The sequence below is a fragment of the Camellia sinensis genome, chromosome 2, assembly GCF_055761805.1.
Source record: "Camellia sinensis isolate YWXY chromosome 2, ASM5576180v1, whole genome shotgun sequence".
NCBI lineage: Eukaryota > Viridiplantae > Streptophyta > Magnoliopsida > Ericales > Theaceae > Camellia > Camellia sinensis.
In genome coordinates this window covers 211,927,083-211,994,772 of record NC_138962.1, presented here as the reverse complement: position 1 = coordinate 211,994,772, position 67,690 = coordinate 211,927,083, and the positions used below count along the sequence as shown (strand labels likewise).

Below are 67,690 nucleotides of genomic sequence, written 5' to 3'. Positions count from 1 at the left end.
TATAAGCTATATCAACACTTCCATAGATAAGCATATAAGCTATATCAACACATTAACTGACAAGCATATGAGCTGTATCAGTAGAGTCCGTCCCCTATCTCCTCCCAAACAACATCCGGTTTAGAGGTCCATCCCATATCTTCCCCTAAACCGTGGAGTACATCCCCTATCTCCTCCCACACACACAACGTATATACACATAGGTCATAGACACAATCAATCAATACATAACGTTAATGTATTCTATCAACCGTCATACTCTATGACATATCCAATTGATTAGTTTTAGTTTACCTAATCATCATGCATTGTCTATAACAATCAAAACTACCCTCCACCGGTAGCCCAAGCAATTATTTCTAAACAGATAATAAAAGCTCCAACAGATAAAATATCAATGTTTTCAAAAGTGAGCGATTAATAAATCCAACCCCACTATTCTACCATATAATGAGTCAATTTCATTATTTCCAACTCAATTCCATATAACCACAATTTTCCCAAATTAATCATACCAATTAATTTATACAACCAATTAAGGTTTTCTACCCCATATCCCAATATTGACCCAATGGTACATATATCAACAACCAACAACAATATCATTATTTTGAAACCCAAATTACACATTTAGAATCAAAATAACAAAGCCCTCTTTTAACATTTTGAAACCCCAAGTCCCAAAATTTCCCAACTTCAACACTTTATCAAAACAACCAAAAATCTATGTCAAAGATCATAAGAGTAAGTAGGAATCCCTACCTCAAATTCGGAGCCCAAGGGAAGAAGATGACAAAACTCAAAGTGCTCCAAAACTCAATATGCTCGGATCAAAACGTAGCCCTCGACGATCAACAACCTTTTTGTAAAGGCCAAAGGTAAGGAAAGCACTCTAACTAGATCAAACCCTAGAGAGAAGGGAGTTTCTAGAGAGAGAGGCTCTCAAAAACGTTTTTGGGAATGTAAGAGAGAGAGAGGAAGTGTAGAAAATGATTCAAAAATACCCAGCTGCCCTCTGTTATACGACATTCCCGCTCGAGCGGAAAACACAACGCTCGAGCGTCAAGAACAAACAAACTAGGCCCGCTCGAGCGCAAGAAGTCCCGCTCGAGCTCCAAGACACAAGAATAAAGGACATCCGCTCGAGCGCGAAAAACCAGTCCGCTCAAGCGTAGATTTCCCCCCCCAGAACTTACACCAACAATGTACTACCCGCTCGAGCGTCAACAAACCCGTTCGAGCGCGACCCGTTCGAGCGTAAAAATCACCCCTGCAGAAGTTTTGCAGAGCTCGAAAATACTGGAAGTGTGCAACCTCCGCTCGAGCGCTAGAATACCCGCTCGAGCGGAAAGATCAAAAACTTGGCAACAAGATTTTAGACCAAGGCTCAACCCACTTGCTCGAAACAAACCCAACACATCCTAAAACTCAATCAAATGGAATTAAAGGACAACAACAAGGTAGACACAACTACCAACTCCACGGAACCGAGTCCGGAATACAACTGAACAGTAAAGGGAATACCGGGATCGCTATAACCTTCCCCCCTTAAAGAATTTCGTCCCCGAAATTAAATATAAGTTTTCAAAAACAAGTTTTCTTCACTCCCAACAATATTACAACATAATATTTAACAATCCGACCCATTACTGGTCAATCCATCTCTATTCAAGAGGCATTTCACCACATATCTCAATATGCATTAACAACATGTTTTCCCTGAAATTCAACAATTTCTACATACATGCTTCACCATTCTATATCAAATTCATCAATCATGATATATCTCTATTTCTACAATACATTCAACATATACAATGTTATAACAAACTTCCATTTCGAGGCAAGTTTTACAATACTTCCATAAATCAAAACATTCACAATGTTTTACAACTTAAGACATATATAATGCTCTTCAAGTTCAACAATATTACAAAATTACCAATGCATGGTTACACATCAACAAACACGTCCGGATATTGCTCGAGGACCTCCAACTCACGTTCTCAAGTGGCTTCCTCCACTCTGTGATGTTTTCACAAAACCTTTACCAAAGGAATGGTCTTGCCACGCAGGACCTGATCCCGCCTATCCAAGACCCGAACCGGTCTCTCCTCATACGAGGCATCCTCATCTACCTCTAGGTCGGTCCAATCTAACATATGTGACGGATCCGGCTCTTACTTCTGAAGCATACTGACATGAAATACGTCATGCACCCCGGATAACTGCGGTGGCAAAGCCAAACGATAAACAACTTCCCCAATCCTCTCAAGGATCTCAAAGGGACCAATAAACCGAGGGGATAATTTCCCACTCTTCTCAAACCTCATCAAATCTCGCCTAGGTGATATTTTCAAGAAAACATGATCACCTACCTCAAAAGCCAAAGGCCTCCTCCTACGGTCGGCATAACTCTTTTGGCGACTCTGGGCTGTAACAAGCCTCCTACGGATAAGCTCAACTTTCTCCGTCGTCTCCCTAACCAACTCCGGACCCAAAAAAAGTGCATCACCCACCTCGGCCCAACAAACTGGAGACCTACACGGTCGGCCATACAAGGCCTCAAACGGTGCCATACCGATACTAGACTGAAAACTGTTATTGTAGGCAAACTCCACTAAGGGCAAGTGCCTCTCCCATTTCCCACTAAAGTCAAGGACACAACCTCAAAGCATATCCTCAGGGATCTGAATAGTACGCTCGGACTGCCCGTCAGTCTGAGGGTGATAAGCCGTACTAAAGGTCAACTTAGTGCCCAAGGCACTCTGCAAACTCTGCTACAACCTAGCAGTAAAGCGAGAATCTCTATCTGAGACGATCACCACTAGGACCCCGTGCAATCTCACTATGTCCCGAATATACAAGTCGGTGAGATGATCTACCGAATCTCTCACACGCATAGGGATAAAGTGCGCCGACTTAGTCAACCGGTCTACAACCACCCAAATAGCATCACTACCCCGCTGAGTCCTCGGAAGACCTACAACGAAGTCCATAGTGACATGCTCCCACTTCCACTCGGCAATAGGCAAGGGTTGTAACAAACCCGCTGGCCTCTGATGCTCGGCCTTCACTTGCTGACAAGTAAAGCACTTAGACACGAAAACTACCACATCTCTCTTTATACCCCGCCACCAGAATTGGCAACCCAAATCCCGATACATCTTAGTGCCTCCCGGATGCACTGCAAGACGTGAATGGTGAAACTCTCGGAGTACCTCCTCTCAGCAAGCCTCCGGCACAAACAGACGGTCTCGGTATCTCACACTCAGGTCGGGATACACCGTCAAACCCTTCTCAACCTTCCCACTGAAGATCTTCTCTCGGAGGAATTCTACCTCAAGGTCACCTCTCTGTGCCTCTAACACTCGAGTCACAAGTGTAGGCTGCGCAACAACTAAAGCAAGGCCGCAGCCTCAACAGATTCGCCCAGAAGCAAATCAAACTCGCCAAGTGCACCCAACATCTCCCATTCTCGAATGGCTATACAAGCTACATCACTAATGAATTTCCTACTAAGGGCATCGGCCACAACATTGGCCTTCCCCGGGTGATAGTGCAACTCAAAATCATAGTCCTCAATGAACTCCATCCACCTTTTTTGCCTCAAATTCAAGTCCCTTTGTGTAAACAGGTACTTCAAACTCTTATGATCCGAGAACACCTCGAACCTCTCACTATAAAGGTAATGCCTCCAAATCTTCAAGGCAAAGATCACGGCTGCTAACTCTAGATCATGTGTAGGGTAATTCTTCTCGTGTATTTTCAACTGGCGTGAGCCATAAGCTACCACTTTCCCCTCTTGCATCAACACACAACCCAAACCGCTCTCGTGAGGCATCACAATAGACTGCATAACCCAACCCTCTCTCTGGAATAATCAAAACCGGAGCGGTGGTCAATCTAACCTTCAACTCTTGGAACGACTTTTCACAAGTCTCACTCCACACAAACTTGACCCCTTTCTGTGTCAATCTAGTCAACGACGAAGCTAGCTTGGAGAAATCTTTCACAAACTAATGGTAATACCCAGCTAATCCCAGAAAACTGCGGATCTCAAAAACGCTCTTAGGCTGTGCCCAATCTTGCACTGCCTCAGTCTTTGATGTATCAACAGACACCCCTTCTCCAGATACCACATGGCTTAAGAATTTGACTTCCCCTAGCCAGGACTCACACTTCCCAAATTTGGCATACAGCCTATGGGCTCTAAGCAACTCAAGCACCACTCTCAAGTGTTCCTCGTGCTCCTCCTCTGAAGGCGAATAGATAAGAATGTCGTCCACGAAAACGATCACAAATCGATCTAAGAATTCCCGGAAGATCCGGTTCATCAAGTCCATAAAAACTGCCGGTGCATTGGTAAGCCCAAATGGCATCACCAGAAACTCATAATGGCCATACCTCGTACGGAATGCCGTCTTCGGAATATCCTCCTCCCTGACCCTCAATTGGTGGTAACCCGATCTCAAGTCTATCTTAGAGAAACAACGGGAACCCTTCAACTGGTCAAACAGATCGTCTATACGGGGCATAGGGTATTTATTTTTAACCGTAGCCTGATTTAACTTCCGATAGTCGATACACAATCTCAAGGCATCATCTTTCTTTCTAGCAAAGAGGGTCAGTGCTCCCCACGGCGAAACACTAGGGCGAACAAATCCCTTATCTAACAATTCCTGGAGCTGAATCTTCAGCTCACTCAACTCGGCTGGGGCAAAATGATAAGGTGCCATAGAAATCGGCGCCGTGCCAGGCACTAAATCAATGGAGAACTCTATCTCTCAGTGAGGTGGCAAACTAACGAGATCCTCGGGAAAAACATCCGAATACTCACAAACCACCCTCGGCAATACAATCTGGGTCTCATCACACTCACCACTCAAGAAGCTAGCAAGTAGACCACTAAGCTCATTCCGCCCTCGCGGATCATACCCTGGTGGCAACACACTACCAACCTGATCCCCCAAGAAATGGAAACACTTCCCGCTCAAGGTACAAACTGTGACCCTCTGGCGGTAGCAATCAATAGCAGCTCGGTATGACGATAACCAGTCCATACCCAAAATAACATCAAAACCCTTCATGGGCATAACAACAAAGGGAAAAGGAAGCCTATGGTCGGCGACCTCTATATCACAATCTCTACATCCGTGTTTCAAAATCAATTCACCCCCAATAGGTGACACTACACAAATAGGAGATGCTAAAAGTGCCAACTCCAACTCCAACACAGATACAAATACAGCAGATACAAAAGAATGAGACGCACCCGTATCAATCAACACACTAGCAACCAAATTGCAAAACAGAAAGGTACCTTTCACAACTGATGGAGCTGGTACTAGGTCTTGCGCGGTAACATTATACACGTGCCCTATAGGCCCTTGATCCACCTGCTCACCTCTAGGAGCAAACGACTGCTGCACAGACTGGGATGACGAAGCTCCCGGATTGCCCCTCGAGGCCTGCACAGACTGAACTGGCTGATAACTCTGCGTCTACCTAGAACCAGACGCTCCCGAAGTGGCACTTAACTGTGAGCAAAACCTCTTCAGGTGCCCAGGTTGACCACACTGATAACAAGACAAAGGCTGGCCCCTGCCCTGACTCTGGACCTGAGGTCTAGCTGAAGAAGAAGTAGCTTGCTGACCCCCTCCCTTCTGCGGGCAAACCGAAGACTTGTGACCCAGCTGGCTACATGTAAAACAAGTCAAACCTCCCTGATTACCTCTCCCGGAGCCTACACTCGGCACTGGAAAGGTTGATCTAGCCAAACCACCCTGAGACTGCTGAGGATTAAAACCCCTCTGTCTCCTGCCATCACTCTGGCCATCTTGGCTCCTCTTGGAGCCTTTATGCTTCTCATCATCCTCCTCCTGCATCATAAGCTCCATATGAGCTGCAGCATCCACCAAACGTCTATACTCCCGGATAAACGACCCTCCAACCCTCAACTTGAGTCCACGCCTCAACTTCCGCTCAAACTCAAAGCAACGGCATTCTTCGGACGCCACAAGTTCAGGTGCAAACCTGGACAGACTGGTAAAAGTAGGCTCAAACTCGGCCACTGACAAACCCTGCTATTTAAGTTGGCAAAATTGTTCCCTCAGCTTCTCCCTAGCAGCTGAAGACAAGAACTTCTCCTGGAAAGCATTCACAAAAGCCTCCCACGCACTACCAACACTGCCCTTCTCGTACTTCCACCATTGACCCGCATCTCCCTTCAATTGGAAGGATCCCAAGGTCACCTTTAAAGCCCCGTCCTCTATGCCAAACATCTTGAACGTCTTCTCCATCTGTTCCAACCACTCGTTAGCCTTAAGTGGCTCTTTTAGATCCCCAACAAACTCGTCCAGGTTAGACCAGAAGAATTTCCTCAAGAAAGAAGGCCCTGCCTTAGTAACCTGATTCTCAGCTTTGAGAATACCCAAAGCTCTTGCTATCTCTCGGGCCAAGGCACCCATAGCCTGCTGACCCACTGGCTCGGCCACATTGGCCTGACCAACTCCCTCCTGCACTGCCGGAACATCATCCAGTAAAGGCACTTCCTGCCTCATAGGCCTACCACGCCTACCACCTCGTCCTCGTCCTGACATCCTATTAAAGGTAACGAAGACGTTAGCACATTCATAAATGTGTCGAAACTAAACACTCGCGTCCTAATGCATGGACAACTATAATTCACTCCATGTAAGCACATAAACACATAAGCACATACGAATTTCATTCCCGGATAATGATAGTCCCGAGGCGTTACTAGAGTTCCGGTTAGAAACAGCATTGATCAAGTGCCTTTCCAACAAGACTCACAGAAACCCAAGGATCCAATCAATATCCTAGAAATCAAATCCCATACCCAAGTAGTCACATAAGCATGTTATCACATAAGCATATAACATTACATTTAAGTCTCTTAACAAGCGAGACAAACCCATTGTGATACTAATCACTTTAGACATGCATTGATATAAAAAAACCAACCATTTCTATTCATCAGAGTAGTTCTTACAACAGTATTACATGTTAACAACAAAAGCAATTGCCCTATGGGCTTACAGCTTTCCAAGTCAACACTTGGTTACACAAAAGAAGAGTACTAACTCTATACAAAATAAGCCCTTGGCTTGATGTACATGTAATACAAACAAAATAAACAAAAAGAGTCTTCAACTCTCATCATCATCCAAGCTATGTCCTTGGAGGTGGCATGCTACCTGTACATGAAAATAATGTCCCATATAGGGTGAGCCAACGCCCAGTAGAGATATGCTAAACACAATATGAGCAGTAACTAAGACATTAGCAATTGATAAATGTTTAATTCCCATAAATCAATTCATAACTCATTCCCATTACATGACCACTATGTCCATGTTTCATTTCATTTTCCATTTCTTATCAATTTCATAATTTACATCAACGGCTTAGAACGTGGCCAACCACTTACATGAGACAGTGACTCATATTAAACGTTTCTCATTTTACAAAAGATAAACATACTTATTGTATCAACATCTCAACAGATAAGCATACAAGCTGTATCTATATTTCAACAAATAAGCATATGAGCTATATCAACACTTCCATAGATAAGCATATAAGCTATATCAGCACTTCCATAGATAAGCATATAAGCTATATCAACACATTAACTGACAAGCATATGAGTTGTACCAGTGGAGTCCATCCCCTATCTCCTCTCAAACAACATCTAGTTTAGAGGTCCATCCCCTATCTTCCCCTAAACCGTGGAGTACATCCCCTATCTCCTCCCACACACACAACGTATATATACATAGGTCATATACATAATCAATCAATACATAACGTTAATGTATTCTATCAACCGTCATACTCTATGACATATCCAATTAATTAGTTTTAGTTTGCCTAATCATCATGCATTGTCTACAACAATCAAAACTACCCTCCACCAGTAGCCCAAGCAATTATTTCTAAACAGATAATAAAAGCTCCAACAGATAAAATATCAATGTTTTCAAAAGTGAGCGATTAATAGATCCAACCCCACTATTCTACCATATAATGAGTCAATTTCATTATTTCCAACTCAATTCCATATAACCACAATTTTCCCAAATTAATCATACCAATTAATTTATACAATCAATTAGGGTTTTCTACCCCATATCTCAATATTGACCCAATGGTCTATATATCAACAACCAACAACAATATCATTATTTTGAAACCCAAATTACACATTTAGAATCAAAATAACAAAGCCCTCTTTTAACATTTTGAAACCCCAAGTCCCAAAATTTCCAAACTTCAACACTTTATCAAAACAACCAAAAATCTATGTCAAAGACCATAAGAGTAAGTAGGAATCCCTACCTCAAATTCGGAGCCCAAGGGAAGAAGATGACAAAACTCAAAGTGCTCCAAAACTCAATATGCTCGGATCAAAACGTAGCCCTCGACGATCAACAACCTTTTTGTAAAGGCCAAAGGTAAGGAAAGCACTCTAACTAGATCAAACCCTAGAGAGAAGGGAGTTTCTAGAGAGAGAGGCTCTCAAAAACGTTTTTGGGAAAGTAAGAGAGAGAGAGGAAGTGTAGAAAATGATTCAAAAATACCCAACTGCCCTCTGTTATACGACATTCCCGCTCGAGCGGAAAACACAACGCTCGAGCGTCAAGAACAAACAAACTAGGCCCGCTCGAGCGCAAGAAGTCCCGCTCGAGCTCCAAGACACAAGAATAAAGGACATCCGCTCGAGCGCGAAAAACCAGTCCGCTCAAGCGTAGATTTCCCCCTCCCAGAACTTACACCAACAATGTACTACTCGCTCGAGCGTCAACAAACCCGCTCGAGCGTAGAAATCACCCCTGCAGAAGTTTTGCAGGGCTCGAAAATACTAGAAGTGTGCAAACTCCGCTCGAGCGCTAGAATACCCGCTCTAGCGGAAAGTCCAAAAACTTGGCAACAAGATTTTAGACCAAGGCTCAACCCACCTGCTCGAAACAAACCCAACACATCCTAAAACTCAATCAAATGGAATTAAAGGACAACAACAAGGTAGACACAACTACCAACTCCACGGAACCGAGTCCGGAATACAACTGACCAGTAAAGGGAATACCGGGATCGCTATAGCTCGAGCGACCCAAGGTCCGCTCAAGTGAAGACCCTATTTTCAGCATATTTTGAAAAATTACATTTAGTTGATATTTTTATTCTCACCTCTTTTCAAAGCATTCTAGACATGATTTATGGCTCAATAAAGATTAATAAGCTAACAATCAACATTAATTAGTTGATTAAAGTAGTACTTGATTAAGAAGCCAAGTAAGGAATTGTTTTATTCATAAAAGAATGATTCAATAATGAAAGAATATGTGAAATGAGAATTCGATTCATTTGAATAAGAAAGAATAAACATATTAGAACTTCAGACTACTTAGACAGAAAAAGACAAGAAAAGTCAAGTTGACCAAGAAATTGATATTGTGTTTCTATGTATGTATGTTATGTATTTGTGTAGGTCATGCGCTATCGTTTGCCTACTCTATTTGATTTGTCCAATCTATCTGATCTGCTTTTGCAGCTATCTGTGAGTAATAACTCTGTAAAGTTATGTTTAACTTTAATTATTTTCTGATGATATGAAATGATCAGTTTTCTGAAATGCTATGTTTTGAATGAATGAATGATTGTCCAAAATTCTGAAAATTATTCGTGGCATCCTTAGTTTCATATGATATGCGTCCCTTTATGGGTCATCAGGTCCCTTTATGGGTCATCGGAACCGTCTCTGTGCACATGAGTCATTGGAATGCCTTCAAGGCCGTCCCTTTAAAGGTCATCGGATTTGTTAGCGCTAATGGATGTGCCACGTACTATGATGTGAAATATATCAATTTTGAAAATGAATATGAACATGTACATGAATCTGTTTCTAATTTGAAATCTGAATATGCATAAGACTTTGTTTCTGATAAGAATCTATTTCTGATATAAACTATGATTTTTGATTCTGTGATGAACATCATTCATTAAAACCCTTTACTATGTTATTATTTACTGGGCTCTAGCTCACCGTATTATTTATGTATGTAGGTGATCAGGCGCGTGACCAGGCATAGAGCTTTTGCCTGGACTTTGTTTTGTCAACCAACCTATGTGCCTCCTGTAGAGGTTTCGAATAAGTCAAGTGGTTATGGCTATGTGCATAAAGTTCAAGTTTTGTTTTCTTGTTTTTGTTTATACTGTATTTATGGCCAAGTCCCTTTCTATCTAGTCTCTATATGTATACGATGATGTGTAAATATATGTATATAAAGTTTAAATTTTTTCTGTCTCATATAAGTCTGTACAACTCAATAGACGTTGTATAATTGCTATTTGCTTCCGCAGCCCCTAATTATATGTTATTCTGCTAAGAGGCTTTTGGTAATCTGAGGATTACTAGCTGGTTATGACACTAAACCTGTAGGGGCGAGTTTGGATCGTGACAAATTCAAAGTGCAATGATTATGTTTTTTTTAAAAAGTTTGAATTTTCAAAAAAGGACTATCAATATTGGATGGAGGGAGTAAAATTTTGATTGCGTCTCTAATTTTGATGACTAAAAATAACATTAATCCATTAATGCATTATAAGTGTCTCTTACATTTCAGGTAGTCTTAATCTATTAAACACACTGATAAGCGTCTCTTACATTTCAGATAGTCTTTCTTACATAATTATCAAAATTAGGGACGAAATTAAAATTTTATTATTAGAAAAGTCAAAATTTGAATAAAAAAATTTCACCATTTATACAAGCACACATACATATACAATAAGATAGGTAAGTTATATATATACACAAAAAAATATAATAAATATTAGGGTTAATTACCAAAAAAAAAAAACCCCCCAAAGTTTCAGCTTTTCTTTAAATCCGAAAACGATTATCCGTTACCTTATACAAATGGAGATGGACGGAGAGGGTATATTGAAATACGGATGAAACTCCATGGTTTAATTTGTCAAAATTAAAACATTGGGTTTTAAAGTAAAAAATGTGTGAAATCTTGATTTTTTATTTTTTTAATTAATCCAAAAAAAATCATATACAAATATTTTTATCAAAAAAATTCAAAAAGATATATATATATATATATATATAATCAATGCTCTTTTATGAAATCACTTCTTTCAAATAAATCTTATTTTTAAGAGGATTAAATAAATCTCAAAGGCTCGATTTTTAAAATTATGAGAAAGATCAAAGAGAATGGCATACAGTTTTTTTGTCCTTGAAACCTAGTCCTGCCCAAACTTGTTGGGCTTTTACCCAAACAAGACCCAAATTCTGCATGGGCCGGTCCAAGTGAGATTGGGTTGGATTTGGGCCTTGATTTTGAAACTTAGTTTGGCCGAAGCTCATTGGCCTTTTACCTAAACCAAGCCCAAATCCTGGACATGTCGACTGAAGTGAGACTAGGCCTTGAAATTGAAACCCAACCCAACCTAACTCGTTGGACTTTTACCTAAACAAAGCCCAAATCTTGGATGGGTCAGCCCAAGTGAGACTGGGCCTTGAATTTGAAGCCTGGCCCAAGTTGATTGGGGTTTCACTCAAACAAAGGCCAAATCCTGGACAAACCTGCCCAAGTTAGACTGAGTCTAGAATTGGGTCTTGAACTTGAAACCCAACATGGCCCAAGCTGATTGGGCTTTTACTCAAATAAAAGCCCAAATTATGGACATACCAGCACAAGTGAGATTAGGCCTTGAATTTGAAACCCAATCCATAATTTTTTTTTTTTTTTTAAAAAAGTGAAGAAAAATTATTTAAAAAAAGACTCAAATCTTGGGCTAAGCCTGGAGGCCATAATTCCGTTGATGATTCCAAGTTTGTTTCCCTTTTATTTATTTATTTATTTATTGTGGTTGTTGTTGGTGTGTTTTTTTGTGTTGTTACATTTTTTTGTTGTTGTTGTTTGGGATAATCAAAATATGTGTTTTTACATGAAAAGAAAAAATACATAAATTAAGAATTATAGTTTGATGTTTATGTGAATATTTACATCATCTTTGATAAATTGTTTCAAAAAATATTTTTGATTATTATTCTCATTTACAATTTGATTTTGTTTAAACTTTCTTCTATTTGCAAGTAACAACACAATAAGAAACGATAATATTGATGATAATGCTGGATTGGAATTTTGGAGTGATAAAAAAGATGATGAGAAAATAATTAAAACTTGGGAAAAAAGATAAACAACCTTGAATATAAGTGATTAGAGTGTACATTAAGAAAAAAATATTTTATTTAAAAGTTGAATGTATATTATTCTTAATATAAATTATAATAAATTTATATTAAGATATAATAAAAATTAAAATTTTAAAATTCTAATTAAACGTATTGAAATACAATTTTACTGCAAACAAAATCACCCAAATAAGACCGGCCCAGCGTAAAAATGGAGGAAAAAGTGAACCCGGCCCAAAGTACCTGACAGAGATGTCGAAGAAGAACAACTTAGCTTGCAGAAAAAGACAGCACGAATACGAACTCCAAAATACTCTCTCTCTCTCTCTCTCTCTCTATATATATATATATATGTATATATATAAATTGAATTTAGTTTTTGGTAAATTGGCCTCCTATATGTTTTTGTTGTGGGTATGTGATTGAGTTTGTTCTGATTTGTATTTGAAAAAATCAGGAGAGAAATTACATAAAGAAAAGAAGGCAAAAAAGCTGCAGGCCAAGAAGAATAAGATGAAAGTAACTCCCTTTCCTCTTCCTCCAAGCCCACTCACTGTATATATGTATATACCAATAATTTGTTTAATTGCTCATGTGTTTTCATTTTATTCTCTAATTTTACTCTCTTATTTTTATTTTAAATTTTCTTTTTAAGGGTTTTATTAATTACTTGATGAACCTTGGGTGAGATGGGTGAGGTCGGTCACTGGTCATGTATTGAGTAGGACCAGGTATTTGGTCCTGGATAAATGATCATATGTGCGTTTATTCGTTTGTGCAATTTGGTAAATTTCTTGGTAATATAGTATCATTTGTGCAACGTTGTAAATTGTTGAATCTCTTTTTATTTATTCTCTATCCGAGTATTGTTATTCCGGTCGTATTGTATACTTTCCGAATTAATTTATTTTTCAGGCGTGAAGCAATTTAGTGGCGATTGAAGTATGAAAGGATTTATTTGAGTTAGAGATTTTGGAGGCCACCGCTATATATTAATTTAAGAGACAATTGTATAAGTTATATTTTAGAAACATTTGTGTGATTATTTTTGGAGATGATTGGTACATTTGAGGTTATTAGTTTATCCGAAATTATAAATTTGAGGAGTATTTAATTTATTAATTGCCTGGAAGTTGGGGAGTTACAATTGATCCATTATTACATTTTTTATTGTCCCAAAATGTATGTTCACTTTGAAAAGTCAAAACTTTAAATTTAAAAAATTTCAAAATTATCCTTTATAAGTGCTTGCAAATATATTTAAAAATGAAAATAAAAAGGGTACTTTGGAATTAATTATTTAAAATTTGAATTCTGTAATAACCCAACCCATAATATACTTAATTATGCATATGATTACGTGTTCGATATGAATTTGTATGTTTAATTATATGAGTTATTATGTGATTTATGTGATTATGGATTTTTATCTGTTGAGTGTAGAAAAATCTATTTAAATTGGGAGCTTTGAACTGAGAATTTATAGCCTTAGAGGTGCCAAAAATCAAAGCCGACTTTACATTTGTGTTTAGCATTTTTTTTAGAGCATGTGGTGGAATTTGACAAAAGTTCGATTCGTAATGAATTAATTGAGCTTAATTAGCATAAACCTTAGATTAAGCCAATCTCATTATGTATGTGATTTTATATTTAATTGATTAAGGGAATTTGGATTCTAATTGGCTATCACTCTAAAGTAATTTGAGATTTATGAGAATTTTGGAGTTTGATTCGTATTTGATTTTAATAATGATTTATTTTGGAATTAGAAATTAAGGGTTCAAATAGCTTAAGGAAATAAAATTAATAAGTTGAATCAATTTAATTTTAAATGCGGACCCATTTGGAAATTTAATTACTATTTGGTTCAGAGTAAAATCAAGATTTGATTAACTCGGTCCAAATTGGAGTTAATTATGTTATAAGGTTTGAGAAATTATGATTATTATGGATTAAATCTATTTATGAGATATCCAATTTGAGTATAAAATTTATTAACAAGGATTTTGGATTTGATTTTAAATTGAAGGCTGGGGTGATTTACGAAACCAAAATTAATTATGATAATAAGTTCAATTTAATAATTAGAGCCTTTTGAGAGTTTTTTTTTTTTTTTTAATCATATGAAAACAAGCAGGGAACACAACCAAAACAAAACTAACTAGGCCAGTCTTAATAAAACATCTGATTCAGAAAAATTTAAATATGATTAATTGGGCTATAATAAAAGTCAAGACCGAGTAAATTATGTGAGATTTTTAATTAATTGTGATTAATCAAATTATGTATTAATCAAGTGTTAATTATAATTAGTTAAGACTAAGTAAGGTTTAATTAAGTCAATACATAAATTAGTAACTTAATTAATTTTAGAGTCTTCTGATCTTGTTGTATTGGAACCTTATGTGCGCGTGTGAATAGTGTTGAATCAGGAAGTGGATTTGTGTGTACGTGGCGCCAATTTCAAGTGAAGAAGTGAGCTTATTCCTTTTTCTTTTTCAGAATTGTTTTTGCGGTATATGGTTTAGAGTGGGAGAGAAGAACAGAGAGAGAGAGAAGTCAAACCACTGTGCTGGAAAAAGCTTTGGAGAAATGGGTTTAAGAGATCTAAATGAAGATAAGGGAAAATTATTGATAAATTTCATATAGAAGTGTTTTAATTTAAGAAGTTCATGAAAGAATTTTTTAACTCATTTAGTCTTATGTATGTATAGTTTTATTTCAAAAAGTCTTTTTTCTTGATTTACACTATTTTCTTGGACACTTATGCCCTTATATTTAATTTTGATACCCTTATAAATATTTTTTGAACGGTTAGCAATTTTATGATGTGAACATTCATATTTTAAAATTTACATTGGTAGGAATGTAAAATTGGCCCGTGGGCGGCCCGAAACCCGCCCGCGAGCTGGGGCGGTCCCAGCCCGTTGACAATGTGAATATTCACATTGACATGTTAACATTCACATTAATAGGAGTGTAAAATTGGCCCGCGTCCCGTGACGGTGCGAAACCCGCCTGCGACCGATGGGCGGCCCGGGGCGGGCCTGGCCCGGCCCGTTGACAATGTGAATATTCACATTGACATGTTAACATTCACATTGATAAGAGTATAAAATTGGTCCGCGGCCCATGGGCGGCCAAAAGCCCGCCCGCGGTCCGGGGCGGGCCCAGCCCGGCCCGGTCCGGTCCGTTGACAATGTGAATATTCACATTTACATGTTAACATTCACATTGATAGAAGTGTAAAATTAGTCCGCGCCCCGTGGCTGCTCAAAACTCTTCCACGGCCCGTGGGCGGCCCGGGGCGGGCCCGGCCCGGCCTGTTAACAATATGAATATTCACATTGACATGTTAACATTCACATTGATAAGAGTGTAAAATTGGCCCGTAGCCCGACCGTAGCCCGAGGCGGGCTTGGCCGGATCCGTAACATTGTGAATATTCACATTGACATGTTAACATTAACATTGATAGGAGTGTAAAATTTGCCCGCTGCCCAAAACTTGCCCGCGGCCTGGGGTAGGTGCCGCCTAGCCCATTGACAATGTGAATATTCATATTGACATGTTAACATGCACATTGATAGGAATGTAGAATTGGCCTGTGGCTCGTGGGCTGCTCGACGCCTACCCACGGCCCGGGGCAGGCTCGTTTGGGTCCGAGCCCGAGCTGGTGGTTCAAGCCTCGGGTCGGGCCGATGGGCCTAGGCCTAGCCTCAAGCTTGGGCGGGCCTGGCCATTTTTTTTAAAATTCTTTTTAATTTTTTTTACCAAAATTTTATTATTTTCCACAAAAAAAACACTAGGCCTCGACGCGGGCCGGGCCTCGGACCGAGCCTTGAATGGGCCTTAACCAGGCCGATGGGTCGGGCCGGGCTTCAAAGTGATGGCCCAGGCCTTAGCCTAGGGTCTCTGACTAGGCTCGTGCCCGAGCCCAAACGAGCCTTTCCTGGGCCGCGGGCGGGCTTCGGGCAGCCTACGTTCTTTTTGACTATTCCATTAAGTCCTATTTGAGATAAGAAGACCAAAATACTATTTTCATCTACTTATATTCTATTTAGTCCACATTATTTTCTTATCTTTCAATAAGTCCTATGGGAGACATAATTACCAAAATACCCATAATGTGAATGTTCATATCGTCAATGTGAATATTCATATCATCAATGCGTAGAGACCCGGGCTAGCCCATATCGAGCCTCGTGGGTGTCCGAAAAAATCCGAGCCGGCCCGGCCCACGGGCCAAAAAATTAGGTCCAGGCCCTAACCTTGGCACAAGGGTATTCGGGCTTTGGACGAGCCGATGGATCGAGCCTCGAGTCGGGCCGGTGGGCCTGGGCCCAGCGTCGAGCTTAGGTCGGGCTTGGGCGGGCCTGACCATTTTTTTTTAATTCTTTTTAATTTTTTCTACCAAAATTTTATTATTTTCCACAAAAAAAAACATTGCACCTCGGGTGGGCTGGGCCTCAGACCGAGCCTTGAATGGCCCTTAAGGGGGCTGATGGGCCAGGCCGGGGTTCAAAGTGATGGCCTAGGCCCTAGCTTAGGGTCTCGGACATGCTCGGGCCCAGACCCAAACGAGCCTGCCCCGAGCCGTGGGCGGGTTCGGGCAGCCCACGGGCTGCGGGCCAATTCTATATTCCTATCAATGTGCATGTTAACATGTCAATGTGAATATTCACATTGTCAACGGGCCGTTCACATTGTCAACAGGCCGGGCCCGGCCGGGCTAGGCCTACCTTGAGCCACGGGCAAGCTTCGGGCAGCGGGCAAATTTTGCACTCCTATCAATGTTAATGTTAACATGTCAATGTGAATATTCACATTGTCACGGGTCGAGCCAAGCCCGCCTTGGGCTGCGGTCGGGCTTCGGGCCGTCCACGGGGTGTGGACCAATTTTACACTCTTATCAATGTGAATGTTAACATGTCAATGTGAATATTCACATTGTCAACAGGCCGGGCCGGGCCCACCCCGGGCCGCCCACGGACCGTGTGCGGGTTTCAGGCAGCCACGAGGCGCGGGCTAATTTTAAACTCCTATCAATGTGAATGTTAACATTGTCAATGTGAATATTCACATTGTCAACGGGCCGGGCCGGGCCCGCCCCGAGCCGCGAGCAGGCTTTTGGTTGCCTATGGGTTGCGGGTCAATTTTATACTCTTATCAATGTGAATGTTAACATGTCAATGTGAATATTCACACTGTCAACGGGCCGCCCCGGGCCACCCATGGGCCGTGTGCGGGTTTCGCGCCGCCACGGGACACGGGCCAATTTTACACTCCTATTAATGTGAATGTTAACATGTCAATGTGAATATTCACATTGTCAACGGGCCGGGCCAATTTTATACTCTTATCAATGTGAATGTTAACATGTCAATGTGAATATTCACATTGTCAATAGGCCGGGCCGGGCCCGCCCCGGGCCGTGGGCAGGTTTTGGGTAGCCACGAGACGCGGGCTAATTTTAAACTCCTATCAATGTGAATGTCAACATATCAATGTGAATATTCATATTGTCAACGGGCCGGGCCAAGCCGGGCCCGCCCCGGGCCTCGTGCAAGCTTTTGGTTACCCATGGGCCGCGGACCAATTTTATACTCTTATCAATGTGAATGTTAACATGTCAATGTGAATATTCACATTGTTAACGGGCAGCCTCGGGCCCATCCCAGGCCACTCATGGGTCGGGGGCGGGTTTCGGGCCGCCACGGGATGCGGTTAAGGTTAATCAATATAGAAATAAATTATAATTTATATTTGAGAATCAAAAATTAGTTTGATTTTGATTTAAATTTCTTACATGTAAATATTTTGAAAGGGCGTTATAGTTTTAATTTCTGTTTTATAAAACAAAGAAGAAGAATGTTAGAATTATTATATTCATGAAATTATTGGTTTTAATCTTAATGATCAAAGAGATTTTTGTATTAGAAATTGGAAAATTAGTCATGGGTTCATCTTTATTAATAAAATTACATGTTTGAATTGGTTCATGCAAGAGTTTAAGTTTTGAAAATGTGTTTGGAAATTATTTGTTGAGGAATTTTGCTGGCCACTCAAGCGGAAAGGTTACCGCTTGAGCGAATATTGAGGCCAACCAGTATTTTTATAAAGCTTTGCATATCGCTCGAGCGACCCATGGTTCGCTCGAGTAAAGACCTTATTTTCAGCATATTTTGAAAAATTACATTTAGTTCATATTTTTATTCTCACCTCTTTTCAAAGCATTCTAGACATGATTTATGGCTCAATAAAGATTAATAAACTAACAATCAACATTAATTAGTTGATTAAAGAATAAGTCATTAACTTAGTAATACTTGATTAAGAAGCCAAGTAAAGAATTGTTTTATTCAGAAAAGAATGATTCAATAATGAAAGAATATGTGAAATGAGAATCCGATTCATTTGAATAAGAAAGAATAAACATAGTAGAACTTCAGACCACTTAGACAGAAAAAGACAAGAAAAGTCAAGTTGACCAAGAAATTGATATTGTGTTTCTATGTGTGTATGTTATGTATTTGTGTAGGTCAGGCGCTATCGTTTGCCTACTCTATTTGATTTGTCCAATCTATCTGATCTGCTTTTGCAGCTATCTGTGAGTAATAACTCTATAAAGTTATGTTTAACTTTAATTATTTTCTGATGATATGAAATGATCAGTTTTCTGAAATGCTATGTTTTGAATGAATGAATGATTGTCCAAAATTCTGAAAGTTATTCGTGGCATCCTTAGTTTCATATGATATACGTCCCTTTATGGGTCATCGGAAACGTCTCTGAACACATGAGTCATCGGAATGCCTTCAATTTTGTCCCTTTAAGGGTCATCGGATTTGTTAGCACTAATGGATGTGCCACGTACTATGATGTGAAATATATCAATTTTGAAAATGAATATGAACATGTACATGAATCTGTTTCTAATTTGAAATCTGAATATGCATAAGACTTTGTTTCTGATAAGAATCTATTTATGATATAAACTATGATTTCTGATTCTATGATGAACATCATTCATTAAAACTCTTTACTATGTTATTATTCACTAGGCTCTAGCTCACCGTATTATTTATGTATGTAGGTGATCAGGCGCGTGACCAGGCCTAGAGCTTTTGCCTAGACTTTGTTTTGTCAGCCAACCTATGTGCCTCCCGTAGAGGTTCCGAATAAGTCAAGTGGTTATGGCTATGTGCATAAAGTTCAAGTTTTGTTTTCTTGTTTTTGTTTATACTGTATTTATGGCCAAGTCCTTTTCTATCTAGTCTTTATATGTATACGATGATGTGTAAATGTATGTATATAAAGTTTAAATTTTTTCTGTCTCATATAAGTCTGTACAACTCAATGGACGTTGTATAATTGTTATTTGCTTCCACAGCCCCTAATTATATGTTATTCTGTTAAGAGGCCTTTGGTAATCCGAAGATTACTGGCCGGTTACGACACTAAACCTGTAGGGGCGGGTTTGGGTCGTGACAAATTCAAAGTGCAATGATTATGTTTTCTTAAAAAGTTTGAATTTTCAAAAAAGGACTATCAATATTGGATGGAGGGAGTAAAATTTTGATTGCGTCTCTAATTTTGATGACTACAAATAACATTAATCCATTAATGCATTATAAGGCCCCGTTTGGAACAGGCTAATTTGGTAACTTTTTTGTTATTTGGCTAAAATATGAGCTAAAAAAAACTAGTATGTTTTGGATGGCTTTTTAGCTTTTTACGAAAAGATGTGCAAAAAGTAGAGAGAAAAGAGAATCTTTGACTTTTTGGTATGGGTTGTTGGCTTTTTGGCTAAACCGACCCTTCCCAAACGAGGCCTAAGTGTCCCTTACATTTCAGGTAGTCTTAATCTATTAAACACGCTGATAAGCTTCTCTTACATTTCAGATAGCCTTTCTTACATAATTATCAAAATTAGGGACGAAATTAAAAATTTATTATTAGAAAAGTCAAAATTTGAATAAAAAAATGTCACCATATATACAAGCGCACATATACATATACAATAAGATAGGTAAGTTATATATATACACAAAAATATATAATAAATATTAGGGTTAATTACAAAAAAAAATAAAAAAAATCCAAAGTTTCAGCTTTTCTTTAAATCCGAAAACGATTGTCCGTTACCTTATACAAATGGAGATGGACAGAGAGGGTATATTGAAATATGAATGAAACTCGAAGGTTTAATTTGTCAAAATTGAAACATTGGGTTTTAAAGTAAAAAATGTGTGAAATCTTGATTTTTTATTTTTTTAATTAATCCAAAAAAAATCATATACAAATATTTTTATCAAAAAAAATTCAAAAAGATATATATATATATATATAATCAATGCTCTTTCATGAAATCACTTCTTTCAAATAAATCTTATTTTTAAGAGGATTAAATAAATCTCAAAGGCTCGATTTTAAAAATTATGAGAAAGATCAAAGAGAATGGCATACAGTTTTTTTGTCCTTGAAACCTAGTCCGGCCCAAACTTGTTGGGCTTTTACCCAAACAAGACCCAAATTCTGTATGGGCCGGCCCAAGTGAGATTGGGTTTGATTTGGGCCTTGATTTTGAAACTCAGTCTGGCCCAAGCTCATTGGCCTTTTACCTAAACCAAGCCCAAATCTTGGACATGTCGACTGAAGTGAGACTAGGCCTTGAAATTGAAACCCAACCCAGCCCAACTCGTTGGACTTTTACCTAAACAAAGCCCAAATCCTGGACTGGTCAACCCAAGTGAGACTGGGCCTTGAATTTGAAGCCTGGCCCAAGTTGATTGGGATTTCACTCAAACAAAGGCCAAATCCTGGACAAACCTGCCCAAGTTAGACAGAGTCTAGAATTGGGTCTTGAACTTGAAACCCAACATGGCCCAAGCTCATTGGGCTTTTACTCAAATAAAAGCCCAAATTATGGACATACCCGCACAAGTGAGATTAGGCCTTGAATTTGAAACCCAATCCATAATTTTATTTTTTTTTTTTAAAAAGTGAAGAAAAATTATTTTAAAAAAGACTCAAATCTTGGGCTAAGCCTGGAGGCCATAATTCCGTTGATGATTCCAAGTTTGTTTCCCTTTTATTTATTTATTTTTTTTTGTGGTTGTTGTTGGTGTTTTTTTTTTTGTGTTGTTACATTTTTTTGTTGTTGTTGTTTGGGATAATCAAAATATGTGTTTTTACATGAAAAGAAAAAATACATAAATTAAGAATTATAGTTTGATATTTATGTGAATATTTACATCATCTTTGATAAATTGTTTCAAAAAATATTTTTGATTATTATTCTCATTTACTATTTGATTTTGTTTAAACTTTCTTCTATTTGCAAGTAACAACAAAATAAGAAACGATAATATTGATGATAATGATGGATTGAAATTTTGGAGTGATATAAAAGATGATGAGAAAATAATTAAAACTTAGGAAAAAAGTTAAACAACCTTGAATATAAGTGATTAGAGTGTACATTAAGAAAAAAATATTTTATTTAAAAGTTTAATGTATATAATAAAAATTAAAATTTTAAAATTCTAATTAAACGTATTGAAATACAATTTTACTGCAAATAAAATCACCCAAATAAGACTGGCCCAGCGTAAAAATGGAGGAAAAAGTGAACCCGGCCCAAAGTACCTGATAGAGATGTCGAAGAAGAACAACCTAGCTCGCAGAAAAAGACAGCACGAATACGAACTCCAAAGTACTCTCTCTCTCTCTCTCTCTATATATATATATATATGTATATATATGAATTGAATTTAGTTTTTGGTAAATTGGCCTCCTATATGTTTTTGTTGTGGGTATGTGATTGAGTTTGTTCTGATTTGTATTTAAAAAAATCAGGAGAGAAATTAGAGAAAGAAAAGAAGGCAAAGAAGCTGCAGGCCAAGAAGAATAAGATGAAAGTAACTCCCTTTCCTCTTCCTCCAAGCCCACTCTTTGTATATATGTATATACCAATAATTTGTTTAATTGCTCATGTGTTTTCATTTTATTCTCTAATTTTACTCTCTTATTTTTATTTTAAATTTTCTTTTTAAGGGTTTTATTAATTACTTGATGAACCTTGGGAGAATTTTAGGTGGTTTTGGAAAATGGACTTGGATTCTCTACATAATCACCCTTGCAATAATCTTGCAATGGTAGTTTAGGTAATTATTTTAAGCTCAAAACATGATTGGTGATAGTGCAATGCTTTAAGCCCAAAACACCAAGATTATTGCTTGAAAAGTATTGTATGGTTTTAGTAGGTTTTTTGCTTCATCTTTTTTTTTTTTTTTTTTTTTTTTTGAAGAAATACTAGTTAAAAAAATGTGATGCTTTTAACAAATGCTAAAGAAATTACCTTTTTTTTTTTTTTTTTTGGTTACTGAGAAAGGATAATCTTTACCTTTAACAATTTCTTTCCTAGTTATTAACAATTTCTAAATAAGCCATTGCTGAGCAGACAAAAATGGTTTGAAGAAATTAGAAAGTGGTTTGACTATACTTTGTGGAGACAAGTGGGGTGTCTTTGTTTGAACTCGATAGTTATCTAGTTAACAGGCTTATGGATTTTGAAAAACCTTGTTACACCTGTACTTTCAAAGAAATAGAATTGAGATTATAAACTTTATGGTATGATGTATCTGTCAAAAAGATGTTATCATCTTCATGTAATATTTGATATTGCTTAATTGTAAGCCTTGTGCATTAGGTACAATTCGACACTGCGTAGCTAACCTCGAGCATGATATGCACATTCTCAGGAAATTTACATTACCAAATATTCAATCCCTTGTAGGTTTGGTGAATGATTGTAAATACTGTTTTTATTACGAGAGTTGCACAAGTTTTATGTTTATGCTGGCTTGCTTGGTTATGTTTTAGGCATTTGTGCAGCTAACAGAAATAGCCAAGTTTCATGAAATCTAGATTTTCTATTGTTTTAAGTTTTCTAGTAAAACATTTTATCATCACTAGCCTTGAGGGAGAAGGCAGTCTAGTTGTAATCCAGTTCTTATTCTTGGGAGTCATTGATCCATGACCAAATAGTTCTACATGTAAATTTCTATGTAATTTAGGGGTGTATGAGCCCAGTATAACCGAGTAGTGAGTTGTTTAAACTTGGTTTGAAAATTTAACGAGCTTCAAGAATATGTTCTAGCTTCAAGTTGATCTCAAACAAGCTTCAATCAAGTAGCTTAGTGTTTTATACCCTATAATTTTGTTGTGTGTGAAATTATTGAGCGTAGTTCGAACCAAGCTCTAGAAATTAACAAGATTCAAAATGTGTTTAAACTTGACTTGTTAATCTCGAACAAGTTTTTAACAAGTTAAACTCGAGTTGAGCTCAAATAACTTAGTTCGATTTATGACTATATGCAAAATTGTAAATTATTATTCTATCTTCTTTTCAAAGTAAGGATAGGGTATGTAGAGGTGAAGAGAATTATTTGTTTTTGTCACAAATTACAGTTTGTTTTATGAACATATTATATATCTAAGGGATACCCTCTCTTTGAAAGACTAACTATTTTTTCTAGTACATTGGAGGTCGTAGCATGGAGTGGAGGAGGAAGGGATGGCAAAATCCACTGACTCGATTATATCCGATCCAACTTGATTTTAATAGAAAAAGTTTGGGAGAACTCTAGTAATGTAGGGTTTAGTATAGAGGTAGATATGTCAAAACTGTCAAGGTTAAGGTCAAGTATGAAATTTTATCACTAAACTAGTTGAGTTTAAAATAAAGAAAACACGTACAAAATCGGAAAAAAAACCCCTTGCCATCCCAACCTTTTAGCAAGGTGCAAGATTTGACTAAGATTTGAAAAACTAATTCTTACAGTCCAACTGGATCTTATATATTGGCTTTCAAATATTGAATTTGAAACTTAATTCACAAAACAAAAAAAGAAGACATTGGAGAGTTTTCCATTCATGGCAAGTGGGGGTTGCTTAGTCAAAGCAACAATTGTTTATACTTTAGAATGTAGTTATACCTAAAATCATTGATTATTTTTTCAACCAATATAGGTTAAGGGTTGTTCCACCAACCTACATAATCTTCTCTCATTCAACTCTCATGTCATTTTCTCTCAATAATATTTCCCTTTCCTTGTCATAAGGGATCCGAGCGGTTTTTTTACGTGTTGGCTGTCGGCTACCTAACGCACAACCTTCCTCCTTTACCTTGGCTTAGGACTGGTGAAGTTGTTAAACAACTCCGGTGGAATTAAGGGACCGGATAGGCCTAGATTGACTTTGGCTAGCGTAGTGAATAGATATATGAATCTACTTAATTTGACTAACGAAATGGCTTTTGATAGAGTCGCGTGGAGAAGAAAGATGTAGCTGACCCCATTTGATGGGACTTAAGGCTTGGTTTGGTTTGGTCTGGTCAATATTTTCCCTTTCCCTTCTTTGGAGATAAATGTGTAGAAAAGTGACTTTTTATTTCACTAATCATAAATGATTTCAAGTATGACTTTGCTTGTGACCCCTTTGATTTATCACTGCACTTCTTGCATTTAATTTCTTCTGTTGTTTAACATTGAGTTTATTAATCTATTTTTGTCAATTATATTATTGAGGTCATTAGTGAATATTGCTATTACACTAAAACTTTTTGTGAATCATGAATTTACTAGCCTTATATTTTACTGATTGGGGTGAAATCTCTCATTGCAGTTCTGAAAAGAAGGTGAATCAATATAGAAATCTCATGATCAGTATGTCTCTACTTCATAAGTTACGTAATTTTTGACAATATATATTGTGTTTTGGATGAAGGATTTGACGAGGAATTTGCTGAAAGAAAGGAAATATGAAGGAAGAAATTAATGTAATAGACGCTAAATTTTTGTCACATTTTTCTTTTTCATTTGCAAATTCTTATTTAAATTCTAGATCTAAACACAGTTTAAGTTGGTTTTTAAGTTTTAGTAGTAGACTTGGATTAGAGATGAGAAATGGGGATATATATGCAATTAAGAGAATCCTTCGTAGTTTTTATTTATTTAATATATATATATATATATATATATTTTTATGCTCGGGAATGACCTAGTTACTCGTATGGGATGGAGTGGAGGGTGCCACTAAGGTGACGATTGAAAATTGACTTTTTAAATAATTTTTTAATTTTTTTTATGAGATAAAAAAATTAATGTGTTTAAGAATAATTTCTTTTAAATTCATTGAAAATCATAAATTGGTGTGATGTTTGACTTTTTTGGTATAAATGGCATCAAAATGGGAATTAGTTTTAGAAAAATTATTAATGATCTTGCTAATGGTGTTTTAATATTTTTTTGTATATATTTTAATATATATATATATATATATATGTATTTTTAACTATACACCAACATTACTAGTCAATGATTTGAATATTTTTTTAAGCATTAAATAGGTGATTATTTTTATAAAAAAAAAAACTAGTTAGGGAAACAAAAAAAGATAGGGTCTCAAGAATTTTAGGATCAAGAGTGTACCTAAAAATGGGTTGTGGTGGGAGAAATTAAATTGATGAAGTGTTTATATAAGAAATGAATTTAAGTTATTAATATGAAATTTTAAATAATTTTTAAATTTTTATGAGGCGGTAGCATTACTATTACGAAAGCCCCTTTTTAATTATGGTCAATGAACAATGAACATGTTTCCGATGTACCCAAAAAAAAATAAAATAATGAACATGAAGTGGACCTTTTGTAACATATCGTTCGTGATGGCCTGTCTCCAATTATTGATTAACATTAACTTTTGGGTTGCAGTGCAAAAAAGAAAAGAAAAGAAAATCTGTTGTCCTTATTATTGTTTTTTTTTTTTTTTTTGGGTGGGGGGTGGGCATTTTAAAATTTGACTAAAATAAAATTTTGATATAATTAGATCAATATTTTTATAGTAAGATTTAATGAATTTGAACTAATGCTTTGTTTACTTCGGTGAAAAAATATTTTTTAAAAAATATTTTTCATATTTTATAGTGTTTAGTACGATTGAAAATAAAAGTCAATATAAAATATTTTTTATGATCAATGAAAAACAAGTGTATTTAGGTAAAAAAAAAAAAAAGAAAAAAAAATTACTTTTATAAGGTAAAGAGCGTTTTTCGAATCAAATTTTTATCAATGCCATCACAACCATTACCGTTGCTGCCAGCACTTCAACACCGTCAATTCCACCCATTTTTAGATTGTATATTTGTAATGATGAGAAAATATTTAAATTATTTTACTGTATTCATTAATTTGTACTTAAGAACTTATATTATTTAATTTAAATTTAAATTTAAAACTTTTGATCCAATTTCAGACGCAAAGGGGCCAAAACCAAAAGCATCTCCACAATTACATGGACTGTGACATTAATGTACTTTTTTTAAAAAAAGAAAATAAAAGAGAGTGTACTCTTTCCAAGCTTGACCATGATTAATTGGAAATAAAGTATAAAAAAAAAAAAACATGGAAGGAATATAAATAAATAAAGAATTGACTCAAATACTCAAGTTGTCCACTAATATCCAATGGTGTCATACTTCTTCTGTTTCAGTTTTTTTTGTCCCATTTTTCTCAGCTTCTAAACAGAATAAAAAACTTAAAGGACCTGTTTGGTTGTCCTTATAATTTTTTTATTTTTATTGTTTTTAGAAATTTGTAATATTTTTTTTAACATTCTAAGTTCAAAGTTTAAGTAATATTTTCTTTAGGAGTTGGTTAAATTTTTTTTTATCGGCTTTGGAGTTGCCTTTTTGTTGATTTTTCTTTGTTTTCAGTGAGGTTTTTAAAAGAAATTAAAAAACTTCACATGTGTGAATTCTACTCAATTAGACGGATTGTAAAAGTTAAATTTTTTTAAGAAGACCAATAAAGGCCAAAAACAATCAGCTTTTTACCTTCTCTTTGGGGGTGGGGGGGATTGAAAAAAATTTCAGATTCATGATAAATTTTATAAATTTTAATTATTAAAATTATAAACTTGTCATGAGTAGTAATTATTTTTGAAAATCACACCTGATGTGTAATTTTTTTTCTTTTTTCATCTCAAGTAATTTATTTTTCAAATTTTGTTTTACCTTTTAGATTCGTCTACACAAGAAGGATCTAAAAAATAAAAAACTTAAGCATAATTTAAAAAAAAAAAATTAGTTGGATGTCAAACACACCCAATTTACAAAAAAAATAAAATAATAATAATAGTAAAAAAATCTTATGCTCAAGAAATTAATTTATTGGGCATATTCTTTAAATAAATTTTTTTTTTTTTAATGAAAAACTAGTCTGTTGTTAAGAATTTTTTTAGGAAAGTGATTTTTTTTTTTTTTAACAATAAACTATCTCTCAAATTACAACTAAATGAAGCCTAAAATTACATCCTGTTAAGGTATATGACTTTAAGAAATAAATCATTTTGTTTAGTTTTGAAATTTTAAAATTAATTTCTAAGTTTTTTATTTTTCGTTTTTTGTTATTTTGAGTATTTTTTTTTTTTTTTTTTTTGCAGTTTAGTCAATTTTTTAAATGTTAAAGATAAACATAATTTGAATGTATTTAAAAAGTAAAATATTTATGAAAAAATATAAAATAATTCAATAAATACAAAATAATACGAAAATGTATTTTTTTTATGTATTTAGTGAATGTTTAAAATATTTTTTTACAAATTATATATTTTTTTTAAGTGTATCTAGATTAAATAGATTTAAAAAAAATTATTAAAATATTTAAAAAATTACAAACAATAAAAAATACGTAAAAATTATTTTTGGAAACCCCAATAATATCTTAATATTATTTTATTTCATTTTTAAACTTGAGTAGTTCAATTATGTATTTAGATTTTATTATTATGTAAAGAATACAACAAAATCATTTCAAAAAGCAATGGGGAAATCTCAATTCAGACTAAATTCTAAAAAAATTACAATAAGTGATAAATTTTATAAATATTAATTATACAAAATACACTAATTTTTATCATGAAATTATAATAATTTTTTTAGAAATACCACCGTTAATTTCTCCAAAAAAAACAATTGATGGATACTTATTTGTGTCAAACCAGCCCTATGAATGCCAATCTGGGTTGAGGGGCCCAAACCTGTTTTCATTCAGTGAAGTCACCTGAAATTCTTCACTTCTACTTGTCACGTGATTCTTTCAAACTCTACCCCGTATGTCAGTCAGGTGCGTGCATCTATCAAATTGTGCTTCAGTAGTGTTTGGATTATTTTCGGAAAATTACACACCAATGTTGTGTCAAAAAAAAAAAAAAATTATAAATATTAATAATTAAAATTATAAATTATTTTATTATTGTGTAATAATTTTTCAAAATACTCACTGATAAATTTCTTATTATTTTCCGGGAAAATAACATTTCAGTAATACCTTGTAAAAATAATAACAATTTCATAAAAAAGTTTATGAAATTATCTTTTAATGTTACAAAATTTTTCATTAATTTGTTTCCACTTAAATGATATTTTTTAGTGACTTTTTTTATTGTCTTTTTTTTTTTTTTGTTGCCATTTTTTGTGATTTTGTTTTAAAAGTTTTCATAAAACTTTATATTTTTTAGTGTTACTCGACTAGACAAATTAAAAAAAATAAAAAAAACTTTAAATAATTTTGAAAAAAATCTAGAAAGTACAAAAAAAATATTTATTTGGACTTTTTTTTGGTTTTTTGGTAGCACTTTGTTTGAATCTATTTTTTCATTTTTTTGTTTTACTTTCTAAATTTATCTATATAAGACGGACTTAAAAAAGTAAAAACTTAAATATAATTTACAAAAAAAATTACTACAGACAATAAAATTGAAAAATAAATAAATAAATTCTAACTGCATGCCAAACACCAACTTATTCGTTGTAGCATTACCTTATTACATATTTTACAAATTGGCTCAACTAAACTATAACTCATTTGAATTTATCCCCTAAACTTTAAAACTTAACAGTTAAGTACTTTAAATATTATCTTGTAACACTTAATTCTTTTTCGTTATGATTCTTTAGAGATTTACATACCACTAAGTCATGTGTGAAGTATATAGCACACTTATTCAATTTTTAAGATAACAGTGTTTTTATTTTTTGATCTATTTGTATTTTATCACTAAGATAAATGAGACAAATTGTAAATGAGATCACCAAATAAATGTATTATTATCTTAAAAAATAATAAATATATCATATGCTTTATACATAATTATTATTTTTTTTTAAATCCCTAAGAATATTCTAATGGAATGTGTTAAACGTAATAAGCTAATACATTGAAGTAGTTAACTCTTGAGATTTAAAATTTAGAGGGGCAGTGCAAATAGTCATAGTTTAACACTGTGTTTGGTTGGAGAATTTGGAAAGGGATATAAAAAGAAAAAATGTGTGTGAAATTAAGTAAAATGTAGGTATCTTTTATTCATATTTAACTTACCTTTTCCTTTTTCTTTCCAAGTTATTTCTCAAATTTCCCAATCAAATACAGCATAAGGAGTTTATTAGGCCTTGTTTAAGAAGGTATACTATTAGCTAAAAAATTACTATAAATTATCGAATAATTTTTTCTAATTTTTTGCATATCTTTTATAAAACTAAAAAGACACTAAAAAATCCAATTCCAAACAACCCACCCAAATTGTTAATTTTTTGAAGTGGCGGTTTTGACAATAAAAATTTACTATAAGTTATCAAATGGAGTGTTGCTATTAGCACACCACTAATTGTACGAGCACGAAATATTGTTCTCGTATAATCCTGTTGATCAAGATTGTGCTCCTTCGTATGACGTCGCTTTACTCCCTGAAAACACAAACGTGAGCTAGCCGGCGGGTGTGTGCCGGATACCTCTCCGATGCCTAAGTTAGCAAACACAGACAAATAGACAAAAGCTCTGTGTATTCGGGGATCAAAGTTGTGTTACCTCTCCATAGCTGATATTGTGAACTTTTATAGGTTTCGCATGGCACAATCCTAGTAGGACTCTTACTCCTCCATGTAGAGTCCTCTTAGGAATCACATTCATGAAAGATAATGTTTATCCTTCAACACCCCCCTCACTGCTTAAACCAAGTGAGATGGTTCTATCATGGTTGGATGTCAATACGACAGAGATAATCATGGCTATGCTAAAGTCGCAGACTAGACCGAACTTCCACTAGCTCGGTTCTTCCTTTCACTGCCTGTACCTCGGTTTGACATTCCAACTGGGTTGTTTGAGACCGCACTAACCACAACGAGCCAAGACCAAGCTAACCAATAGCAAGGTTCTGAGGAGGGCTCAATATACTACGACTCAATATGGTAGGACAGTGCTAACTGTTACCGCTCTGAGTGTGGTGACCGAGCTAACTGCAGAGCTCTCTTGGACCGGGATAACTATAAGGCTTTCTGGGACCGGGCTAACTACAAGGCTTTGTGAAAACCGGGCTAACGACAAAGCCCTTTTACTCAGCCCTTCTTACTGTGGCCCACAGAACAGCCCATTACCCAGCTCGGCCCAATTTACATATAAATTACCCTCTTAATTGCCCCTTAATTCCATCTGCGTAGCATGATAGGGATTATCTGTTACTTGCCGAGCTAAAAACTTCAGCCTTCCAACCGAGCTAAAGACTTTAGCACTCCAACCGAGCTAAGAACTTTAGCATTCCAACCGAGCTAAATTCACACCAGGATACTTTAACACGTCCGGTCAAAAACGTCTCTTCAATCCCTATAACTGAATCGATTTCCATTCTATGGACACGTGTCAGACTCTGATTGGCCCAATGCAGCTGTCACGCCGTCTTCGTACTCCGCGTTTTTTGAACAGTCTCGCCCAAAACCTAGGTTTATACAAAACCAAACCCTTCATTTTGAATCACCTACACCTACTATTCATCTTTTTCCCTCTGAGCTCATATTTTCTTCAAACTCAGAGCCTAAAAAAAAAAACTCGTGTTGCTGTAGGCTACTGCTTTCGTCTTCAGTTCCGTCATCTTCATACTAGTAAGTTGCTCAGATCTGATTTCTTTTTCGTTGATTTCACACTCGTTTGATACATAGCATATGTATTTTGTATGTTTTTTCAAAACACATATTACTTTTACTTCCATACTCCTAGGAAAAAGCTTGTGATAGAACCACTGTATTTTACGAATAACCTAAGAAACACTGTATTAGATCCAAAATCACGCCTCAATCGAACTAGGATACTGTTTATACTAGTTGCAAGCCCGACTACCCCAAAATCGAACTAAAACTTCAAACCAAAATTGTAATTTCAATGGGTTAGGGTCCTTCTTCTTCTTTTAACCAAGATACCAAACCGTACTGTGCCTGCGTAATACCGCGCTAGAAAGCCTTACCTATCGACCGAGCTAACACTTGGGGCTAAACCAGCACCCTTAGTTCAAATCGAACTAAGAATGCTGCCCCAAAGGCTCAACCGGACTAAAAAAGCCCCTTGCTCAAACCGAGATAAGACTGGACAGTATCCCGCGTAACTGAACTAGATCTTCATTTATCTTGCCTTTGTTTCTCTTAGCACGGTCTAACGATCTGTGCTTAACACCTTCTTTTTCACTTTGCAGACTTAGGTTGCCAGGCACTCCTTTGAACGCTCGACCGAGCTACTCAGCGTCATTTCACGACCGAACTAACACTTGTTGATAATTTATACATAACTTACAATCGCATGGGTAAATACAGATTTTTAATAAACTCACCAGGGGCCATAGCCGAATTCCGAAAGGATAGCCGAATTCCGAATGATGTCTACCTCTCACTGGCCGAACTAGACACCACCCCTTGGGGAAAACAAGGCTTCGTCCCCTTTAACGTTATTTCCATCGTAGAGTGCAGTTTGCGATTCCCTGTATAGCCCCTCATTTGTGAATTCCTCAGGCAAACCAAGATCTGCCCTACCCAGCTTTCCACTAATTCTTACAGCATAATAAACGGTATTGCCGAACTAAACCGCCGGGCTGGTCTTAATCTTGGTCTAGCCGAGCTCTTCCATCAATACTTCATAGGATCGGCCGAAGATGGCTGGGTTTACTATTTAAGAATAAGGCGCCGGCGTGAAAAAATAATAAAGAATACCCCGGACAAAGACGTAAATGATGATGATTTCTTCTAGGTATCTTGGAATTTTGAGGACCAACAAGCCCAGATCCCTGGCCACAAAATAAATTGGAACAAGGGTGTAGCCGGTAGGATGACATCGGCTTAATTTCATGCTTTTCTTTTACTTCGGTTTTCTGATCTTGAACCGTACTGACTGTTATCTTCCTTCTTGCAGATTTGAACTTTCTTAAGTCCCAATACAGCTACCCTAACTTGGACGTGCTTCGCGCCGCGCTTCGATATCCAGACCGAAGTTGGACTGAGTTATTGAACTTCGAGCCGACCTACCGATGTAGTGGCCGCAGGAAGACCTAGGTTACCGACTTCCTTTTGGAGCCCTCACCAGAACCAGATCCAACCCTTCCCCAAGTCAATTTGATCCTATTGACAGCGGAGCAAAACATGGCCAAGAAGAGAGCGGTAAAGGCTCTCCTGACCGAGACAACTCAGCCCGAGGTGCCACCAGCCGGTCAAACTTAGGAGACCGTGGTGGCCTTTCCATCTCGCCAACCTTCATCATCTCGCCCAAAAAAGCGTGCCCGGACTACCCCAACCGAGCAATGCCTCGTTGATGAAGATGAAACCGTGGTCCCTCAAACCACTCCACCAAGCTCTCCACCGAGCCCACAACTGGAGTGTTCTGACCGGGTTAGCTCTTCCAAGTGGGCTCCAAAGATCACTTTCCAGAACCGAGCCATCAAGGACACTGATTTAGTAGTTGCTGAAAAAGACCACTTAATGGCATTCAATCTTGCCAAAGGTGTATGCCTTCCAGCCGACATGTCACACCACGACCACCTAACCGAGCTGAAAGCAATTCGCTCGACCATAAAGTCCATGGTGCTGGTAAGTTGCCCTTTTGCTCATCTTTCTAATCTTTACAACTTTCTGCTCGGTTTCACTTTAAAAGTTTCTTACCATCCTCTTGCAGGCCATATAGAAGAACCACATTGCTCACAAGCGAGTGTTGGAACTTCGAAAAACCACCAGACAGGCCATGGCCGAGGCTAATGAAAGAACGGCTGAACTAGAAGTGGCCAAGAAACAAATAGCCGAGCTGAAAATCGAGAATGGCCGTCTGACTGGTCTTGTTAGCTCGGTTGAAGCAGACAAGAAAAAGGCAGTGGCCGTGGTAAAAGATAAGTATCTGCGTGAGCTCGCCAAGCTCGAGGGAAAAAAGAACACCGAGATAACCAAGCTTGAGAAGAAGTTGGAAGATGCGGAGGACCGTGGCTTCAAGGAAGGCGAAGCCATGTATATCAAGCAGTGCGAGGTGGCAAAAGACTTATTCTTTAAATGCGGATGGAGGGCGGCCGTGGCACAGCTCGGTCATGGGCCAGAGACCGAAGTCTTCAACCCTCCTCCGTATTTTATCCCAGGTTCGATGACGGAGTACGCTGCTGCCATTCAGCAACAATTTCTTCAGGCTGAGGATGACGAAGAAGAGACCGAGCCAAACAATACCCCGGTTGTTAATGAACCTGTTGTTCAATCAGCTCAGTTTGAGCCACCGGTTAAAGATCTGACGACCGAACTACCAGATGAGACCGGGCTACCAGATGAGACCGGGCTCCGAGTTGAACTTTATGCAGAAATAGATGACCTTTTTGCTTAATCTCTGTATTTTCTTCTTTCTGCTTTTGGACAAGAATTGTAATCGGGCTACGACCCTATCTTCTGTACTCTTTTGCGTTTTAAATGACATATTCCTTTATGGCAACTATTGTTTCGGTTTTTCTCCATGCTAGCCTTTACAAACTGTAATCTGAGTAAAGTAAAACATTCTTTGGCCGAGATACTTAATCCCGGTCTTAACTTTGCAATCTGACTGGCCATACCTGCCAACCTCTTTAGCCCTAATCATTATCTCGGCTAAAGAACAATAAATGTTGATTTTTCCAGCCAACCTCTTTAGCCTTGATCCTTATCTTGGCTAAAGAACAATAAATGTTGATTTTTCCAGCCAACCACTCTTCAACTTGGATCTTTATCTTGGTTGAAGAGTACTCAAAGTTGGTTTTTCCAGCAAACCGCTCTTCAGCCTAGATCCTTATCTTGGTTGAAGAGTACTCAAAGTTTGGTTTTTCCAGCCAACCACTCTTCAGCCTGGATCTTTATCTCGGTTAAAGAGTACTCAAAGTTGGTTTTTCTAGCCAACCGCTCTTCAGCCTAGATCTTTATCTTGGTTGAAGAGTACTCAAAGTTGGTTTTTCCAGCCAACCACTCTTCAGCCTGGATCCTTATCTCGGCTGAGGAGTACTAAGTGTTTGGTTCTTCCAGCCAACCTCTAGATTGGTTTTTTCAGCCAACCTAGAGTAAAGTGTTTGGTTATTCCTGCCAAACGTCCTTCAGCCTGGATCCTTATCCTGGGCTTTAGGAGAGGTGTTGGTTATTCCAGCTAACCTCTAAGGTGGTTTTTCCAGCCAACCTAAAGGAAAGTGTTTGGGTATTTCGACCAAACGTCCTGCAGCCTAGATCCTTATCCTGGGCTTAGGCGGGGTGTTGGTTTTTCCAGCCAACCTCTAAGTTGGTTATTCCTGCCAACCTAGAGTAAAGTGTTTGGTTATTCCGACCAAACGTCCTGCAGCCTGGATCCTTATCCTGGGCTTAGGAGGGGTGTTGGTTTTTTCAGCCAACCTCTAAGTTGGTTATTCCTGCCAACCTAGAGTAAAGTGTTTGGTTATTCCGACCAAACTACCTGTAGCCTGGATCCTTATCCTGGGCCTAAGGTGTTGGTTTTTCCAGCCAACCTCTAAATTGGTTATTCCTGTCAACTTAGAGTAAAGTGTTTGGTTATTCCGACCAAACGTCCTGCAGCCTGGATCCTTATCCTGGGCTTAGGAGGGATGTTGGTTTTTCCAGCCAACTTCTTCAGCTCAGATCCTTATCTTGGCTGAAGAGAGCACAAAGTTGGTTATTCCGGCCAACTCTGCTTACAATGCCCCTAGCTCACTAAAACAATTTTTTACAGAAGGAAACAACTATACTGAAAAGAAACTACTTGTTTTATTAAGAAAGGGAAAAATTACAAATACTCGAAAGAAAAGCTAAAAATAAAATAGTTTGAGATTCGCAGTGTTCCATGGCCTGGGAATGACTTTGTTGTCCTCATCTTCCAAGTGGTATGCCCCTTTTCTTGCTAATCCAACCACTTTGTATGGTCCTTCCCAATTGGGCCCTAACTTGCCATCTCCGGGTACCAAAGTGTTTCCCATTACTTTGCGAAGTACCCAGTCTCCAATCTTGAACTGTCTTGGATGTACTATTTTGTTGTATTTCCTTGATAACTCTTGCTGGTATGAGGCGATGTGAACCAGTGCTCTTCTTCTTCTTTCTTCTGCAAGGTTGAGCTCTAGTGTAATGGCTTCTTCATTCAAGTCTAGATCAAAATTTTTACTTCTAATTGTGGGGAGGCCAACTTCCAGTGGGATTACTGCTTCCATGCCATAGGCTAAGGAGAATGGTGTTTCTCTAGTTGACCGTCGATGTGTGGTACGGTAAGCCCATAAGACATGAGGGAGCTCTTCCGCCCACTTGCCTTTTGCTTTTTCTAACCTTTTCTTCAATCCATCCAAGACGACCTTGTTTGATGCTTCCGCCTGGCCATTTGCTTGGGGGTATGCCGGTGTAGAGTTGTAGAACTCTATCTTGTATTCTTCACAAAAGCCTCTAAAGATTCTACCATCGAATTGAGTGCCGTTGTCTGATATTAGAGCCTTTGGTATGCCGAACCGAGTGATGATATTCCGCCAGACAAACTTCTTCACATCTTTCTCCTTTATTGATGCTAGTGCTTCTGTCTCCACCTACTTTGTGAAGTAGTCTGTTGCTGCAAGGAAGAACTTTCTGTTGCCGGGTGCTGTTGGAAGTGGTCCTACTATGTCCAAGCCCCACATTGCGAAGGGCCATGGGCTTGTTAGTGGTAGGAGTTCTCTGGCTGGCTGATGTATTTGGTGTGCGAACTTCTGACATTTTTTGCACTTTTTCACATATTTCTCTGAATCTGCTTGCATGTAAGGCCACCAATATCCTTGCGAGATTGCCCTGTATGCCAATGATCTTCCTCCTTGATGGCTTCCGCATATGCCTTCATGTATCTCGAACAAGAATGTTTCAACTTTGCTGGGATGAACACACTTTAGGTAGGGTCTTGTGAAGGATTTCTTGTACAAGGCCATTGATGGGGAGAGCCAAAATCGCTGCGACTTTGCTCTAACCTTGTTGGCTTCTTTCTTTTCTTCAGGTAAGACGTCGTCTTTTAAGAATAGTATGATGGGATCCATCCATGAAGGGCCTAGTTCGGCACAACATACATCTTCTACCTCGGGCTCTTCAATGCTTGGTCTTGGTAGGTAGTCAATCAGCAGCGGATGAGGGATGGATGTATCTGCCATTGAAGCGAAGCCTGCTAGTTCGTCCGCTTTACTGTTTTCTTCCCTGCCGATCTGCTCTATCCGTACTACTTCAAATTTCTTGATCTCTGTTCTGACTAACTCTTGGTATTTAGCCATTCTGTTGTCCTTTGCCTTGTAGTCACCTGAAATTTGGTTTACCACCAGTTGCGAGTCACAAGTGGAGGGGTCGGATGATGCCTTCAGGTCTTGAGTGTTACTGGTGTTTTCTTCAGAGGCCATGCTAGCTGTTTGCCCATCGCTGTCTGACTATACCAAGTCTTTACTTGTTGTAGCATGGTTTACTTCTTCCTCCCTTACTTCATTCTGGTCTGCCTTGGGATCTAGCTGGATATCTTGTACCAGGGGTTCTGCTATTTCGGCGAAACTTTCCATCCGCTTTTCGGTTGTATCAGTCAAGTCTACTGGGCAGATGTGATGACTTCCTGGTGTGAATTCTGTGACAAAATCTGCCAAAGCTTGGGCTTTTATCGCGGTCCTGGGTTGAAACTTGATGTCAAACTGTCCCAACTCCACTGCCCACTTCAAGATTCGCCCAGAAAAGTTCGCCCTTTCAAACAAAGCTTTTAATGGAAAAGCTGTGAGGACGACTATGGTGTGGGCGTGAAAGTAGTGCGACAACTTCCTTGAGGCCATCATCAAGGCTAAGGCCAGTTTTTTCAGTGGTAAGTACCTTGTTTCGGCACCCAGCAATGTCTTGCTGACATAGAAGATGGGCAGATGTTGGATCCTTTCTGCTCTGACCAACACTGCGCTAATTGCGTGCTGTGAAACTGCCAGGTACAAAAAGAGTTCTTCTCCAGGTATTGGGGTTACCAGCAATGGTGGAGAAGACATGTATTCTTTCAAGCTGTCTAGAACCCGATCGCATTCTTCGTCCCACTCAAATTTGGCCTTAAGAGCTTGAAAGAATGGCCGACATCTGTCTGACGACCGACTTATGAACCGGTTGAGTGCAGCTGCCATGCCGATGAGATGCTACACTTCTTTTACTGAGTTGGGCCTCTCTAGATCCTGAATTACCTTGATCTGAGAGGGGTCTGCCTCTATACCTCGGTTGGTCACCAGGAAGCCTAGGAATTTGTCAGATCCTACACCGAATGCACACTTGGACGCATTAAGGCGTAACTTGTGCTTTTTCAGGATCTGAAACATCTCACCTAGGTCCTTGAGATGGTCATTCTCATCCTTGCTCTTGATCACCATGTCGTCGATGTAAGCCTCCATTGTTCTGCCTAACAATGGTTCAAACATCTTGGTGACCATTCGTTGGAATGTTGCCCCTGCGTTCTTTAGGCCCAAGGGCATGACTTTATAGCAATATAATCCTCTTGGCGTGGTAAAAGATGTGACCTCCTGGTCTGGTTCATACATAGCAATCTAATGGTAGCCTCTGTACGCATCAAGAAAGCTAAGCCGGTTGTGCCCTACCGTTAGGTCTACCAGTTGGTGTATCTGCAGTAGGGGGAAGCTGTCCTTTGGGTATGCTTTGTTGACTGTTTTGTAGTCTACGCAGATACGCCATTTTCCATTCTTCTTTGGCACCACCGCGGTATTGGAGATCCATATGGGGTAGTGCACCTCTCTGATAGCTCCTGCCTCCAGCAGGTTTCCCACTTCTTCCGCCACTATCTCAGCGTGGTGGAGTGCCGATCTGCGAGTGCACTGAATGATTGGTCTGGCAGTTGGGTGGACGTTCAATTGGTGACAGATGAAGCTTGGGTCAATGCCAGGCATATCATACGGCGTCCAGGCAAACACTTCGATGTTAGAGGTCAAGAATTCCATGACCTTTATTCTTTTAGTGCTGGACATAGATGAGCCAAGCAAAAAGAACTTATCCGGGTTCTTTTCATCTATTCTTACCTGTACCAAATCTTCCACTGCCTTTTGTTCGGCGGCTTTGCCAACATCCGCGAATAACTCATTGCTCTCTGGTTCCTCCACCATCTGTACAAACCCCTTGGCAGCTCTGCTGCCATTTACTGTGACGAAGCATTGCTTGGACATAATTTGGTTTCCAAAGACCTCTTTTATTACTTTGATTTCGTTGGGGAACCGCATTACTTGATGGTAGGATGACGTTACTGATCGCATGGCATGCAGCCATGTTCTTCCCAAGATTATGTTGTAAGTGGAAGGGACTTTCAATACCCAGAATTTCACTTGTTTCGTCACGCTTCCTGCTCTGACTGGAAGGATTATCTTGCCAACTGGCCACTCTGGCATCGAGTTAAATCCAATCAAGGGAGACACGGTAGGTGCCAAGTCTTTGTCCTCCAATTTCAGTTGTTTGAAAGTTTCATAATACATGATCTCACATGAGCTACCCTGGTCAATCAAAATCCGCTTGACGTCAAAATCTTTGACTCGGAGAGTGACGACCAGTGCATCATTGTGAGGGCAGTAAATCCTTGCCAAGTCTCTATCTGAAAAAGACATGACGTTCGTGGCCTCTGTCTTCTCCTTTTTGATGGTAGGTTGGGCACTTAGTACCTCCCTTAAGTGCTCAGCCTTTTTGATCATGCCCCTGAGCTCACATACGCACTCAGGTTCGAATACACCATGGATTACGTTGATCACGCCTTGAGGTGGGGCGTCGATTGGCATTCCATTCGGGTTGTTGTGGTCTTGGGGGGCTAGCAGCGCCCCTTCTTCTATGTACTTGTCCAGATGATCGGCTACTACTAACTCCTCCAGATGCTGCCTTAATGGCATACAATTTTCAGTGCGGTGTCCCTTTTCCTTGTGAAAGGTGCATCGAGATCTTTCGTCGTAGTCCTTCTGAGCTTCTCCCAGCTTAGCTGGCCATCTGACGAAAGGTTCATCGCGTATCTCGCTTAGAATCCGATAGATCGGTTTTTTGAACACCATGGTAATGGCAGTGCGGACTCTCAACCATCTTTTATCCTGGTCCTCTCCGTTGTCTCGCCTGCCTCGTCCGTTTCTGCTCGAACGTTCTACCGCGCTGATTTTTGCCAGAGTCTTTTTCTCTGGTACTGTGGTTGTGCCAGATTTTATTTTAGCACGGGCGCCATCCTCTTCCACCCGAATGTGCTGGTGCACTCTCTCCATTAAGGCCTCCATTGTGAGAGGCGGCGTCATAGTGATTGAGTCCCTTAGTCTGTTCCCGACTGAAAGGCCTCTTTTGTATTGTGCGATGGCGAGATTGGTAGGGCAGTCCCCAATCTGGTTGAAGGTCTCCCAGTAGCGACTATTGTAGGATCTTAGCGTCTCCTTGTTGCCCACGTCAATGGAGAGAAGTTGGTCGATCTCCACCGGCGTTTTGGTGTTCGTTCTGAACCTTGTCACGAACGCCTCTGCTAATTGTGCCCAGGAGGCGATACTGCCTTCTGGTAGCCTTTCGAACCAGGTTAAACCTAGGTCGCCAAGGCTGGATGGGAATAGGATGCACATTAAAGCTTCGTTTTGCCGGTATATAGCCATAACCTGGCGAAAGTGGCTCAAGTGCGAGTAGGGGCCCGTCTTTCCCTCATACGTAGTGAATTTGGGCTGCAGGAAGCCTGAAGGTAGGGGAGCGTTTTCTATTGCCGGAACGAACGGCGAGGTTTACAGCCTTGCTAATGCTTTGTCCGTTGGTTCGTAGGCTGGGCGCGGTATTGTCATTCCTACATCGACGCTTTCATGCATTCGAGGAGCCAACTGCTGAAGGGAAGAAATTCTGTGTGGGTCGCGCGCCCTGGCATCCTCCTTTCATCGTGCCCTTTCTTCAAGCATCGTTCGCAAATCGGACGATCTAGGCAGCTCCGATTGCCTGGATGATGTCTGGTGCGTGTGCGAGGGCCGATAGGTGCTTCCCTCAGTATATGACCTCTCAATCCTCATTCTCCCAGACCTGGAGTAACGGGTCCTGGACGTCCTTGTTTGAGTGTCGCCTGTCTTCAGGCTCCTACTCTCTGCTTGTGATGGTGTGGTATACCTACCACGATCTTCTGAGTGGCGAGGGGACGTCTTGCTTTTGCGCCCCTCTCCTGTCGCCACCCCTTTGCCTTTTATGTGGCATTTCATTGATTCTATGTCCGCCGCCATCCTTCGTATTAGTTCATCCTGCTCCTTGACGCGATCCTCAAGAACTTGAGGGTCGATCCTCCGACTCTGTCTTTCAGGACTCTGGGAGCGAGAGTGACGAGGGCTATTAGTCCGCCTCCCCCTTGCATCCCTCCGGGGGTTCTGTCGCTGTGGCTCCAAATCCGCCATAGGAGGGATAGAAGGCAAACCTTCGCGCCTCCCATCCCCCTCTGGGGTTTGTCCGTCGATGGCGGACTGTGGCAAATATTCGTTGTGCGCCATTGCTTCTAGTAAGCGAGGAAAACTTAATCAAGAGGTTTTGTTCTTGTCTGAACTTCCCACAGACGACGCCAATTGTACGAGCACGAACTATTGTTCTCGTATAATCCTGTTGATCAAGATTGCACTCCTTCGTACGACGTCGCTTTACTCCCTGAAAACACAAACGTGAGCTAGCTGGCGGGTGTGTGTCGGATACCTCTCCGATGCCTAAGTCAGCAAAAATAGACAAATAGACAAAAGCTCTGTGTGTTCGGGGATCAAAGTTGTGTTACCTCTCCATAAGTGATGTTGTGAGCTTTTATAGGTTTCGCATAGCACAATCCTAGTAGGACTCTTACTCCTCTATGTAGAGTCCTCCTAGGAATCACATTCCTGAAAGATAATGTTTATCCTTCAACACCCCTCTCACTGCTTAAACCAAGTAAGATGGTTCTACCATGGTTGGATGTCAATACGACCGAGATAATCATGGCTATGCTAAAGCCGCAGACTAGACCGAACTTTCACTAGCTCGGTTCTTCCTTTCACTGCCTGTACCTCGGTTTGACATTCCAACTGGGTTGTCTAAGACCGCACTAACCACAACGAGCCAAGACCGAGCTAACCAATAGCAAGGTTCTGAGGAGGGCTCAATATACTACGGCTCAATATGGTATGACAGTGCTAAATGTTACCGCTCTGAGTGTGGTGACCGAGCTAACTGCAGAGCTCTCTTGGACCGGGATAACTATAAGGCTTTCTGGGACCGGGCTAACTACAAGGCTTTGTGAAAACCGGGCTAACTACAAAGCCCTTTTACTCAGCCCTTCTTACTGTGGCCCATAGAACAGCCCATTACCCAGCTCGGCCCAATTTACATATAAATTACCCTCTCAATTATTTTGAATCTCCAATTTCTTTGAACCCCCACTTATAAATTCTAAAATCCTTAAAAAAAAAAAAAAATTCTCTCACCAAATAATACACAAATTATCCTTATAAAAATATTCCACCCATTTAAATGCACACCCCCCACACCTCAAAAAGTCTTTCTCCTAAAATCTAGAAAAATCCAAGACAGTGGAACCTTCCAAAATAGTGGAAAAAATTTGTGGGAATTAAGAAGTTTTTTCTCTATTTTATTACGATATTTGTCAATCTGTTTATTTATTTATTTTTTTTCTATTACCTCTTTTTACACATACAACATAATCCACTTTCATACTTCTCTGGTTGGTTTTCTATTATTCACCCATGGCCCCATTGTACTTGTATGCTCTCTATGTGAATAAAACTGGGCAGGATTTCACTCTCCGGCCGACTCTTTGGTCAACCGGCCAGTTGACCACCTCCGACCTCCTTTGTTTGCCTACTTTTGCTATTGCTTCGGTTATCTGTTTCTGAACAAATAAGAAATGTTCGGTTACCTATTCCTGAACAAATAAATAATGTTCGGACCTATGTTCCCGAATTTTGGTCATATGTTCGGGAGTTCAGTCCCAAAAAAAATGACGAACAGCTTTTATTATTTTTGTCATTTTTTTTTCAAGAAACTTACCCTTAGAAGGCTAATCTCATCTGAGCTAAGAACACCATCAAAGTTACGAACCTTTTCTGAGCTTTTATTGTTGTACTCCTCTCGTCTCATGTAGTTGTGGTTGTCAAAAAAAATTTCACTAATTGTCATTGTCGGAGAAGTGTATGTAATCAAATAGTTGTCATCGTTGCTGCCGGAATATTGCCGCCAAAGGGTTTTTAAGTTTTTGAGGGTGGGTAGGTTTTGAAGATGGAATTTGGGGAAAATAGAAGGGTGGTGATGGAGGTAGATGATCTCATAAATCCTAACTCATGATGCAATGAGTGTGTGACCTTAATTGTGAAATAGAGTGACTAAAAAATTTGATATCTTTTTTAATAATTTTATTTAAGGTTATTATTATAATAAAAAAAACAAGAAAAAGAGGTCCAAAATAATTAATTGGTAGCAGCGCTATGCAACGTTTTCAAAGATCGAATTTCTCTGTCTATGATCCTTTTTATTGTTATACTTATTACATGTATCCCTCTGAATATTAGTTGGCAGTTGTTACTGATTTTAGATTCTTGTCATCAATTATTTCTGGTAACAGGATTTGTGAACAATTGTTAGATTTCTATATCTGATACAAAGTTTATTTTTTGATTTACGACAGGATTGCCTTTTACACCAATCGGGCGAAGAGAATTAACCAGCTATTTCTGCAACTGGACATCGTTACTGGTGGTATCGACGAAGTCTCATCAAATACAAAGCCTTTGATTCGTCAAATGCGGAAATTGCCCAAGAGTGTTAAGAAACTAATGGAGATGATTCCTCATCAAGAGACATGTGCTTGAAATTCCCTTGCTTACTGATTTGAGTATTATTTTTTTATTTTTTCTTTTTTTTTAGGTAAATGAGGAGGAAGCTTCTCTTTTTGACATATTGTGGTTGCTGCTTGCAAGTGTCATATTTGTGCCTATATTCCAAAAAATCCCTGGAGGAAACTGAATCTCATGATCTATTATTGTAGTAGTTAAATTGAAGCCTCATCTTTGACTTCTTCTTTAGTGTAAGATGGTTGCAGCATGTGGCATGATTTCATGTTTGGATATATAAGGTACATGCACTTCATGATTGTTTCCTATACAGTATCAGATAAATTTGGAATGGTACATAAAGGATTAGCGTGGTTCCTGCATGAGGATGACATACAAAATGCCACTATCAGAACTTGTTTATATCCAGACTTTTCTGCTTGGCATTTCATAGCTCATGTTTCATTATCCTTGTTTGTTATTGATTATGCTTTTGCAAACTTATTCTAGAAGTAGAACTCTATAATTGTTAGGAGTACAATTTAATGAATTTGATAACAACAATCATATTGTTCTTGAACTCAGCCATCATCTGCATGTATTTTCTGGCCATTTTCTTCTTCTAATATGTGTTTTGGAGTTTTATTTGTTTCATTGATGATGTGTCTTTTTTATCTGTTGCAAATTGCAATGTTTAGGCAGTCCTATTCTTGGATAATTGACTGCTGGCATCTTGATTGGACCTTATGGTCTCTCTATTACTCGTCATGTACATGGAACAAAGGCAATAGCTGAATTTGGAGTTATTTTCTTAATGTTTAATATTGGCCTGGAGGTAGAATCCATCAAACCGTGAAGTTAGATTCTCTAACACAGCTATTTGCCATGACATTTGATCTGCTAATAACAAAAAGAAAAGCTAAGTATTTTGTCTTCATTTTGCAGCTTTCCGTTGAAAGACTGAGTTCTATGAAGAAATATGTTTTTGGTTTGGGCTCTGCTCAGGTGATTGGAAAACTTGTTTTTCAAATATTATCAATTGTGTTTTACCACAAGCCAGCACTTTTATGTGCATCGATGTATTTGAATCTTAGTTTTGTTTTTTTTAATGTGCTCAATAAATGCAGGTCTTGGTGACAGCAGTGGTGGTCGGCTTAGTTTGTCGCTTTATTGCTGGTCAGCCTAGTCCTGCTGCAATTGTCGTTGGGAATGGCTTGGCATTATCTTCCACTGCTGTTGTCCTTCAGGTAACAGTTAATGAGCAGCTTTGTAAGTTCTCACGCCATTCCATTTTTAGTTCTTATTCCACTTTGTTCCATTATGATCAAGTAGTCAGGACTCAAAATTTGTTGGTTGATACGCTTTTATTAGGCAGTTGAATAATTTTATAATATTTTATTTTATTTTTATTGTATTTTTTCTACAGGTATTGCAGGAATGAAGTGAGAGCATGTCACGCCATGGGAGCTACATTTTATGTTTTGCTTTTCCAGGTACCTGTGTGGTCTCAAAAATTATGTTGACCTTGGTTGTTATGAAGTGAATGAATTGCTTTTTGGTGGAATTTACAGTGTCTTCTAATACCACGCGACTGTATTGTGCCATAATTCTGTCTTAAAGGTGAACATTTTGGAACTACATACACCTGTGTAATGTAGAACACAATTCGGATTCGATGCTTTTGCACCATGTCCGCCCATTAGGTGTTATAATCTAAGACATACATTTAAGATGCTTGAATTAGCAGAAATAAAGATAATGCGTTAATAAGTTATTAGTCTGTATGTGTTCCTTAATTAGCATATGTGATTGCACCTTCATAGTGTCCCTTGATGATTTTTTTTTTTTTTTCGGTTATATTATGTGATTTGATTTTGTTTGTGTCTCTTTTGAACTTGGTTCTATAGTTTTTTTATTGGCTTTTCATTTTTTGTTCCTTTCCTCCAGGATTTGGCTGCTGTGGTTTTGCTAATACTTATTCCTCTTATTTCACCGAATTCATCTGGGGGGGTTAAAAGTTCTTACTGATTCTTTAAGGTTATCGTACCACATGTATTGATGAGCAGCTGTAACGCCCTTAAAATAATACATAAACTCATCATTTAATCGTTCTATAAACATGATAGATAGGTCACATTTCCATTCATCAGAGTTAATATTACAAAGGGTATTTCATATAAGTAACAAATGTTTACAAAATAATAAAGTGTCCCGCAGGCTTACATCTTTTCAAGTTGTTACTTGGTTACACAAAAGAAAAGTTCTAACCTTTTTACAAGTAAAGCCCTCGGCTTAGATTTACATTTAAATACAAATATTGACAAAACATCAAATGAAGCCTTCAGCTCCAAAACGTCCCAAGCTATACCCTTGGAGCTGGCATATCACTTGTACCTGAAAATGGTGTCCCAAGTAGGGTGAGCTAATGCTCAGTAGAGATATGCTAAACATAATATGAGAAATAACTAAAACATTAGCATCCAATAAATGTTTAACACATGTAAACTAACGTACATCCTTTCCATAACCAATCAACATTTACAACCGTGTTTCAATCCATTTCTATTTCTTTATCCAAATCAATTCATTAATATGATACATTATTTATCCAAACAAATCAAAAGAGATTACAACTCATATTATCAACACTTCAATCACCAACATCATTCAAATGTATATAAGATTTCAGGACTTTCACCCTGGACACTTCGGCCAACTTAGTTATCAATGGAGTCCATCCTCTATCTCCTCCTACCCAATGGAGTACATCCCTTATCTCCTCCCAAACAATAGAGTACATCCTCTATCTCCTCCCAAACAATATACATATACAATATATTTAAAACAAATTGTCATATACCATGACCAACTCAATCACACATTCAATGTTTATACACAACCATCATATTCAATGACATATTCCAATTGACTAGTTTCAATTCACCTAATCATCATGCAGTTTTCACAACAATCATGGCTATCCTCCACCAACAGTCCAAAACAGATATTTCTAAACAAATAAATCAATCTATCAAACAGATAATTCATCAACTTTTCCATAGATGAGTGATTCATCGATCCAACTACACCATTCAATCACAATTTCCTCCAATTTCATGATCCTCAATCCAATTTCACATTTTCACAATTATTTTACTATTTCTACAAAATAGTTATTAAATAGAAATTAGGGCATTTCCCCATTTCCCTCCAATATCAACCCTAAGGTTCAATCCCATCGATTTTACACAAATAACTCCATTGCAAGACCTCACTTACACAATGGAACTCAAATAATAGAAAACCCCTCTTTCAAATACTTCACATTTTAAACCCTAACTTCCCAAAAGTTTTCAAATCTCACCATTTATACAAAATGACTAATATTTATGTTAAAACTCATAGAAATGAGTAGATTAACCCTACATCAAATGGAGAAGCTTAAAGGAGATGAAGAGAGGAACCCAAAGATGCTCCAAACTCAAGCTTTTACGGATCAAAATGTAGCCCACGCAATACTCCACCCTTTTTACAAAGGAAGTAGGGTAGAAGAACTCTAGATAAAGAGTATTTGTAGAGAGAAGGGGTATTTTAGAGAGAAAGACAATCGAATTAGCGTTTGGAGATAAAAAGAGATCAAAAAGTGAAGAAGAAAACCGCAGCTGTGATCTGATATATGCGAGGCTCGCTCGAGCGAAGGACTTGTCGCTTGAGCGACCAGACACATCAAAGGACCTCACTCAAGCGCAAGAAGTCTCACTCGAGCGCACAATTCAAAGCTTCAGGTTTGCAACGTAGAAGCACGCTCGAGTGCCAGAGTTCTCGCTCGAGCGAAGGAATCGATAACACAGAGCTCGCTCGAGCGCAAGAAATCTCGCTTGAGCGAAAAAAACCAACCTTCAGGTCTAACAGAGACGCAGACGCATGCTCGAGTGCAAGAGTTCTCGCTCAAGCGAAGAGACAACTAATATAGACCTCGCTCGAGCGCAAGAAAGCTCGCTCGAGCCAGAACTATGTTTGAAAAGAAACTTGAAGACCCTCAATCCTCACTCGAGCGCAAAAACCTTCGCTCGAGAGAAGAAGCAAATACCCAAGGCTCGCTCGAGCGAAGAAGCCTTGCTCGAGCGAAGAAGCCAAAACCTGGGCAGCAATCATTTGTTTCAACACACAGCCAACCTGTTTCAAACTTACTCAACACATCCCAAACTCAAATACAAGGAATTAAAGAATGGAACAAGATATAGACAACAACAAACAACCACGGAACCCGAGTTCGGAATACAATACATGACGGGAAGAAACTGGGATCGCTATAACCTCCCCCCCTTAAAGAATTTCGTCTCCGAAATTTATATAGGTTTCAAAATTGTGATCTTTTCAATTCTCAGCATGATTATAATTCCATACTCAACATCATGACCCATTCACCGGTCATTCCATCTCTTCTCAAGAGAACAATTTACAATATATGGCTCCATATACATTATCAACATGCATTCTAGTAAAATTCAACAAATTTCAATACACATATTCCATAATTCCATAACATACTCAATGTTAATAACATATTTGCATTTCTAAGACACATTCAACATATACAATGTTAAAGTAAACTCACCTTCCCGAGACATATTTAACAATTACAATACTTCCATAGTCCAAAACATATACAATGTTCTTAGAGTTCGTCCATAAAACAAAATTCCCAATAATGGTCAAACATTAACAAACAAGTCCGGATATTTCTCTTGGACCTCTAACTCACGTTCCCAAGTGGCTTCCTCAACTCCGTGATGTTTCCACAATACTTTGACCAAGGGAATTGCCTTGCCTCGCAAGACTTGGTCCCGCCTATCCAAGATCCTCATCGGTCTCTCCTCATACGGGGCATCCTTATCTACTTCTAAGTCGGTCCAATCCAATACATGTGATGGATCCGGCTCATATTTCCGAAGCATACTAACATGAAACACGCCTTGCACTCTGGACAGTTGCGGCTGTAATGCTAAACAATAGGTAACTTCACCAATTCGCTCAAGGATTTCAAAAGGTCCAATAAACCGAGGGGATAACTTTCCACTCTTCCCAAACCTCATCAAACCCCGTCTAGGTGATATTTTCAGAAAGACGTGATCACCCACCTCAAATGACAAAGGTCTCCTCCTATGGTCAGCATAACTCTTTTGGCGACTCTGGGCTGTAACTAGCCTCTTACGAATAAGTGCCACTTTTTTCGTCGTTTCTCGTACCAACTTCGGGCCCAACAAGGGTGCATCACCCACCTCAGCCCAACACACTGGAGATCTACACGGTCGGCCATACAAGGCCTCAAACGGTGCAATGCCAATACTTGATTGGAAACTGTTATTATAGGCAAACTCCACTAAGGGTAGGTGTCTCTCCCACGACCCTTTAAAGTCAAGGACACAACCTCGAAGCATATCCTCAAGTATCTGAATAGTACGCTCGGACTGCTCGTCAGTCTGAGGATGGTAAGCCGTGCTAAAAGTCAATCTAGTGCCCAAGGCACTCTGCAAACTCTGCCACAACCTAGCAGTAAAACGTAGATCTCTATCAGAGACAATCGACACTGGAACCCCATGCAACCTCACTATGTCCCAAATATACAAGTCGGCAAGGTATCTACCGAATCTCTCACGCGCATAGGAATAAAGTGCGCCAACTTAGTCAACCGGTCCACCACTACCCAAATGGCATCACTACCCCGTTGAGTTCTCGGAAGACCCACAACAAAATCCATCATGACGTGCTCCCATTTCCACTCGACTATAGGCAAGGGTTGCAACATACCCGCTGGCCTCTGATGCTCAGCATTCACTTGCTGACAAGGTACTTTGATACAAACACTGCCACATCCTTCTTCATACTCCTCCATCAAAATTGGTGACTCAGATCATGATACATCTTTGTGTCTCCCGGATGCACCTCAAGGCGTGAATGGTGAAACTCTCGGAGTACTTCCTCTCGGCAAGACTCCGGTACAAACAAGCGGTCTCGATACCTCACACTTAGGTCAGGATACACAGTCAAACCCTTCTCTACCTTTCCACCGGAGATCTTCTCCCGGAGGGATTCTACCTCAAAGTCACCCTTCTGCGCCTTTAACACTCGATTCACAAGTGTAGGTTGTGCAACTACAAAAGACAAGGCCGCAGACTCAACAAACTCGCCTAGATGCAAGTCAAACTCGCCAAGAGCACCCAACATCTCCCATTCTCGGATAGCAATACAAGCTACATCACTAATGGACTTCCTACTTAGGGCATCGGCCACAGTATTGGCCTTTCCCGGATGATAATGCAACTCGAAGTCATAATCTTCTATGAACTCCATCCACCTTCTCTGCCTCAAATTCAAGTCCTTCTATGTAAACAGGTATTTCAAACTCTTATGATTCGAGAACACCTCGAATCTCTCACCATACAGACAGTGCCTCCAGATCTTCAAGACAAATATCACAACTGCCAACTCTAGGTCGTGAGTAGGGTAATTTCTCTCGTGTGTTTTCAACTGACGTGAGCCATAGGCTACTACTTTTCCCTCTTGCATCAATACACAACCCAAACCCTCTCGTGAGGCATCACAATACATTGCATAACCCAAACCCCTCTCCGGAATAACCAAGACTGGAGCGGTGGTAAGTCTAACTTTAAGCTCTTGGAACGACTTTTCACAAGTCTCAATCCGTACAAATTTTACCCCTTTCCGCGTCAATCTAGTCAAAGGCGAAGCTAGCTTGGAGAAATCCTTTACAAACCGACGGTAATACCCGGCCAACCCCAAGAAACTACGGATCTCAAAGACATTCATAGGTTGTGCCCAATCCTACACCGCCTCTATCTTGGATGAATCTACAGTTACCCCCTCCCTGGATACCACATGGCCTAAGAAATTAACCTCTCTTAGCCAGAATTCACACTTCCCAAACTTAGCATACAGCTTATGGGCTTTAAGTAACTCAAGCACCACTCGCAAGTGTTCCCCGTGCTCCTCCTCAGAGGGTGAATAAATCAGAATGTCGTCCACAAAGACGACTACGAAGCGGTCTAAGAACTCTCGCAAAATCCGGTTCATCAAGTCCATGAACACAGCTAGGGCATTGGTTAGCCCAAAAGGCATCGCCAGAAACTCATAATGGCCATACTGCGTACAGAATGCCATCTTCGGGATATCTTTCTCCCTAACTCTCAACTAATGTTAACCCGATCTCAAGTCTATCTTAGAGAAACAACGGGATCCTTTCAATTGATCAAACAGATCGTCTATACGAGGCATAGGGTATTTATTGTTAACCGTAGCCTAGTTCAATTTTCAGTAATCAATGCAAAGTCTCAAAGCCCCATCTTTCTTGTTAGCAAAGAGGGCCGGTGCTCCCCAAGGCGAAGTACTAGGGCGAATAAAACCCTTATCTAGCAATTCTTGGAGTTGAATCTTCAACTCACTCAACTCGGCTGGGGCAAAACGATACGGTGCCATGGAAATCGGTGTCGTACTAGGCACTATGTCAATAGAGAACTCGATCCCTCGATAGGGTGGTAAACTAATAAGATCCTCAAGAAAGACGTCCGAGTACTCACAGACCACTCTTGGAAACTCAGTTCGGGTCTCATCACACTCACTAGTCATGAAGCTAGCGAGAAGATAACTCAGCTCACTCCGCCCTTGTGGATCATACACCGGTGGTAAGACTCTACCAACTCGATCTCCCAAGAAATGAAAACAATCTCCGATCAAGGTACATACAGTAACCCTCTAATGGTAACAATCTATAATAGCTCAGTATGACGATAACCAATCCATACCCAAAATCACATCAAACCCAGACATATCTATCACTACAAAAGAAAATGGAAGCCAGCGATCGGCAACCTCTATATCACAACCCCGACACCCTTGTTTCAAAACCATCTCGCCGCCAATAGGTAATACCACACAAATAGGAGATGCTAACTGCGCCAACTCCAATCCCAAAACAAATGCAAATGCAGAAGATATAAAGGAATGGGATCCACCTGTATCAATTAACACATTAGCAACCGAGTTGTAAAACAAAAAGGTACCTCTCACTATTGATGGAGCCGATACAAGGTTCGACGCTGTAACAGCATACACGTGCCCGGTAGGTCTTTGATCTACTTGTTCACCTCTCGAAACATAAGACTGCTGCATAGACTGAGCCGAAGAGGCTCCCTGATTGGCCCTCGAGGCCTGAACTGACTGCGTTGGTTGGTGACTCTGTGTCTGTCTCAAACCAGACGCACCAGGTGTGCCACCCAACTGTGGCAAAACCTCTTCAGGTGCCCCACCTGCCCACACTGATAACAAGCGAGCGGCTGGCCTCTGCCCTGACTCTGGCCCCTGAGAACGAGCCGAAGATGATGCTGCACGCTGCCCTCTGCCCTCCTCCCCTCTGCGGGCAAGCTGGAGACTTGTGGCCCAACTAACCACATTTGTAACAGGTGATGTCTTCCTAGCTGCCTCTCCCAGAACCCAAACTCAATACTGGAAAGGTAGACCTCGAATGCACTCCCTGGGACTGCTAGGGTTAGAACCTCTCTGCCTCTTACCGTCCCCCTGGCCATCCTGACTCCATCTAGAGCCCCTCATCCTCTCCTCCTCAATATGCATAATAGTCTCAAGATCGGCTACAGCCTCTACAAGGCGCCCATACTCTCTAATCATGGACCCGGCCACTCGAAACATGAGTCCGATCCTCAATTTCTTCTCGAACTTCAGACAGCGGCGTTCTTTAATCGCCACTAACTCAGGTGCAAACCTAAATAAACTGGTGAATGTAGCCTCAAACTCGGCCACTTGTGTGTTCAGCTGCTTGAGCTGACAAAACTGGTCCCTCAACTTCTCCCTAATAGTGGGAGGCAAAAACGTCTCCTGGAAGGCATCAACAAAAGCCTCCCAAGTTCCTCCAATACGTCCCTATACAAACTTCCACCACTGACCCGTTTCTCCCTTCAACTGGAAGGACACCAAAGTCACCTTCAAACCTCCGTCTTTGATGCAAAGCATCTTAAACGTCTTTGTCATCTATTCCAACCACTCATCAGCCTTCAGTGGTTCCTTAGGGTCACCCAAAAACTCGTCTAGATTCGACCGGAAGAACTCCATCTTTAGAAAAGAGGGCCCTGCCTCAGCTACTTGGGCCTGGACTTGATTCTCAGCCCTGAGAATGTCCATAGATTCCCTCAATGCTCCGGCCATTTCACGGGCTAAGGCGTCCATGGCCTGCTGACCAATCGGTTCAGCCACATTGGCCTGACCCACTCCTTCTTCCTGTGCCAGAATTTCATCCAGTATGGGCATCTCCTGTCTTCTAGGCCTACCACGCCTACCACCACGACCTCGCCCTGACATCCTAATAAAGGTAACAAAGATATTAGCACATTCACAAATGTGCCGAAGCTATTTCACTCGCGTCCTAATACGATGGACAACAGTAATTCACTCCACTTAAGCACATAATCACATAAACACTTACGAATTTTATTTTCGGATAATGACTGTCCCGTGGCGTTGCTAGAGTTCCAGCTAGAAACGGCAATGATCAAGTGCCTTTCCAACAGGACTCCCAGAAACCCATGGACTCGATCAACATCTTAGAAACTAAATTCCATACCCATATAGTCACATAAGCATGTTATCATATAAACATATAACATTACACTTAAGTCTCTAACAAGCGAGACAAACCCGTTGTGGTACAAACCACTCCCCACGTACCTAAAGTATTCAAACCCAGTACGCTCTGATACCAAGTTGTAACGCCCTCAAAATAATACATAAACCCATCATTTAATCGTTCTATATACATGATAGATATGTCACATTTCCATTCATCAGAGTTAGTATTACGGAGGGTATTTCATATAAGTAACAAATGTTTACAAAATAACAAAGTGCCCCGTGGGCTTACATCTTTCCAAGTTGTTACTTGGTTACACAAAAGAAGAGTTCTAACCCTTTTTCAAGTAAAGCCCTCAGCTTAGATTTACATTTAAGTACAAATATTGACAAAACATCAAATGAAGCCTTCAGCTCCAAAACCTCCCAAGCTATACTCTTGGAGGTGGCATATCACCTCTACCTGAAAATGGTGTCCCAAGTAAGGTGAGCTAATGCCCAGTAAAGATATGCTAAACATAATATGAGAAATAATTAAAACATTAGCATCTGATAAATGTTTAACACATGTAAACTAACGTACATCCTTTCCATAACCAATCAACATTTACAACCGTGTTTCAATCCATTTCCATTTTTTTATCCAAATCAAATCATTAACATGATACATTATTTATCCAAACAATTCAAAATGAGACTACAACTCATATTATCAACACTTCAATCACCAACATCATTTAGATGTATATAAGATTTCGGGACTTTCACCCTGGATACTCTGGCCAACTTAGTTATCAATGGAGTACATCCCCTATCTCCTCCCAAACAATGGAGTACATCCCCTATCTCCTCACAAACAATATACATATACAATGTATTTAAAACAAATTGTCGTATACCATGACCAACTCAATCACACATTCAATGTTTATATACAACCATCATATTCAATGACATATTCCAATTGACTAGTTTCAATTCACCTAATTATCATGCAGTTCCACAACAATCATGGCTATCCTCCACCGATAGCCCAAAACAGATATTTCTAAACAGATATATCAATCTATCAAATAGATAATTTATCAACTTTTCCATAGGTGAGTGATTCATCGATCCAACTACACCATTCAATCACAATTTCCTCTAATTTCATGATCCTCAATCCAATTTCATATTTTCACAATTATTTTACTATTTCTACAAAATATTTATTAAATACAAATTAGGGCATTTCTTCATTTTCCTCCAATATCAACCCTAAGGTTCAATCCCATCGATTTTATAGAATAACTCCATCGCAAGACCTCACTTACACAATGGAACTCAAATAATAGAAACCCTCTTTCAAACACTTCACATTTTAAACCCTAACTTCCCAAAAGTTTCCAAACCTCACCATTTATACAAAATGACTAATATTTATGTTAAAACTCATAGAAATGAGTAGATTATCCCTACCTCAAATGGAGAAGCTTAAAGGAGATGAAAAGAGGAACCCAAAGATGCTCCAAACTCAAGCTTTTACGGATCAAAATGTAGCCCACGCAATACTCCACCCTTTTTACAAAAGAAATAGGGTAGAAGAACTCTAGATCAAGAGTAGTTGTAGAGAGAAGGGGTATTTTAGAGAGAGAGACAGTCGAATTAGGGTTTGGAGATAAAAAGAGATCAAAAAGTGAAGAAGAAAACCGCAGCTGTGATCTAATATATGCGAGGCTCGCTCGAGCGAAGGACTTGTCGCTCGAGCGACCAAACACATCAAAGGACCTCGCTCGAGCGCAAGAAGTCTCACTCGAGCACACAATTCAAAGCTTTAGGTCTGCAACGCAGAAGCACGCTCGAGCACCAGAGTTCTCGCTCGAGCGAAGGAATTGATAACACAGAGCTCGCTCAAGCGCAAGAAATCTCGCTCGAGCGAAGAATACCAACCTTTAGGTCTAACAGAGACGCAGGCGCACGCTCGAGCGCAAGAGTCCTCGCTCGAGCGAAGAGACAACTAACACAAACCTCACTCGAGCGTAAGAAAGCTCGCTTGAGCGGGAACTGCGTTTGAAAAAAAACCTAAAGACCCTCAATCCTCACTTGAGCACAAAAACCTTCGCTCGAGAGAAGAAGCAAATACCCAAGGCTCGCTCGAGCGCAAAAAGCCTCGCTCGAGCGAAGAAGCCAAAACCTGGGCAGTAACCATTTGTTTCAACACACAGCCAACCTGCGTCAAACTTACCCAACACATCTCAAAACTCAAATATAAGGAATTAAAGGATGGAACAAGATATAGACAATAACAAACAATCACGGAACCTAAGTCCGGAATACAATAAATGACAGGAAGAAACCGGGATCGCTATAGCAGCCAACTGCCATATCACCCTTTCATCTGCAGTCACTATTGGGCATATGATGCTATCTATATTTGTTTCCTATCTGGTTATGCTAAATTGATAATTATTGAAGATTGTTTCACTTTAGGGTCTCAACTTGTGTAGGATAGCTGCAACTGCTATTCTAGTTGTTTCTGCCAGTGCTATTGCTGCTGCCTCTTCTTTTGTTGTTACTATGGATAATTTTTCGATCATTTTTAGGTTGGTTTCCAAGCAAGTGCTGAAGCTCTTGGATTACTTGCTGTGAAGGCTTGGAATTACTGCCATAATTGCTGGAGGGCGCTTGGTGAGTTCTTTGTGTTGCTGAACATAAATATGATATCCTAAGTGATGAAACAACATTTTATGCCTAAGGACGCAATTTATATCATTAACTTCTTGACAAGTATCCTTCTTTCAAGAAATTTTAATAAAACATATCATCATGCATCATCAGTGTTATTAGGACCCTTGTTGTCAAAATCCATGGAAAAACTGAGTGTTTAATCGAGTTGTAATTTTCCAGTTTTAGTCTTCCCGCTCGAGCGGACAAAGTGACGCTCGAGCGGAGTTTACCCTCTCACAGTATTTTGCGTGTTTGCAAAAGTGCTGAGTGATGTGTTTTTACGCTTGGGAGTGGGATCTTCCCCTCGAGCGTGAACCTTGGTTTGGAACACGCGATATAGAGTCCCCACTCGAGCGTCCAATTCCATGCTCGAGCGAACCGCGCGATCTCTGCTTCTATAAATTCACTTGTTGCTCCAACTCTAGGGTTACTTTTCCTAGATCTTCTTTAAGGGTCTTAGGGTTTTCTTTTGGGATATTTTTCGTGGTTTTCCTTGATGTTTGATTGAGTTTTGACTCATGTTCTTATAAGCACACATCAAGGAGTTTGTTTGATTTTTCTTTGAGAGTATTCTTCTTCGGTGGAATTCAAAGATTCAAGCACAGAGTAATCAAAGGAGTTTGATGCTGTGTGTAGTCGTTTGTTCGACAGTTAATGTTGTGGATTTAACATCAAGTTAATCAATTTCGTGTGAAGGTTGCGGTGAAAGACATACAGAAGATTTGAAGACAAATTGGAAGCAGTTCTGGTAATTTGTTTGGTATCTTTGTAATCTTTCTTTCTTCAGTAGTGGATTGATTTGTGGCCTTTCGCCCGTGATTTTTGGTCACAATTGAAGGTGCTTCAATTGTGGTTTTTTCCACGTAAAAAATCGTCTGTGTCGATTCATTGTTTTTTGAAACAATAATCTAAATCACTTTCGTACGTGCTTGATGATTTAGATTGTGGGTTTTAATTGGTTGGGAATTGAAACAATTAAATCTTGATCTAATCACGAATCACTTAAGTTTTTCAAGTGTGTTGTATCAAAGATGAAGATCCATGATATTGTCTACTTGAGTTTATGCATAACCATAATGTAGCTTTTGACTGCACAAGCAAAAGAATTTTGAAATTTCTTAAGCATTTGTGAAATTCTGATATTAGTCATTCTTATGCTAACTTTCAACTACTTCGGCCAATTCATAAGCAAGTTGCGGAGAATCAAAATGCTGAGATATTCTCTGCAAACACACTCCTTGTTATTTTGGGGACTAGTCTCCTTACAGCTAGGGTACACTGATGTGTTATTGAGTTTTACTCTTTATCATTGTAGTGTAAAGTGTATGTATTTCTTATTATAAGTGGAACAAGCTGGCCTTTCCATGGCATTGGGAGTGTTTTTGGCTAGTTTCCTTCTTGCGGAAACGGAATTTTCTTTACAGGTTGAATCAGATATTGCTCCATATCGTGGCCTTTTATTGGATCAGTTCTTCATGACGGTAGGAAATTACTTCTTTCTATAAGATTCATTTATTATCTAATTTAACTATTAAATCTTATTTCTATTTATGGAACTTACTTATTGATCTGGTGAGAAGATAATGATTAAGAAAATCAATTTTACAAGTAATAGATCCTCTCTCTATGCAGTCTTCCCAGTTTTTTGAGTCACCTTGCATCTTTTAGTCACTTTCATGCTTTCTTTAATGATAGTCGTATAATACCAATCTTCTTACCGAAGCAATGAAAAAAGTACTCTTGTCCATGCGAATAGATTGCTATCAATTTTAACAAATCGATATGATCACTGTATTGATGAACAGGAATAGTTACTCTGTTACCTCTGGTTTACGACAATTGTTCTTTGGGTTTCAACTTGGAATGTCTATTGATCCAAAACTTCTTGTTTCAAATTTTCTAGTAATTATGAAGACATTAGCTCTTTTAATTGGTGGCAAGACTATTTTGGTTGCTGTAGTAGGTAGACTTTTTGGTATTTCAATCATATTTGCAATAAGAGTTGGCCTTCTACTTGCTCTGAGTGAAGAGTTCGCATTTGTGGCTTTTGGTGAAGCTGTTAATCAAGTTTTCCTCTCTATGAACTAAATATTTTTCTTGCAAATTTTACTATCTAATTTTCCCTCCCATACACACATTAATGTGTACTAATTAGGCGTTGTTTTATAGTTGATGGTTTATGTAGCTAAGCTTTACTTCCTCTTTTTTGTTTGTTTGTTTGTTTGTTTAATTTTACTAATTCATGGGTATTGGATTCAAACATGGAGCAATGATTGAGACCTCACCCCCACAAGACTCCCACAAATCTAAACTACTCATGATGTGGACCCCACACATACATAAGTGGGCCCACACATACATGGAGGGCCAGGATCACTTTAAGGGTGTGGGGATCATCCTCAAAGGGGGTCCCAAACATTTTCCTTCAAACATGTATGTGGGCCCACATAATAAAAACTTGACTTTATTTTATTTTCAGTGAGTGAGCATTCTTAATATGAATATTTGGTTTGTAACTAGGCGAACATGAGAATCATATATATAGAATATCAATGTATATTGTGGTTACAAATGCATCTGGGCTTGTAATCCATATAATAGGATTCATATTTGGTGAGACATAAATTACTTGTTTAAATGTGCATATATGCGCATAGATGTCATAGCTAAAAGGTGTGTGCAATGTAAATTCTCCTTAAAGTTGATACTGAAGGAAAATTTATTTTAGGACAATCTTGGAGGTTTAGGTCTCCTAAAACTTAAAATCCAAAATTTTAGGCACCCATGATTTTCCATATGTATTATGCAATCTACTAAGACTCTGATCGGATCATGGATTTGGGTTGGGATTTGGAAACCCAAATCCATGATCCAAACACAACCCAAGAGATGGATTTCCGTCATATGAGCTTAAAGTAAAAAATTTATATTTGTGGTTTTCCATTTGGTTGGCATATCAAGAAGGTGCTAATGTATGAATGGATTTGATATCTCAGTTGAGTTTGTGACACATTGTTATTATTATTTCAAATCATTCTAGATAGTCTTCTAGCATCTTTGAGTTTGAAAGTAAAATGCTTTCGCGTATCCTTTTAGGTTTCATAGTCGCAACCTAAGAGACCTGGACATGAGTACCGACATGGGACATGAAATTTTCAAAAAATAAAGATACGAACATGAGGGATACGAATTATTTATTTATTTTATATATATTTTTATTTGCTATGTATATGAATATTAAGTTAGGGCACAAAGATATGAGAAGCATCAATTTCCATATATTTACTTTGACTCCAAATCAGTTTTCTAAGAGACTTGTCTAGACATAGGACGTGTGTCCATGAAGTGTTCCCAACATGTCTTGCAAAAAATAATAATTAATAATTTGTCAAGCCACATGATGTATCCGATACACAGACATGCCACGTGTGTAAGGGTAAGGGTTCCGTATGAGAAATGCATCCTACATATATCGTTGGACATACACCAAACAAGAATGTCTAAATGGTTTGAGTTTACTCTATCACTATGCATTAGACCTTCATTTCATTCATAACAATTTTTGGTTACAAATACCATTCTATACTAAAAAAATACAAAACAAAAAAATGTTTAAGAAATATGAAATCTAGTCATGTTGTGGGGTTAGGCCGAAATGGTTGTTCTGTTTAAAACCCTAATCTAACCCAGTGAGCCTCTGTTTGGTTTCTAAGAAAAAGGATTTTTTTATTTTTTTTTTTGAAAAGCAATCAACAAGGTATGCCTCCCTCTGATTATTTTTGAAACCCCCTCTTCTAAAACTCTCTTCTTCCCTATTTTTTACTATGTTTTCTCTCTCTGAATTTGTATTCCAGTCTCTCCTAGCTCACACTGATTCAAAATTTGTACGAATGAAGCAAGGCTTTGTAAGAATTTTATTCTATTTTACTATTTATATATCTCAGTTGACATTTGTAATGAAATAATCTATTTTTACATTAATTAATATAGTATTTTGTAACCATTTTGTTGCTTCCATGACTTGTTCTTGGTTTGTTGCAAAATATTTCATCTTAGTTTGGCTTTAAAATTATAGGGCTAATTATGTTATTTGAATTTTGATTGCATTTAATATGTTTGTAAAAATGCCTAGTTTGTGCTTGCTGAGCTTTTTCTCTCTCTAAGAAAATGACCATTACTAAGCTTTCAATCTCCGGCGAGCAACGGCTGGAAACGGGATGCTCTACAAAGGAAGCAGATCATCTGATCAGGAGCACAAACAAGATCAAAAGCACATCTAATTCAAAGGATGAAACGATGAATGAATCCATACCGGAGCCTGAGATTTCGGGAGGGGTACCCCATGATTGCTTGTGGATGACCTGGCTGCTGTCAATGTTAATTAGAACCAGATCACGGAGCTTAACCCTGAATCAGCGGATATTAAGATGTGTACCTCTGGCAACCGCTCCTTCAAACAGGCACTCTTAAGATCTATGTTTAATGAGAATGGTAATGAGAAAAATTTTGATTGCGATGTGGAAGTACTATCCTCTGATGAGGAGGATAATAATACTGATGAACCAATGGAGGAAAGAGGTAAGGATGGTATTGATAATAATAGTGGCATCCGCATTATCAGAATTCCTTCGACTCTTCTGAAGAAGGTAAGGGAACCATGGAAAAAATGCTTGATTGTGCATCTGCTTGGGAAAACCATAGGGTATAAATTGTTCATGCTGAAAATGTCAAAATTTTGGGCTTTGCAAGTAGATTTTGAAGCATTGGATATCGGGAATGGGTTTTTTATAGTAAAATTTGACATGATTGAGGACTATACTAAGGTTTATATAGGTGGTCCCTGGATTGTTTTGGATCATTATGTGACCGTAAGGAAATGGCAACAAGATTTTAAGTCTGATGATGCTGAGGAGGATACCACCGCGATCTGGGTTAGATTTCCTAATCTACCCATCGAGTATTATAATGAAAAGGTCTTGTTTCATATAGCTAAAGCCTTGGGAGTTCCACTGAAAGTTGATATCAACACAGCCATGGCAGCCCGGGGAAAGTATGCTCGTGTGTGCATTGAAATCGATCTTCGAAAACCTCTGATCTCTCACTTTACCATTGGTAAGTATACTTATGGAGTAGAATATGAACACCTCTACTCACTTTGCTTCTCTTGTGGCAGGGTAGGGCATCGCCAAGAAAGTTGTAGTGATCGTCAACCACCGGCGTTGGCGGCTCAGCCCTAAGAACGCACCAGCGACACAATAGAGAAGACAATAGACCAAATGGGCAAAAGCCCAAACCCAAACCAGGAAAGGGCAGATTCTAAATTGGGCCAACCCACGTATAGGCCTTGGATGACAGTCACAAACCAAAGAAGAAAAGCCAAAGGGCCGCTGATTAATAGAGGAAACAAAGCCCAACTGGGCAACAAATTTTATAGTCCAAGAGAAAAAGGCGAGCCTGTTAAAGACCAAGGTTAACCTAGTAGAATCAATGAGGAATTGCGCTTCCGTTTTAAGAGTAACACTAGCCTAATTGTGGAAAATACATCACACAACTCCCAAGCTGCTGCTAAAGCCAACAATGGAGAGGGCATTAGACTGGGATTAGAGGTTCAGAACCCACAGACACGCTATCAGAACTCAAACAGCACTACACTGGCTCAGATGTCAACTTCCATCCCATCCATTCATAGTGGTACTCCCTCACCCACCACTACTGAAGACACTCTTCTGCAACAAGACAACCTTCAAGTCCAACCCCAAGCCAAGACCAGAAAACCACTAGACAAGAATGGAGGCCGAATGAGAGAACTACCCCATGGAACAACTCAGAGTGAGTCAAAACAGAGTGATGGTGTATCTCACACCAAGGAAAGAAGCATTTCACTGCATTGTCTCAGAAGGGTGGATAGAGGAAGTAAAAAATCAAAGTGGGTCAGGAACGTCACATGATATTGGTAATGGCTTTGGAATCCATGGAGGACAACCTAAAGAAAGCAAAGGAACTTCTGGGCATTGTTGACCATATGTCACCACCCAAATTTAACAGTTCATCCATGAATTTGCTAATTTAGAATTGTAGGGGTGCGGGAAACAAAAAGTTCAAAAGAAATTAGAGTGAATTAGTACAGATCCGCAAGCCAGATTTGTTAGTTCTTATGGAGACAAAAGTGGAGTTGGCTTCCATGGGTATGTTTTTCAACCAGATGGGATTTACTACTTCAGCCCATGTTGATCTTGTTGGTCGAAGTGGGGGAATATGGATGCTTTGGAACCCCAATCTAGTCAATGTTAAAGTCACTGAAGCCAGTTCTCAACTCATCACAGCTAGGATTGCCAAACAAGATTACCCTGAGTGGCTTCTCACAGCAGTGTATGCAAGTCCTATCAGCAATAAGAGGGAAGAATTATGGGCCAGTTTGGAACACACTGCTCAAAATAATTCTGCACCTTGGATGATAGCTGGAGATTTTAATGATTTTGCTAGCCATTCAGAAAAGAGACACTCTGCAAGGAGCTCAAACCAATCTAGCAGCCAAGATCAATGAAGAATAAACAAATTCTCAGAAAAAATGAACAACTGTAAGTTAATGGACTTGGGTTCCTTTGGTCTAAGGCTGACCTGGACAAACAATAGACAAGGTTGGGCTAATACAATGGTTCGTTTGGATAGAGCTATGTGCAACGGTGAGTGGAGAACTAGCTTCCCTGAAGGTCTGGTCAGAAACCTCCCAAGAACTTATTCTGATCACTCCCCAATGATGATATTCACTCAAGGTACCTTTTAACCCTTCTTATAAACTTTTCAAATTTGAGGCTGCGTGGATCTCTCATGAAGAGTTCCACACAGTGGTGGAGGAAAATTGGTCTAACAACCAAACCTCCCTAATGACTAAACTTGATACTCTAGCTCACAAGGCTAGCATTTGGAATAAAGATGTGTTGGGTAACATATTTTGGAGGAAAAGATGGTTACTTGGGAGGATTGAAGGAATCCAGAAAGCCCAAGAAACTACTTATTCCCATAACCTTCATGTGTTAGAACTTGATTTGTTACTCAATATAACAAAGTCCTCTATCAAGAGGAACTTTTGTGGTTCCAAAAATCCAAATCTAAGTGGATCACCCAAAGTGATAGAAACACAAAAAAATTTCATCTCACCACCTTTACTAAAAGGAGGAGAAAGAAAATTGATGTACTGAAGGGTGCTAGTGGTGTCTGGATTGATAATCCTGATGAGCTTAAGAAGCATGTGCTCAATTATTTTACTACTCTGTTTGCTTATAATCCTACCATCTCTTTGAATCATTGGAACCACTTGGCTATTCATGTAGTTAGTGTTGAGGAGAATTGTGAACTCATGAAAGTGGTGCCTGATGATGAGGTTTGGAGGGCTGTGAAAAACATTAAAGCCTTTAAAGCCCCTGGAAAAGATGGTTTCCAAGCCATCTTTTATCATACCTATTGGAATGTGATTGGCCCATCTATGTGTGAATTTATCAAAAACTGTTTTGCTACCCATTCTATTCCCTCAACCATCAACCATACCCTGGTTTCTCTTATCCCTAAAATTGAAAATCCTGAGAATATTAAACAGTTTAGACCCATTAGTCTGTGTAATGTGACCTACAAAATCATTGCAAAAATTTTGGTTAGTAGAATTAGACCTTTGCTCTGTAAGCTCGTGAGACCTAACCAAAGTAGCTTTGTGCCTGGTCGATCTACCAATGATAATATTATTATCTCGTAGGAAATTATTCATACCTTAAGCTCTAAGAAAGGTAAATTTGGTGGGATGATCCTCAAGGTTGACTTGGAAAAAGCCTATGATAATATATCTTGGGATTTTTTGCAACTAACTCTGGAAGAATTTGGATTTGATAAAAACCTTATTAAACTGATTATGTGTTGTGTTACCTCTGTCAACACTGCCATTCTTTGGAATGGCGAACCCTTGCAAGAGTTTAAACCTGAAAGGGGGCTGAGGCAAGGAGACCCATTATCTCCCCCTACTTGTTTGTGATGTGTATGGAAAGATTGTCTAACATGATCACTAAGAAAGCTAAGAACAAGAAATGGCAAGGCATCAAGACCTTTAATAGGGGCCATTGTCTGACTCATTTATTTTTTGTTGATGATTTAATGTTATTTGGCAAAGCCAATGTGAGAACTTGTAAAACAATTATGACCACTATAACTGAGTTCTGTGAGATTTCTGGGCTGAAAATTAATGCCCAAAAATCCGAAAATCCAAAATCTTTGTTTCTGCTAACATTGACAGGAGAGTGGTTAAAGATTTGAGCCATATATGTGGTATTTCCCTAACTTCTGAGTTAGGGAAATATCTGGGTGTTTCCTTTTTACATGGGAGAGTCAATAGAGGGCATTTTAATAACATTCTTGAGAAAATGCAACATAAGTTGGCTGGATGGAAAACCGGTGTTGTGTCCTTGGTTGGCAGAAATACCCTTATTTAAGCTGTTAGCTCTGCTATCCCAACTGATACTATGCAGACTACTGTTTTATCTATGAAAGTGTGTGATGCTATTGATAGACTTAACAGAAATTTCTTGTGGAGTGATACCCCTGAGAGGAAAAAAGTCCACTTAGTGAAGTGGGATACTGTTTGCACTTTGAAAAAACATGGTGGACTTGGTTTAAAGAAGGCTAGAGATCAAAGTCTGGCTTTAATTTCTAAACTTGGCTGGAAACTTTTAAGTAATGAGGAAGGATTGTGGCTTGATGTGCTGAGAAGCAAGTATTTGAATAGAACAACCTTCTATAATTGGCCGAAGAAGAAGCTTGCTTCCCATGTGTGGAGAGGCATTCTCCAAACTAGACATATTGTTAGAAAATGGGTGAAATGAAAAGTTGGTTGTGGTGACTTGGTAGATATATGGAAGGATTGGTGGTGTGGTGATAAATCTTTTGAGGAGTTAATGACTAATGACCACCAATCCAACCATACATTTGCTGGGTACTGTGAGTGCTTTCTTGAATGATCATGGAGGTTGGAATGTGGAACTTGTGTCCACTGTCCTGCCCGCTCGTATTGTTACTATTATTCTGGAAACACCTCATTCTCCTCTTTCTTCTACTGTCACATATAGTTTTAACTGGAATAACACTCAATGTGGAGGATTTTTAACTGCCTCTGCCTGTGAAGTTATCATTGGCCATCATAGTTGTGAAGATAACTGGAGCTGGATTTGGAAGGTAAGGTTGCCTCAAAAACTTAGAGGTTTTTTGTGGCTTCTTTTACATGGGAAGCTGCTAACTAACCTTATGAGATCGAGGAGGGGTTTAACCTCTATTCCTACATGCCCTAGTTGCTATGGAGTGGAAGACATGGATCACCATTCAGACATTGTTTCAAAGCCAAAGAAGTGTGGCTGGCCTTATGTGGTTGAACCTGGTGCAGAAATATGTTTAGCTTATCTTGGAATGATTCGCTTTTGTCTAATTCCAAAAATAAAAAAAAAATTAATGAGCACGCTACATGGTCTTCTGTCTTCATTATCACTTTATGGAAAATTTGAAAAAATGGAAATGTTTTAATTTTTGAAAAAAAGTTGTGTAATGGCATGGATAGTGTTAAATTTATTCTTGATTACTCTAGAGATATTGATTTGGCTTTTAACTTGTCTATTATTACTCCCAGGCCTACTTTTAGACTGATACAGTGGATGTTACCACTTGCAGGAAAAATCAAATTAAATGTTGATGGCAGTAGGAAATTGGGAGGTGGAGGAGGCTTTGGAGGAGTTTTCAGAGATGAAAGAGGCGCCTAGGTGTGTGGCTACTATGGAAAGCTAGACAGTGGAACAAGCTTGGAGGCGGAGCAGTGGGCTCTCTATAAAGGACTGACAGTGATGCTCCAGAAGGGTATGCATGAGGTGATCATTGAGACTGATGCTAAGCAAGTAGTGCAGCTGATGGAGGATGCCACAGATGACAAATTCCCTTATAAGGGACTGTTAGAGGATGCAAAAATAATTTTCAGAGGATGTGAATGCACCATCCACCACATCTATAAAGAGGGGAATTTGTGTGCAAATGCTTTGGCCAAATTTGGAGCGGAGCAACCTGAAGATATTTTGGTGGTTAATGAACCACCAATGGAAATTCAATGTTACCTTGTTGCAGACATGATTGGCCTCTCCAGGGAGAGGGCCTAGTTTGTTTTTTATTTCTGTTGTACCTAAAAAAATGCCTAGTTTGTTAGCAATTTAAACAAAAGTATTTTGGAACTATATTTTCATTGCATTTAGATGTTGTTGAAAACTTGTGATTGATTTAACATGTTCTCCAAAGATTTATCCCAAAATATATTTAGTGATATTCACATGAAGTAGCTATAACTTGTAGTTGGGACCTCCCAATTTGTAAGTTAAGGCAAATAGTTATTCCAAGTGTTTTTGGTAATGTGTAGTGTGTGTGTATATATATATATATATATGTATTGAAAAGAGAACTTAGTTCACATACAATAGAAATACTTCAAAAAATGCTAATCAGATACTGCTTGAACTTCACTTGTATCCTTCTTTAAGCATGAGCAGTTGACAAAATAACGAGAAAGTGACTCTAACCAACAAAACAACTTTGAAAAGCTAAAAAGAATTGAAGTATATGATTTTACGTTTTAGGTAAAAAGTAGTCGACGTGAAGCTTATGCTTACAAAATGAATTTCCACATCCTTTTTCCTAAGTATATTGATGCTAAGAGAATCCATGAATTATTATCTTTCCTCTAAGCGTGGTGGCTTTCCTAGCAACCATGAAAGATTAGTGCAAAACTTTAGAATTGAAGTAGTGGGTAGTGTGAAAAAGGGAAAATTTTGAATTTTTCTTCCCTTGTTTGTTTGCATGATAATGTTGGAAAATGTAAGATTGTTAAATTTTGTGTACAATCCATAGCAACATGGTAAGTTGCTTTTCAATTTCTTTCAAAATATACATAAATGTTTCTTGCAAAAAACAAAGAATGTTTTTTTCACTATTTTGTCACTTTTGATTTCCTATCTAAACATGCAGCTTTTTACACTTGGTTAATTTTGACCTAATGAACTGTACTTTGTTTTTCGAGTAACGTTCTCATGATAAGGGATGTGCATAGTAGCATTTCCTTTGTATATGTATATTATATACTTGTAAAATTTATCTTATAAATGCTATATTTTTTGGGACAAGTATCTTAGATGATTGGTTTACGTTGGATTGTTTATATACATATGCCTAAGAGGAGGGACAAATATCATCAGGATAGTGTAATTTAGTAATTTCAATTTGGGGAACTACATCCCAAGGACACTAGGGTTGCAATTAATAAATCAATTAGAAATTTTTTTATAATTACAACTAAAATGAGAAGGTGAAAAGTAAATATAAAGAGGTGGCAATCACCTATTTGATTTACCCTTCTCTTCTTTCTTTTTCCTTCCTTTTGCTTTGGAAATCTGGTCACTGAGTCCTATACAACCAATTTCCTCCCTCCTTGATCAACCCCAACACCTTGCTTGTCACCACCAACCCCTCACCCACCTATCCCGTCCCTCCTCCACCACTTGAAACCCCTCCCCATCCATTTCCATCATTTCCTCACGCTACTCTCATCTACCTCTTCTACACAAGCCCCTTCCAACCCCACCCAACCTAACACCCTAATCAACCCAAACCCAAGCCATCGGAACCCCCCAAACTCCTCCAGTCCCTCCCCATCTCTACTCTGCACCATCTTTCTCTTCACTATCGTTAAAAGATACAAGTCCAAACTATGCAAGGTGGTGATGATCTACTCCCAATGTTTTGGCCTAATAATTACATGATATATATATGGAGTGGGAAAAGGACAAAGTGCTAAAATAAGAGAGAAAGTAAAGAATGAATAGAGAATTTCATTGCAACAAATAATAAGTCATGATTATCAAATCA

At 38.8% G+C, this 67,690-nt stretch overlaps 1 protein-coding gene, 2 long non-coding RNA genes and 1 other non-coding gene across 8 annotated transcripts in view; all 4 read left to right on the top strand.

The window, feature by feature from the left end:
* Positions 1–10,426, top strand: part of LOC145820604 (uncharacterized) — a 12,913-nt gene extending 2,487 nt beyond the window's left edge. The window contains exon 2 of the long non-coding RNA XR_014362486.1: positions 10,090–10,426. This is a non-coding gene — a long non-coding RNA (uncharacterized LOC145820604). The remainder of the gene's footprint in view (positions 1–10,089) is intronic.
* Positions 10,427–21,869: 11,443 nt separating this feature from the next.
* Positions 21,870–25,296, top strand: LOC145820607 (uncharacterized). The gene is made up of 3 exons (XR_014362490.1): positions 21,870–21,956; positions 22,100–22,161; positions 24,929–25,296. It is a non-coding gene; the product is annotated as an uncharacterized LOC145820607 (long non-coding RNA).
* Positions 25,297–43,711: 18,415 nt separating this feature from the next.
* LOC114308934 (U6 spliceosomal RNA) lies at positions 43,712–43,817 on the top strand. The gene has a single exon (XR_003645638.2). It is a non-coding gene; the product is annotated as a U6 spliceosomal RNA (small nuclear RNA).
* LOC114282175 (K(+) efflux antiporter 2, chloroplastic-like) lies at positions 43,721–66,107 on the top strand. Of its 5 annotated transcripts, XR_014362484.1 has the most exons (8): positions 43,722–44,250; positions 44,339–44,398; positions 44,521–44,640; positions 44,820–44,886; positions 44,965–45,013; positions 45,341–45,403; positions 55,636–55,720; positions 65,459–66,107. XR_014362484.1 is itself a non-coding variant. In XM_082916854.1 (7 exons), exons 3-7 carry the CDS (start codon positions 44,603–44,605, stop codon positions 65,545–65,547), a joined length of 342 nt encoding a protein of 113 aa, XP_082772980.1. In that variant the 5' UTR covers positions 43,721–44,250; positions 44,339–44,398; positions 44,521–44,602; the 3' UTR covers positions 65,548–66,107. The 5 variants fall into 5 exon arrangements, 3 of the variants coding, with proteins under 3 accessions (XP_082772980.1, XP_082772982.1, XP_082772981.1); XM_082916854.1 differs by lacking the exon at positions 44,965–45,013 and having other exon boundaries at positions 43,721–44,250; XM_082916855.1 differs by lacking the exon at positions 44,965–45,013 and having other exon boundaries at positions 44,086–44,228.
* Positions 66,108–67,690: the final 1,583 nt, after the last annotated feature.

Excerpts from the sequence above, each read along its gene's own strand:
- LOC114282175 (XM_082916854.1), top strand. The coding sequence starts at position 44,603 with ATGGCTTGGCATTATCTTCCACTGCTGTTGTCCTTCAG. Across the intron at positions 44,641-44,819 it reads CCACTGCTGTTGTCCTTCAG|GTATTGCAGGAATGAAGTGA; the intron begins GTAACAGTTAAT and ends TTTTTTCTACAG. Across the intron at positions 55,721-65,458 it reads TAATTGCTGGAGGGCGCTTG|GAAAAATCAAATTAAATGTT; the intron begins GTGAGTTCTTTG and ends TACCACTTGCAG.